Below are 72,089 nucleotides of genomic sequence, written 5' to 3' on the forward strand. Positions count from 1 at the left end.
TCCACCCATGACCAGAAGGACTGCTGGTTCAAGGACAAAGCATGCAGGCAATGCGGAAAGATGGGACACATTGCACGTGTATGCAGATCTGGAAAGAAATCCGCTGACAGTAAAAAGGCCAATAAGGAAAAGTACAGAAAGGTACAAATGATGATGGACAGTAGCTCCGAAGACCAGAAGAGCGATAGCGACTCCGGAAACAAGAGACTAAGCTGTCTCAAATTACATAATGTAATTGCCAAAGAAGATTACCAGACCATTTGGGTTACCCTCACGATAGCGGGGTCCCCAGTTAAAATGGAGCTAGATACAGGATCAGCTCTGACCGTCATGAGTCGACGGGATTACGAGCGGCTATTTCCGCATATACCTTTGAAAGACACATCCATTATCTTGAAGACATTTACGGGGCAGAAAGTATACCCCAGAGGGAAAATAAGGGTGCCTGTTGTATACAACGGCAAGGAAATACAGAAGTTGTATTTATACGTTCTGCAAGATGGTGGTCCACCGTTGTTGGGACGTGAATGGATCAGAAAGATACGTTTAGACTGGCACTCCATTCAGGCACTGACGGTGACCAGTAAGAAAAAAAACGATGATGACGTCATACCTGGACGATTAAAAGAAATCTTGGCTAACGCCAAAGAAGTGTTTCAACAGGAACTAGGAACCCTGAAAGGCGCCACTGCCTCAATAAAAGTGGAAGATGCGGCAATTCCCAAGTTTTTTAAGGCAAGGCCGGTGCCATACGCAATTCGTCCAGCCGTCGAGGCAGAGCTGGAGAATTTGGAAAAAGCAGGCGTGTTATCCAAGGTAGATTGGAGCGAGTGGGCAACACCCATCATCCCAGTCATGAAGAAAACGTTGAATAATGATAAATCTGAAGAACAGAGAAAAGTTCGCATCTGTGGGGACTTCAAGGTGACTGTAAACCCGGTTATTCACACGGTACAGTATCCTCTTCCGAGGATAGAAGATATTTTCGCCTCACTATCCGGAGGGAAACGTTTCACCAAAATTGACTTAGCACAGGCATATCTACAGATGGAGGTTGAGGAGGCCTCTAAAAAGTATCTCACGATAAACACACACAAAGGCCTGTACCAGTACAATCGACTGGTTTACGGAGTGGCATCAGCTCCGGCTATCTGACAAAGAGCTATGGAGCAAGTCCTGCAAGGGATTCCGGGGACTCAATGCTACCTAGATGACATCCTTGTAACAGGAGAAAACGACAACGAGCACCTTGCCAACTTGGAGCAGGTGCTCACGAGGCTGAGAGAACAGGGCCTACGAGCAAATTGCTCCAAGTGCAAATTCTTCCAGAAACAAATATCATATTGTGGCCACGTCATTAACGAAGAAGGGTTGCATAAGTCACCTGAAAAAATTGAAGCGGTCGTAAAGGCCCCAGCGCCTGAAAATGTCTCACAATTAAGGTCGTTCCTGGGATTAGTAAATTACTATCATAAATTTTTACCAAACTTGTCGACGGTTCTGCACCCTCTTAACGCACTGCTACAAACGGGAGTAGTTTGGAAATGGAGCAAAGACTGTAAACGTGCCTTCCATAAATGCAAAGGCTTGATCACGTCCAGGGAAGTGTTGGCTCATTACAACCCATCACTGCCAATCAGACTGGCGTGCGATGCATCGCCTTACGGCATGGGAGCGGTATTATCGCATACATTCACTGATGGCTCGGAGCGGCCGATAGCTTTTGCGTCACGCTCATTGAACTCAGCTGAGCGTAACTATGCCCAAATCGACAGGGAGGCACTCAGCCTGGTGTGGGGGGTGAAGAAATTCAACCATTACCTACATGGACAAAAATTTACCTTGTTGACTGACCATCAACCCCTCGTCTCCATATTCAACCCTAAAAAGGGCGTTCCCATTATGACAGCGCAAAGGCTACAGAGGTGGTCCCTTTTCCTAGGGGCACACCAATATGACATAGAATACAAAGGAACAAAACAGCATGGGAATGCTGATGGGTTATCGTGCCTACCGTTGCCAACGGTGGAAGAGGCGCCTACAGTGGACCCAGTGGAGATGTTCCACTCGACCATAGTGGAATGTCTACCGGTGACAAATTCTACCATTGAAAATGAAACGCGAAATGACCCGACTCTCTCACGAGTCTACGATTTAACGGTGAAGGGATAGCCAGCACATGGCGAACCACTGTTGCCAGCAGTCTCGCAAAGAAGAGAACAGCTGTCAGTGTGCCAAGGAACCTTGATGTGTGGATCCAGAGTGGTGATTCCACCCAAACTCAAGGATAGAGTGCTAAAGGAGCTTCACGAGGGGCATCTGGGTGGAGTGAAAATGAAGAACTTAGCCAGAGCATTTGTGTGGTGGCCAGGTATCGATGGAGACATCGAAGAAATGACCAAGGGCTGTCTAGGATGCCAGAAGGTCCAAAACGCCCCACCACAAGCCCCTCTACATCCATGGAAGTGGCCCTCATCTCCCTGGCAAAGGGTACATATCGACTTTGCTGGTCCATTTAAGGACTCAATGTTCTTAATCGCGGTGGATGCACACTCCAAGTGGCTGGAGGTAATAAAGATGTCCTCCACCACCACGGAAAAAACCATCACAGTATTAAGGACCATATTCGCCAGGAATGGGCTGCCTGAACAGATCTGTTCTGATAATGGACCGCAATTTGTATCCGAAGAATTCAGGAAGTTCTTAAAAAACAATGGGGTTAAGCACTACACGTCCGCCCCATACCATCCCGCCACCAATGGATTGGCTGAAAGGTTTGTCCAGACCTTCAAGAAGGCCATAAAGGCCATGGGTAATGAAGACATAAATCTACAACATATGGTAGATAACTTCTTGTTTGCGTACAGGAATGCAACACATGTGGTTACAAACCAAACTCCCGCCATGATGCTTTTCAATAGAAGACTAAGATGCCGGCTGGATTTGATCAAGCCAAACATCAGAAGGGACGTAGAGAACCGGCAATTTCAAAGCATGAATGAAAGGCCAACTAGAACCTTCCAGTTAGGTCAACCAGTTTTGGCCCGGGACTACCGTACCGAGAAATGGCAGCCTGGAACTATTTGCACATGACTAGGACCGCTGATGTATACCGTGGACATTGGAGAAAGCATAATAAGGCGCCATGCTGACCAGATCATAGAGTCATCCGAAAAAGGACAACCTACACCACAACTCTATACGCCTAGTGATGAAGCAGAGATACCCATAGTATCTACCTCCGATCCGGTGATACTGGAACCAGATGAACCCGACACTGGCATTGAAGCCGAATCGACCTTGCCAAAAGAACCTACTACACCACCAAAACCTACTACACCACCGAGGCGTTATCCGGACCGAGTCAGGAAGCCTCCAGAGAGACTGACTTATAATTGATTAACTGCAGCAAATGTGTAGATTATTGTTCTTGTAAAAATGTTATTTAATGATTACTTAAAATGCTATGTACTATTTATCTAAAAGGGGAGGAATTGTAGTGTATGTACCTTTAAGAGGAACTATGTTTTTGAAGCCCCTGTATACTGTAGTACCAGTAGTGACCACTCGGGTATATAAGCCTGTGTAGCGTCTTGTGTAGTTAGTTCAGCTCCAGACTTTGTTCAGTAAACACTTGTTAAATCAACTCCTGCATTCCGTGTCTCAATTAACACACGGATCTAACAGGGTCTGTACGGGACTAGGTGTAATACTGGAGTCTGTACAGGACTAGGTGTAATACTGGAGTCTGTACAGGACTAGGTGTAATATTGGGGTCTGTACGGGACTAGGTGTAATACTGGAGTCTGTACAGGACTATGTATAATACTGGGGTCTGTACAGGACTAGGTGTAATAATGGGGTCTGTATGGGACTAGGTGTAATACTGGGGTCTGTATGGGACTCGGTGTAATACTGGGGTCTGCACAGGAGTAGGTGTAATACTGGGGTCTGTACAGGTCTAGGTGTAATACTGGGGCCTCTACAGGACTAGGTGTAATACTGGGGTCTGTACAGGACCAGGTGTAATACTGGGGTCTTTACAGGACTAGGTGTAATACTGGGGTCTGTACAGGAATAGGTGTAATACTCGAGTCTGTAGAGGACTATGTGTAATACTGGGGTCTGTACAGGACTAGGTGTAATACTGGGGTCTGTACGGGACTAGGAGTAATACTGGGGTCTGTACAGGACTAGGTGTAATACTGGGGCCTGTACGGGACTAGGTGTAATACTGGGGTCTGTACAGGACTAGGTGTAATACTGGGGTCTGTACAGGACTAGTTGTAATACTGGGGTCTGTACGGGATAAGGTGTAATACTGGGGTCTGTACGGGATTAGGTGTAATACTGGGGTCTGTACTGGACTAGGTGTAATACTGGGGTCTTTACAGGACTAGATGTAATACTGGAGTCTGTACAGGACTAGGTGTAATACTGGGGTCTCTACGGGACTAGGTGTAATACTGGGGTCTGTACGGGACTAGGTGTAATACTGGGGTCTGTACAGGACTAGGTGTAATACTGGGGTCTGTATAGGACTAGGTGTAATACTGGGGTCTGTACAGGACTAGGTGTAATACTGGGGTCTGTACGGGACTAGGTGTAATACTGGGGTCTGTACGGGACTAGGTGTAATACTGGGGTCTGTACGGGACTAGGTGTAATACTGGGGTCTGTACAGGACTAGGTGTAATACTGGGGTCTGTATAGGACTAGGTGTAATACTGGGGTCTGTACAGGACTAGGTGTAATACTGGGGTCTGTACGGGACTAGGTGTAATACTGGGGTCTGTACAGGACTAGGTGTAATATTGGGATCTGTACAGGACTAGGTGTAATACTGGGGTCTGTACAGGACTAGGTGTAATACTGGGGTCTGTACAGGACTAGGTGTAATATTGGGGTCTGTACAGGACTAGGTGTAATACTGGGGTCTGTACAGGACTAAGTGTAATACTGGGGTCTGTACAGGACTAGGTGTAATATTGGGGTCTGTACAGGACTAGGTGTAATATTGGGGTCTGCACAGGACTAGGTGTAATACTGGGGTCTGTACAGGACTAGGTGTAATACTGGGGTCTGTACAGGACTAGGTGTAATACTGGGGTCTGTACAGGACTAGGTGTAATACTGGGGTCTGCACAGGACTAGGTGTAATACTGGGGTCTGTACGGGATTAGGTGTAATACTGGGGTCCGTACAGGACTAGGTGTAATACTGGGGTCTGTACAGGATTGGTGTAATACTGGGGTCTGTACGGGACTAGGTGCAATACTGGAGTCTGCACAGGACTAGGTGTAATACTGGGGTCTGTACAGGACTAGGTGTAATACCGGGGCCTCTACAGGACTAGGTGTAATACTGGGGTCTGTACAGGACTAGGTGTAATACTAGGGTCTGTAGAGGACTAGGTGTAATACTGGGGTCTGTACAGGACTAGGTGTAATACTAGGGTCTGTAGAGGACTAGGTGTAATACTGGGGTCTGTACGGGACTAGGTGTAATACTGGGGTCTGTACAGGACTAGGTGTAATACTGGGGTCTGTACAGGTCTAGGTGTAATACTGGGGTCTGTACAGGTCTAGGTGTAATACCGGGGCCTCTACAGGACTAGGTGTAATACTGCGGTCTGTACAGGACTAGGTGTAATACTGGGGTCTGTACAGGTCTAGGTGTAATACTGGGGTCTGTACGGGACTAGGTGTAATACTGGGGTCTGTACGGGACTAGGTGTAATACTGGGGACTGTACGGGACTAGGTGTAATACTGGGGTCTGTACAGGACTAGGTGTAATACTGGGGTCTGTACAGGACTAGGTGTAATACTGGAGTCTGTACGGGACTAGGTGTAATACTGGAGTCTGTACAGGACTAGGTGTAATACTGGGGTCTGTACAGGACTAGGTGTAATACTGGGGCCTCTGCAGGACTATGTGTAATACTGGGGCCTGTACAGGACTAGGTGTAATACTGGAGTCTGTACGGGACTAGGTGTAATACTGGAGTCTGTACGGGACTAGTTGTAATACTGGGGTCTGTACGGGACTAGGTGTAATACTGGGGTCTGTACGGGACTAGGTGTAATAATGGGGTCTGTATGGGGCTAGGTGTAATACTGGGGTCTGTACGGGACTAGGTGTAATACTGGGGTCTGTACAGGAGTAGGTGTAATACTGGGGTCTGTACAGGACTAGGTGTAATACTGGGGTCTGTACAGGACTAGGTGTAATACTGGGGTCTGTACAGGACTAGGTGTAATACTGGGGTCTTTACAGGACCAGACTCGGTGCAATACTGGGGTCTGTACAGGACTAGTTGTAATACTGGAGTCTGTAGAGGACTAGGTGTAATACTGGGGTCTGTACAGGACTAGGTGTAATACTGGGGTCTGTACGGGACTAGGTGTAATACTGGGGTCTGTACGGGACTAGGTGTAATACTGGGGTCTGTACGGGACTAGGTGTAATACTGGGGTCTGTACAGGACTTGGTGTGATACTGGGGTCTGTACGGGACTAGGTGTAATACTGGGGTCTGTACGGGACTAGGTGTAATACTGGGGTCTGTACAGGACTAGTTGTAATACTGGAGTCTGTAGAGGACTAGGTGTAATACTGGGGTCTGTACGGGACTAGGTGTAATACTGGGGTCTGTACGGGACTAGGTGTAATACTGGGGTCTGTACGGGACTAGGTGTAATACTGGGGTCTGTACAGGACTTGGTGTAATACTGGAGTCTGTACAGGACTAGGTGTAATACTGGGGTCTGTACGGGACTAGGTGTAATACTGGGGTCTGTACGGGACGAGGTGTAATACTGGGGTCTGTACGGGACTTGGTGTAATACTGGAGTCTGTACAGGACTAGGTGTAATACTGGGGTCTGTACGGGACTAGGTGTAATACTGGGGTCTGTACGGGACTAGGTGTAATACCGGGGTTTGTACAGGACTAGTTGTAATACTGGGGTCTGTACGGGACTAGGTGTAATACCGGGGTCTGTACAGGACTAGGTGTAATACTGGGGTCTGTACAGGATTAGATGTAATACTGGGGTCTGTACAGGACTAGGTGTAATACTGGGGTCTGTACAGGATTAGGTGTAATACTGGGGTCTGTACGGGACTAGGTGTAATACCGGGGTCTGTCCAGGACTAGGTGTAATACTGGGGTCTGTACGGGACTAGGTGTAATACTGGGGTCTGTACAGGGCTAGGTGTAATACTGGGGACTGTGCGGGACTAGGTGTAATACTGGGGTCTGTACAGGACTAGGTGTAATACTGGGGTCTGTAGTGTATGTACCTTTAAGAGGAACTATGTTTTTGAAGCCCCTGTATACTGTAGTACCAGTAGTGACCACTCGGGTATATAAGTCTGCGTGGCGCCTTGTGTAGTCAGTTCACCTGCAGACTTTGTTCAGTAAACACTTGTTAAATCAACTCCTGCATTCCGTGTCTCCATTAAGACACGGATCTAACAGTGGCGACGAGTTAGAAACGCACTTACCTGCAATTCGCCAGCACCTCAAGGAGATCGATTCCTCAGACGAAGGTCGAAGCCAGAAGCAAAAAAAAAAAAAACTGTGGTTTCACCAGCTAAACGGGCTGGTGGCAGGTAGTGCTGCGGTCTCCTAAGCGAAGGAACACCGAAAAGACTACTTTCTGAGAAAGATTTGACACTGGACAAGGCTTTCAGTGTGGCTGTATCATACGAAGCAGCAGCAAGAGGAGCTGCAGAGATACAGCAAAAGCCACAGGACTTCGGCACCCATGAAACGACACGGGGTTTCGAGAGATGTTATCACTGCGGCAGATCCACCCATGACCAGAAGGACTGCTGGTTCAAGGACAAAGCATGCAGGCAATGCGGAAAGATGGGACACATTGCACGTGTATGCAGATCTGGAAAGAAATCCGCTGACAGTAAAAAGGCCAATAAGGAAAAGTACAGAAAGGTACAAATGATGATGGACAGTAGCTCCGAAGACCAGAAGAGCGATAGCGACTCCGGAAACAAGAGACTAAGCTGTCTCAAATTACATAATGTAATTGCCAAAGAAGATTACCAGACCATTTGGGTTACCCTCACGATAGCGGGGTCCCCAGTTAAAATGGAGCTAGATACAGGATCAGCTCTGACCGTCATGAGTCGACGGGATTACGAGCGGCTATTTCCGCATATACCTTTGAAAGACACATCCATTATCTTGAAGACATTTACGGGGCAGAAAGTATACCCCAGAGGGAAAATAAGGGTGCCTGTTGTATACAACGGCAAGGAAATACAGAAGTTGTATTTATACGTTCTGCAAGATGGTGGTCCACCGTTGTTGGGACGTGAATGGATCAGAAAGATACGTTTAGACTGGCACTCCATTCAGGCACTGACGGTGACCAGTAAGAAAAAAAACGATGATGACGTCATACCTGGACGATTAAAAGAAATCTTGGCTAACGCCAAAGAAGTGTTTCAACAGGAACTAGGAACCCTGAAAGGCGCCACTGCCTCAATAAAAGTGGAAGATGCGGCAATTCCCAAGTTTTTTAAGGCAAGGCCGGTGCCATACGCAATTCGTCCAGCCGTCGAGGCAGAGCTGGAGAATTTGGAAAAAGCAGGCGTGTTATCCAAGGTAGATTGGAGCGAGTGGGCAACACCCATCATCCCAGTCATGAAGAAAACGTTGAATAATGATAAATCTGAAGAACAGAGAAAAGTTCGCATCTGTGGGGACTTCAAGGTGACTGTAAACCCGGTTATTCACACGGTACAGTATCCTCTTCCGAGGATAGAAGATATTTTCGCCTCACTATCCGGAGGGAAACGTTTCACCAAAATTGACTTAGCACAGGCATATCTACAGATGGAGGTTGAGGAGGCCTCTAAAAAGTATCTCACGATAAACACACACAAAGGCCTGTACCAGTACAATCGACTGGTTTACGGAGTGGCATCAGCTCCGGCTATCTGACAAAGAGCTATGGAGCAAGTCCTGCAAGGGATTCCGGGGACTCAATGCTACCTAGATGACATCCTTGTAACAGGAGAAAACGACAACGAGCACCTTGCCAACTTGGAGCAGGTGCTCACGAGGCTGAGAGAACAGGGCCTACGAGCAAATCGCTCCAAGTGCAAATTCTTCCAGAAACAAATATCATATTGTGGCCACGTCATTAACGAAGAAGGGTTGCATAAGTCACCTGAAAAAATTGAAGCGGTCGTAAAGGCCCCAGCGCCTGAAAATGTCTCACAATTAAGGTCGTTCCTGGGATTAGTAAATTACTATCATAAATTTTTACCAAACTTGTCGACGGTTCTGCACCCTCTTAACGCACTGCTACAAACGGGAGTAGTTTGGAAATGGAGCAAAGACTGTAAACGTGCCTTCCATAAATGCAAAGGCTTGATCACGTCCAGGGAAGTGTTGGCTCATTACAACCCATCACTGCCAATCAGACTGGCGTGCGATGCATCGCCTTACGGCATGGGAGCGGTATTATCGCATACATTCACTGATGGCTCGGAGCGGCCGATAGCTTTTGCGTCACGCTCATTGAACTCAGCTGAGCGTAACTATGCCCAAATCGACAGGGAGGCACTCAGCCTGGTGTGGGGGGTGAAGAAATTCAACCATTACCTACATGGACAAAAATTTACCTTGTTGACTGACCATCAACCCCTCGTCTCCATATTCAACCCTAAAAAGGGCGTTCCCATTATGACAGCGCAAAGGCTACAGAGGTGGTCCCTTTTCCTAGGGGCACACCAATATGACATAGAATACAAAGGAACAAAACAGCATGGGAATGCTGATGGGTTATCGTGCCTACCGTTGCCAACGGTGGAAGAGGCGCCTACAGTGGACCCAGTGGAGATGTTCCACTCGACCATAGTGGAATGTCTACCGGTGACAAATTCTACCATTGAAAATGAAACGCGAAATGACCCGACTCTCTCACGAGTCTACGATTTAACGGTGAAGGGATAGCCAGCACATGGCGAACCACTGTTGCCAGCAGTCTCGCAAAGAAGAGAACAGCTGTCAGTGTGCCAAGGAACCTTGATGTGTGGATCCAGAGTGGTGATTCCACCCAAACTCAAGGATAGAGTGCTAAAGGAGCTTCACGAGGGGCATCTGGGTGGAGTGAAAATGAAGAACTTAGCCAGAGCGTTTGTGTGGTGGCCAGGTATCGATGGAGACATCGAAGAAATGACCAAGGGCTGTCTAGGATGCCAGAAGGTCCAAAACGCCCCACCACAAGCCCCTCTACATCCATGGAAGTGGCCCTCATCTCCCTGGCAAAGGGTACATATCGACTTTGCTGGTCCATTTAAGGACTCAATGTTCTTAATCGCGGTGGATGCACACTCCAAGTGGCTGGAGGTAATAAAGATGTCCTCCACCACCACGGAAAAAACCATCACTGTATTAAGGACCATATTCGCCAGGAATGGGCTGCCTGAACAGATCTGTTCTGATAATGGACCGCAATTTGTATCCGAAGAATTCAGGAAGTTCTTAAAAAACAATGGGGTTAAGCACTACACGTCCGCCCCATACCATCCCGCCACCAATGGATTGGCTGAAAGGTTTGTCCAGACCTTCAAGAAGGCCATAAAGGCCATGGGTAATGAAGACATAAATCTACAACATATGGTAGATAACTTCTTGTTTGCGTACAGGAATGCAACACATGTGGTTACAAACCAAACTCCCGCCATGATGCTTTTCAATAGAAGACTAAGATGCCGGCTGGATTTGATCAAGCCAAACATCAGAAGGGACGTAGAGAACCGGCAATTTCAAAGCATGAATGAAAGGCCAACTAGAACCTTCCAGATAGGTCAACCAGTTTTGGCCCGGGACTACCGTACCGAGAAATGGCAGCCTGGAACTATTTGCACATGACTAGGACCGCTGATGTATACCGTGGACATTGGAGAAAGCATAATAAGGCGCCATGCTGACCAGATCATAGAGTCATCCGAAAAAGGACAACCTACACCACAACTCTATACGCCTAGTGATGAAGCAGAGATACCCATAGTATCTACCTCCGATCCGGTGATACTGGAACCAGATGAACCCGACACTGGCATTGAAGCCGAATCGACCTTGCCAAAAGAACCTACTACACCACCAAAACCTACTACACCACCGAGGCGTTATCCGGACCGAGTCAGGAAGCCTCCAGAGAGACTGACTTATAATTGATTAACTGCAGCAAATGTGTAGATTATTGTTCTTGTAAAAATGTTATTTAATGATTACTTAAAATGTTATGTACTATTTATCTAAAAGGGGAGGAATTGTAGTGTATGTACCTTTAAGAGGAACTATGTTTTTGAAGCCCCTGTATACTGTAGTACCAGTAGTGACCACTCGGGTATATAAGCCTGTGTAGCGTCTTGTGTAGTTAGTTCAGCTCCAGACTTTGTTCAGTAAACACTTGTTAAATCAACTCCTGCATTCCGTGTCTCCATTAACACACGGATCTAACAGGGTCTGTACGGGACTAGGTGTAATACTGGGGTCTGTACGGGACTAGGTGTAATACTGGGGTCGAGACAGGACGAGGTGTAATACTGGGGTCTGTACAGGACTAGGTGTAATACTGGGGTCTGTACAGGACTAGGTGTAATACTGGGGTCTGTACGGGACTAGGTGTAATACTGGGGTCTGCACAGGACTAGGTGTAATACTGGGGTCTATGCAGGACTAGGTGTAATACTGGGGTCTGTACAGGACTAGGTGTAATACTGGGGTCTGTACAGGACTAGGTGTAATACTGGTGTCTGTATGGGACTTGGTGTAATACTGCGGTCTGTACAGGACTAGGTGTAATACTGGAGTCTGTACGGGACTAGGTGTAATACTGGGGTCTGTACAGGACTAGGTGTAATACTGGGGTCTGTACAGGACGAGGTGTAATACTGGGGTCTGTACAGGACTAGGTGTAATACTGGGGTCTGTACAGGACTAGGTGTAATACTGGGGTCTGTACGGGACTAGGTGTAATACTGGGGTCTGTACAGGACTAGGTGTAATACTGGGGTCTGTACAGGACGAGGTGTAATACTGGGGTCTGTACAGGACTAGGTGTAATACTGGGGTCTGTACAGGACTAGGTGTAATACTGGGGTCTGTACGGGACTAGGTGTAATACTGGGGTCTGTACAGGACTAGGTGTAATACTGGGGTCTGTACGGGACTAGGTGTAATACTGGGGTCTGTACAGGACTAGGTGTAATACTGGAGTCTGTACGGGACTAGGTGTAATACTGGGGTCTGTATAGGACTAGGTGTAATACTGGGGTCTGTACGGGACTAGGTGTAATACTGGGGTCTGTACAGGACTAGGTGTAATAATGGGGTCTGTACAGGACTAAGTGTAATACTGGGGTCTGGGCAGGACTAGGTGTAATACTGGGGTCTGTACAGGACTAGGTGTAATACTGGGGTCTGTACAGGACTAGGTGTAATACTGGGGTCTGTACAGGACTAGGTGTAATACTGGGGTCTGTACAGGACTAGGTGTAATACTGGGGTCTTTACAGGACTGGACTAGGTGTAATACTGGGGTCTGTACAGGAATAGGTGTAATACTCGAGTCTGTAGAGGACTATGTGTAATACTGGGGTCTGTACAGGACTAGATGTAATATTGGGGTCTGTACGGGACCAGGTGTAATACTGTGGTCTGTACAGGACTAGGTGTAATACTGGGGTCTGTACGGGACTAGGTGTAATACTGGGGTCTGTACGGGACTAGGTGCAATACTGGGGTCTGTAAGGGACTAGGTGTAATAATGGGGTCTGTACAGGACTAAGTGTAATACTGGGGTCTGGACAGGACTAGGTGTAATACTGGGGTCTGTACAGGACTAGGTGTAATACTGGGGTCTGTACAGGACTAGGTGTAATACTGGGGTCTGTACAGGACTAGGTGTAATACTGGGGTCTGTACAGGACTAGGTGTAATACTGGGGTCTTTACAGGACTGGACTAGGTGTAATACTGGGGTCTGTACAGGAATAGGTGTAATACTGGGGTCTGTACAGGACTAGGTGTAATATTGGGGTCTGTACAGGACTAGGTGTAATACTGGGGTCTGTACAGGACTAGGTGTAATACTGGGGTCTGTACAGGACTAGGTGTAATACTGGGGTCTGTACAGGACTAGGTGTAATACTGGGGTCTGTACGGGATTAGGTGTAATGCTGGGGTCCGTACAGGACTAGGTGTAATACTGGGGTCTGTACGGGACTAGGTGTAATACTGGGGTCTGCACAGGACTAGGTGTAATACTGGGGTCTGTACAGGACTAGGTGTAATACTGGGGTCTGTACAGGACTAGGTGTAATACTGGGGTCTGTACAGGACTAGGTGTAATACTGGGGTCTGTACAGGATTGGTGTAATACTGGGGTCTGTACGGGACTAGGCGTAATACTGGGGTCTGTACGGGACTAGGTGTAATACTGGGGTCTGTACAGGACTAGGTGTAATACTGGGGTCTGTACAGGACTAGGTGTAATACTGGGGTCTGTACAGGATTGGTGTAATACTGGGGTCTGTACAGGACTAGGTGTAACACTGGGGTCTGTACGGGACTAGGTGTAATACCGGGGCCTCTACAGGACTAGGTGTAATACTGGGGTCTGCACAGGACTAGGTGTAATACTGGGGTCTGTACAGGACTAGGTGTAATACTGGAGTCTGTACGGGACTAGGTGTAATACTGGAGTCTGTACAGGACTAGGTGTAATACTGGGGTCTGTACAGGACTAGGTGTAATACTGGGGCCTCTGCAGGACTATGTGTAATACTGGAGTCTGTACGGGACTAGGTGTAATAATGGGGTCTGTATGGGGCTAGGTGTAATACTGGGGTCTGTACGGGACTAGGTGTAATACTGGAGTCTGTACAGGACTAGGTGTAATACTGGGGTCTGTACAGGACTAGGTGTAATACTGGGGCCTCTGCAGGACTAGGTGTAATACTGGGGTCTGTACGGGACTAGGTGTAATAATGGGGTCTGTATGGGGCTAGGTGTAATACTGGGGTCTGTACGGGACTAGGTGTAATACTGGGGTCTGTACAGGAGTAGGTGTAATACTGGGGTCTGTACAGGAGTAGGTGTAATACTGGGGTCTGTACAGGACTAGGTGTAATACTGGGGTCTGTACAGGACTAGGTGTAATACTGGGGTCTGCACAGGACTAGGTGTAATACTGGGGTCTTTACAGGACCAGACTAGGTGCAATACTGGGGTCTGTACAGGACTAGTTGTAATACTGGAGTCTGTAGAGGAGTGGTGTAATACTGGGGTCTGTACGGGACTAGGTGTAATACTGGGGTCTGTACAGGACTTGGTGTAATACTGGAGTCTGTACAGGACTAGGTGTAATACTGGGGTCTGTACGGGACTAGGTGTAATACTGGGGTCTGTACGGGACTAGGTGTAACACTGGGGTCTGTACGGGACTTGGTGTAATACTGGAGTCTGTACAGGACCAGGTGTAATACTGGGGTCTGTACGGGACTAGGTGTAATACTGGGGTCTGTACGGGACTAGGTGTAATACTGGGGTCTGTACGGGATTAGGTGTAATACTGGGGTCTGTACAGGACTAGGTGTAATACCGGGGTCTGAATGGGACTCGGTGTAATACTGGGGTCTGTACAGGACTAGGTGTAATACTGGGGTCTTTACAGGACTAGGTGTAATACTGGGGTCTGTACAGGACTAGATGTAATACTGGGGTCTTTACAGGACTAGATGTAAAACTGGGGTCTTTACAGGACTAGGTGTAATACTGGGGTCTGTACAGGACTAGATGTAATACTGGGGTCTGTACTGGACTAGGTGTAATACTGTGGTCTGCACAGGACTAAGTGTAATACTGGGGTCTGTACAGGACTAGGTGTAATATTGGGGTCTGTACAGGACTAGGTGTAACACTGGGGTCTGTACAGGACTAGGTGTAATACTGGGGTCTGTACAGGACTAGGTGTAATACTGGGGTCTGTACGGGACTAGGTGTAATACTGGGGTCTGTACAGGATTGGTGTAATACTGGGGTCTGTACGGGACTAGGTGTAATACTGGGGTCTGTACAGGACTAGGTGTAATACTGGGGTCTGTACAGGATTGGTGTAATACTGGGGTCTGTTCGGGACTAGGTGTAATACTGGGGTCTGTACAGGACTAGGTGTAATACTGGGGTCTGTATGGGACTCGGTGTAATACTGGGGTCTGTACAGGACTAGGTGCAATACTGGAGTCTGTACGGGACTAGCTGTAATACTGGGGACTGTATAGGACTAGTTGTAATACGAGGGTCTGTACGGGACTAGGTGTAATACTGGAGTCTGTAAAGGACTAGGTGTAATACTGGGGTCTGTACAGGACTAGGTGTAATACTGGGGCCTCTACAGGACTAGGTGTAATACTAGGGTCTGTAGAGGACTAGGTGTATTACTGGGGTCTGTACAGGTCTAGGTGTAATACTGGGGTCTGTACGGGACTAGGTGTAATACTGGAGTCTGTATAGGACTAGGTGTAATACGAGGGTCTGCACAGGACTAGGTGTAATACTGGAGTCTGTACAGGACTAGGTGTAATACTGGGGACTGTACGGGACTAGGTGTAATACTGGAGTCTGTATAGGACTAGGTGTAATACGAGGGTCTGCACAGGACTAGGTGTAATACTGGAGTCTGTACAGGACTAGGTGTAATACTGGGGTCTGTACAGGACTAGGTGTAATACTGGGGCCTCTCCAGGACTAGGTGTAATACTGGGGTCTGTACAGGACTAGGTGTAATACCAGGGTCTGTAGAGGACTAGGTGTATTACTGGGGTCTGTACAGGTCTAGGTGTAATACTGGGGTCTGTACGGGACTAGGTGTAATACTGGGGTCTGTACAGGACTAGGTGTAATACTGGGGTCTGTACAGGACTAGGTGTAATACTGGGGTCTGTACGGGACTAGGTGTAATACTGGGGTCTGTACAGGACTAGGTGTAATACTGGAGTCTGTACGGGACTAGGTGTAATACTGGAGTCTGTACAGGACTAGGTGTAATACTGGGGTCTGTACAGGACTTGGTGTGATACTGGGGTCTGTACGGGACTAGGTGTAATACTGGGGTCTGTACGGGACTAGGTGTAATACTGGGGTCTGTACAGGACTAGTTGTAATACTGGAGTCTGTAGAGGACTAGGTGTAATACTGGGGTCTGTACGGGACTAGGTGTAATACTGGGGTCTGTACGGGACTAGGTGTAATACTGGGGTCTGTACGGGACTAGGTGTAATACTGGGGTCTGTACAGGACTTGGTGTAATACTGGAGTCTGTACAGGACTAGGTGTAATACTGGGGTCTGTACGGGACTAGGTGTAATACTGGGGTCTGTACGGGACGAGGTGTAATACTGGGGTCTGTACGGGACTTGGTGTAATACTGGAGTCTGTACAGGACTAGGTGTAATACTGGGGTCTGTACGGGACTAGGTGTAATACTGGGGTCTGTACGGGACTAGGTGTAATACCGGGGTTTGTACAGGACTAGTTGTAATACTGGGGTCTGTACGGGACTAGGTGTAATACCGGGGTCTGTACAGGACTAGGTGTAATACTGGGGTCTGTACAGGATTAGATGTAATACTGGGGTCTGTACAGGACTAGGTGTAATACTGGGGTCTGTACAGGATTAGGTGTAATACTGGGGTCTGTACGGGACTAGGTGTAATACCGGGGTCTGTCCAGGACTAGGTGTAATACTGGGGTCTGTACGGGACTAGGTGTAATACTGGGGTCTGTACAGGGCTAGGTGTAATACTGGGGACTGTGCGGGACTAGGTGTAATACTGGGGTCTGTACAGGACTAGGTGTAATACTGGGGTCTGTAGTGTATGTACCTTTAAGAGGAACTATGTTTTTGAAGCCCCTGTATACTGTAGTACCAGTAGTGACCACTCGGGTATATAAGTCTGCGTGGCGCCTTGTGTAGTCAGTTCACCTGCAGACTTTGTTCAGTAAACACTTGTTAAATCAACTCCTGCATTCCGTGTCTCCATTAAGACACGGATCTAACAGTGGCGACGAGTTAGAAACGCACTTACCTGCAATTCGCCAGCACCTCAAGGAGATCGATTCCTCAGACGAAGGTCGAAGCCAGAAGCAAAAAAAAAAAAAACTGTGGTTTCACCAGCTAAACGGGCTGGTGGCAGGTAGTGCACTGATCCTCCCTGGGCTGCGGCGGACTAGAGCTCGATCGGGTGGCTCTGCAACGGGGCCGGGCAGCGAGTCAGGAAGCAGAAACAAAGAGAGAGAGAGGGTGGAGCACTCAGGGCACGGCCGGTGCTGCAAAGCAGGTCGGCATTCGGACCGAGCAGAGGGAATGGAAAGTCCCAGAGGGTCCGCTCCACGACGGGAACGGTTCGCCAAGTAACGGAGAAACTATTGAAGCGATATATAAAAAAAAATAGAAATACCGCGAAAATCTGCAGGTCGCAACGGGAACTACGGAGAACAGCGTTGGCAGCAGCGGCAGCGGCGGGAAAGCGCGGGAGGCGCCATCTTAACTCGGCGGGGAAGAAAGGAAAGCGTGGGAGGCGCCATTTTGATCCATCGGGGACGGAGGAAAAGCGCGGGAAGCGCCATTTTAGATTTTCAAGATGCCGAAGACTGGCAATATTACTGCTTTCAATACTGATATAGAAGATTGGACCACATATGTGGAAAGAGTGGAGGTATATTGCAAGGCGAATGAAGTAGCGGATGATAAAAAGACATCGGTACTTCTAAATCTGATGGGCGCAAGGACATACGGGCTGTTACGAAACTTGATCACTCCAGCCAAACCGATGGACAAGAATTTTAAGGAGATTGTTGATACCTTACTGGAGCACTTAAACCCAACACCGCTGCTGATAGCGGAACGATTCAAATTCTTCAGGAGGAATCAGCACAAGAATGAAAGTAACGCTGATTACCTCACCGAATTACAAAAGCTGTCAAAGCACTGCCAATTCGGGGCAGGACTGGCAGATTCTCTACGAGACAAATTCGTCTGCGGTCTCCTAAGCGAAGGAACACCGAAAAGACTACTTTCTGAGAAAGATTTGACACTGGACAAGGCTTTCAGTGTGGCTGTATCATACGAAGCAGCAGCAAGAGGAGCTGCAGAGATACAGCAAAAGCCACAGGACTTCGGCACCCATGAAACGACACGGGGTTTCGAGAGATGTTATCACTGCGGCAGATCCACCCATGACCAGAAGGACTGCTGGTTCAAGGACAAAGCATGCAGGCAATGCGGAAAGATGGGACACATTGCACGTGTATGCAGATCTGGAAAGAAATCCGCTGACAGTAAAAAGGCCAATAAGGAAAAGTACAGAAAGGTACAAATGATGATGGACAGTAGCTCCGAAGACCAGAAGAGCGATAGCGACTCCGGAAACAAGAGACTAAGCTGTCTCAAATTACATAATGTAATTGCCAAAGAAGATTACCAGACCATTTGGGTTACCCTCACGATAGCGGGGTCCCCAGTTAAAATGGAGCTAGATACAGGATCAGCTCTGACCGTCATGAGTCGACGGGATTACGAGCGGCTATTTCCGCATATACCTTTGAAAGACACATCCATTATCTTGAAGACATTTACGGGGCAGAAAGTATACCCCAGAGGGAAAATAAGGGTGCCTGTTGTATACAACGGCAAGGAAATACAGAAGTTGTATTTATACGTTCTGCAAGATGGTGGTCCACCGTTGTTGGGACGTGAATGGATCAGAAAGATACGTTTAGACTGGCACTCCATTCAGGCACTGACGGTGACCAGTAAGAAAAAAAACGATGATGACGTCATACCTGGACGATTAAAAGAAATCTTGGCTAACGCCAAAGAAGTGTTTCAACAGGAACTAGGAACCCTGAAAGGCGCCACTGCCTCAATAAAAGTGGAAGATGCGGCAATTCCCAAGTTTTTTAAGGCAAGGCCGGTGCCATACGCAATTCGTCCAGCCGTCGAGGCAGAGCTGGAGAATTTGGAAAAAGCAGGCGTGTTATCCAAGGTAGATTGGAGCGAGTGGGCAACACCCATCATCCCAGTCATGAAGAAAACGTTGAATAATGATAAATCTGAAGAACAGAGAAAAGTTCGCATCTGTGGGGACTTCAAGGTGACTGTAAACCCGGTTATTCACACGGTACAGTATCCTCTTCCGAGGATAGAAGATATTTTCGCCTCACTATCCGGAGGGAAACGTTTCACCAAAATTGACTTAGCACAGGCATATCTACAGATGGAGGTTGAGGAGGCCTCTAAAAAGTATCTCACGATAAACACACACAAAGGCCTGTACCAGTACAATCGACTGGTTTACGGAGTGGCATCAGCTCCGGCTATCTGACAAAGAGCTATGGAGCAAGTCCTGCAAGGGATTCCGGGGACTCAATGCTACCTAGATGACATCCTTGTAACAGGAGAAAACGACAACGAGCACCTTGCCAACTTGGAGCAGGTGCTCACGAGGCTGAGAGAACAGGGCCTACGAGCAAATCGCTCCAAGTGCAAATTCTTCCAGAAACAAATATCATATTGTGGCCACGTCATTAACGAAGAAGGGTTGCATAAGTCACCTGAAAAAATTGAAGCGGTCGTAAAGGCCCCAGCGCCTGAAAATGTCTCACAATTAAGGTCGTTCCTGGGATTAGTAAATTACTATCATAAATTTTTACCAAACTTGTCGACGGTTCTGCACCCTCTTAACGCACTGCTACAAACGGGAGTAGTTTGGAAATGGAGCAAAGACTGTAAACGTGCCTTCCATAAATGCAAAGGCTTGATCACGTCCAGGGAAGTGTTGGCTCATTACAACCCATCACTGCCAATCAGACTGGCGTGCGATGCATCGCCTTACGGCATGGGAGCGGTATTATCGCATACATTCACTGATGGCTCGGAGCGGCCGATAGCTTTTGCGTCACGCTCATTGAACTCAGCTGAGCGTAACTATGCCCAAATCGACAGGGAGGCACTCAGCCTGGTGTGGGGGGTGAAGAAATTCAACCATTACCTACATGGACAAAAATTTACCTTGTTGACTGACCATCAACCCCTCGTCTCCATATTCAACCCTAAAAAGGGCGTTCCCATTATGACAGCGCAAAGGCTACAGAGGTGGTCCCTTTTCCTAGGGGCACACCAATATGACATAGAATACAAAGGAACAAAACAGCATGGGAATGCTGATGGGTTATCGTGCCTACCGTTGCCAACGGTGGAAGAGGCGCCTACAGTGGACCCAGTGGAGATGTTCCACTCGACCATAGTGGAATGTCTACCGGTGACAAATTCTACCATTGAAAATGAAACGCGAAATGACCCGACTCTCTCACGAGTCTACGATTTAACGGTGAAGGGATAGCCAGCACATGGCGAACCACTGTTGCCAGCAGTCTCGCAAAGAAGAGAACAGCTGTCAGTGTGCCAAGGAACCTTGATGTGTGGATCCAGAGTGGTGATTCCACCCAAACTCAAGGATAGAGTGCTAAAGGAGCTTCACGAGGGGCATCTGGGTGGAGTGAAAATGAAGAACTTAGCCAGAGCGTTTGTGTGGTGGCCAGGTATCGATGGAGACATCGAAGAAATGACCAAGGGCTGTCTAGGATGCCAGAAGGTCCAAAACGCCCCACCACAAGCCCCTCTACATCCATGGAAGTGGCCCTCATCTCCCTGGCAAAGGGTACATATCGACTTTGCTGGTCCATTTAAGGACTCAATGTTCTTAATCGCGGTGGATGCACACTCCAAGTGGCTGGAGGTAATAAAGATGTCCTCCACCACCACGGAAAAAACCATCACAGTATTAAGGACCATATTCGCCAGGAATGGGCTGCCTGAACAGATCTGTTCTGATAATGGACCGCAATTTGTATCCGAAGAATTCAGGAAGTTCTTAAAAAACAATGGGGTTAAGCACTACACGTCCGCCCCATACCATCCCGCCACCAATGGATTGGCTGAAAGGTTTGTCCAGACCTTCAAGAAGGCCATAAAGGCCATGGGTAATGAAGACATAAATCTACAACATATGGTAGATAACTTCTTGTTTGCGTACAGGAATGCAACACATGTGGTTACAAACCAAACTCCCGCCATGATGCTTTTCAATAGAAGACTAAGATGCCGGCTGGATTTGATCAAGCCAAACATCAGAAGGGACGTAGAGAACCGGCAATTTCAAAGCATGAATGAAAGGCCAACTAGAACCTTCCAGATAGGTCAACCAGTTTTGGCCCGGGACTACCGTACCGAGAAATGGCAGCCTGGAACTATTTGCACATGACTAGGACCGCTGATGTATACCGTGGACATTGGAGAAAGCATAATAAGGCGCCATGCTGACCAGATCATAGAGTCATCCGAAAAAGGACAACCTACACCACAACTCTATACGCCTAGTGATGAAGCAGAGATACCCATAGTATCTACCTCCGATCCGGTGATACTGGAACCAGATGAACCCGACACTGGCATTGAAGCCGAATCGACCTTGCCAAAAGAACCTACTACACCACCAAAACCTACTACACCACCGAGGCGTTATCCGGACCGAGTCAGGAAGCCTCCAGAGAGACTGACTTATAATTGATTAACTGCAGCAAATGTGTAGATTATTGTTCTTGTAAAAATGTTATTTAATGATTACTTAAAATGTTATGTACTATTTATCTAAAAGGGGAGGAATTGTAGTGTATGTACCTTTAAGAGGAACTATGTTTTTGAAGCCCCTGTATACTGTAGTACCAGTAGTGACCACTCGGGTATATAAGCCTGTGTAGCGTCTTGTGTAGTTAGTTCAGCTCCAGACTTTGTTCAGTAAACACTTGTTAAATCAACTCCTGCATTCCGTGTCTCCATTAACACACGGATCTAACAGGGTCTGTACGGGACTAGGTGTAATACTGGGGTCTGTACGGGACTAGGTGTAATACTGGGGTCGAGACAGGACGAGGTGTAATACTGGGGTCTGTACAGGACTAGGTGTAATACTGGGGTCTGTACAGGACTAGGTGTAATACTGGGGTCTGTACGGGACTAGGTGTAATACTGGGGTCTGCACAGGACTAGGTGTAATACTGGGGTCTATGCAGGACTAGGTGTAATACTGGGGTCTGTACAGGACTAGGTGTAATACTGGGGTCTGTACAGGACTAGGTGTAATACTGGTGTCTGTATGGGACTTGGTGTAATACTGCGGTCTGTACAGGACTAGGTGTAATACTGGAGTCTGTACGGGACTAGGTGTAATACTGGGGTCTGTACAGGACTAGGTGTAATACTGGGGTCTGTACAGGACGAGGTGTAATACTGGGGTCTGTACAGGACTAGGTGTAATACTGGGGTCTGTACAGGACTAGGTGTAATACTGGGGTCTGTACGGGACTAGGTGTAATACTGGGGTCTGTACAGGACTAGGTGTAATACTGGGGTCTGTACGGGATTGGTGTAATACTGGGGTCTGTACAGGACTAGGTGTAATACTGGAGTCTGTACGGGACTAGGTGTAATACTGGGGTCTGTATAGGACTAGGTGTAATACGAGGGTTTGTATGGGACTAGGTGTAATACTGGAGTCTGTACAGGACTAGGTGTAATACTGGAGTCTGTACGGGACTAGGTGTAATACTGGGGTCTGTACGGGACTAGGTGCAATACTGGGGTCTGTACGGGACTAGGTGTAATAATGGGGTCTGTACAGGACTAAGTGTAATACTGGGGTCTGGACAGGACTAGGTGTAATACTGGGGTCTGTACAGGACTAGGTGTAATACTGGGGTCTGTACAGGACTAGGTGTAATACTGGGGTCTGTACAGGACTAGGTGTAATACTGGGGTCTGTACAGGACTAGGTGTAATACTGGTGTCTGTATGGGACTTGGTGTAATACTGCGGTCTGTACAGGACTAGGTGTAATACTGGAGTCTGTACGGGACTAGGTGTAATACTGGGGTCTGTACAGGACTAGGTGTAATACTGGGGTCTGTACAGGACGAGGTGTAATACTGGGGTCTGTACAGGACTAGGTGTAATACTGGGGTCTGTACAGGACTAGGTGTAATACTGGGGTCTGTACGGGACTAGGTGTAATACTGGGGTCTGTACAGGACTAGGTGTAATACTGGGGTCTGTACGGGATTGGTGTAATACTGGGGTCTGTACAGGACTAGGTGTAATACTGGAGTCTGTACGGGACTAGGTGTAATACTGGGGTCTGTATAGGACTAGGTGTAATACGAGGGTTTGTATGGGACTAGGTGTAATACTGGCGTCTGTACAGGACTAGGTGTAATACTGGAGTCTGTACGGGACTAGGTGTAATACTGGGGTCTGTACGGGACTAGGTGCAATACTGGGGTCTGTACGGGACTAGGTGTAATAATGGGGTCTGTACAGGACTAAGTGTAATACTGGGGTCTGGACAGGACTAGGTGTAATACTGGGGTCTGTACAGGACTAGGTGTAATACTGGGGTCTGTACAGGACTAGGTGTAATACTGGGGTCTGTACAGGACTAGGTGTAATACTGGGGTCTGTACAGGACTAGGTGTAATACTGGGGTCTTTACAGGACTGGACTAGGTGTAATACTGGGGTCTGTACAGGAATAGGTGTAATACTCGAGTCTGTAGAGGACTATGTGTAATACTGGGGTCTGTACAGGACTAGATGTAATATTGGGGTCTGTACGGGACCAGGTGTAATACTGTGGTCTGTACAGGACTAGGTGTAATACTGGGGTCTGTACAGGACTAGGTGTAATACTGGGGCCTTTACAGGACTAGGTGTAATACTGGGGTCTTTACAGGACTAGGTGTAATACTGGGGTCTGTACAGGACTAAGTGTAATACTGGGGTCTGTACAGGACTAGATGTAATATTGGGGTCTGTACAGGACTAGGTGTAATACTGGGGTCTGTACAGGACTAGGTGTAATACTGGGGTCTGTACAGGACTAGGTGTAATACTGGGGTCTGTACAGGACTAGGTGTAATACTGGGGTCCGTACAGGACTAGGTGTAATACTGGGGTCTGTACGGGACTAGGTGTAATACTGGGGTCTGCACAGGACTAGGTGTAATACTGGGGTCTGTACAGGACTAGGTGTAATACTGGGGACTGTACAGGATTGGTGTAATACTGGGGTCTGTACGGGACTAGGCGTAATACTGGGGTCTGTACAGGACTAGGTGTAACACTGGGGTCTGTACGGGACTAGGTGTAATACCGGGGCCTCTACAGGACTAGGTGTAATACTGGGGTCTGCACAGGACTAGGTGTAATACTGGGGTCTGTACAGGACTAGGTGTAATACTGGAGTCTGTACGGGACTAGGTGTAATACTGGAGTCTGTACAGGACTAGGTGTAATACTGGGGTCTGTACAGGACTAGGTGTAATACTGGGGCCTCTGCAGGACTATGTGTAATACTGGAGTCTGTACGGGACTAGGTGTAATAATGGGGTCTGTACAGGACTAGGTGTAATACTGGGGTCTGTACAGGACTAGGTGTAATACTGGGGCCTCTGCAGGACTAGGTGTAATACTGGGGTCTGTACGGGACTAGGTGTAATAATGGGGTCTGTATGGGGCTAGGTGTAATACTGGGGTCTGTACGGGACTAGGTGTAATACTGGGGTCTGTACAGGAGTAGGTGTAATACTGGGGTCTGTACAGGAGTAGGTGTAATACTGGGGTCTGTACAGGACTAGGTGTAATACTGGGGTCTGTACAGGACTAGGTGTAATACTGGGGTCTGCACAGGACTAGGTGTAATACTGGGGTCTTTACAGGACCAGACTAGGTGCAATACTGGGGTCTGTACAGGACTAGTTGTAATACTGGAGTCTGTAGAGGACTAGGTGTAATACTGGGGTCTGTACGGGACTAGGTGTAATACTGGGGTCTGTACAGGACTTGGTGTAATACTGGAGTCTGTACAGGACTAGGTGTAATACTGGGGTCTGTACGGGACTAGGTGTAATACTGGGGTCTGTATGGGACTAGGTGTAACACTGGAGTCTGTACAGGACCAGGTGTAATACTGGGGTCTGTACGGGACTAGGTGTAATACTGGGGTCTGTACGGGACTTGGTGTAATACTGGAGTCTGTACAGGACCAGGTGTAATACTGGGGTCTGTACGGGACTAGGTGTAATACTGGGGTCTGTACGGGACTAGGTGTAATACTGGGGTCTGTACGGGATTAGGTGTAATACTGGGGTCTGTACAGGACTAGGTGTAATACCGGGGTCTGAATGGGACTCGGTGTAATACTGGGGTCTGTACAGCACTAGGTGTAATACTGGGGTCTTTACAGGACTAGGTGTAATACTGGGGTCTGTACAGGACTAGATGTAATACTGGGGTCTTTACAGGACTAGATGTAATACTGGGGTCTTTACAGGACTAGGTGTAATACTGGGGTCTGTACAGGACTAGATGTAATACTGGGGTCTGTACAGGACTAGGTGTAATACTGGGGTCTTTACAGGACTAGGTGTAATACTGGGGTCTGTACAGGACTAGGTGTAATACTGGGGTCTTTACAGGACTAGGTGTAATACTGGGGTCTGTACAGGACTAGATGTAATACTGGGGTCTTTACAGGACTAGATGTAATACTGGGGTCTTTACAGGACTAGATGTAATACTGGGGTCTGTACTGGACTAGGTGTAATACTGTGGTCTGCACAGGACTAAGTGTAATACTGGGGTCTGTACAGGACTAGGTGTAATATTGGGGTCTGTACAGGACTAGGTGTAACACTGGGGTCTGTACAGGACTAGGTGTAATACTGGGGTCTGTACAGGACTAGGTGTAATACTGGGGTCTGTACGGGACTAGGTGTAATACTGGGGTCTGTACAGGATTGGTGTAATACTGGGGTCTGTACGGGACTAGGTGTAATACTGGGGTCTGTACAGGACTAGGTGTAATACTGGGGTCTGTACAGGATTGGTGTAATACTGGGGTCTGTTCGGGACTAGGTGTAATACTGGGGTCTGTACAGGACTAGGTGTAATACTGGGGTCTGTATGGGACTTGGTGTAATACTGGGGTCTGTACAGGACTAGGTGCAATACTGGAGTCTGTACGGGACTAGCTGTAATACTGGGGACTGTATAGGACTAGTTGTAATACGAGGGTCTGTACGGGACTAGGTGTAATACTGGAGTCTGTAAAGGACTAGGTGTAATACTGGGGTCTGTACAGGACTAGGTGTAATACTGGGGCCTCTACAGGACTAGGTGTAATACTAGGGTCTGTAGAGGACTAGGTGTATTACTGGGGTCTGTACAGGTCTAGGTGTAATACTGGGGTCTGTACGGGACTAGGTGTAATACTGGGGACTGTACGGGACTAGGTGTAATACTGGAGTCTGTATAGGACTAGGTGTAATACGAGGGTCTGCACAGGACTAGGTGTAATACTGGAGTCTGTACAGGACTAGGTGTAATACTGGGGTCTGTACAGGACTAGGTGTAATACTGGGGCCTCTCCAGGACTAGGTGTAATACTGGGGTCTGTACAGGACTAGGTGTAATACCAGGGTCTGTAGAGGACTAGGTGTATTACTGGGGTCTGTACAGGTCTAGGTGTAATACTGGGGTCTGTACGGGACTAGGTGTAATACTGGGGTCTGTACAGGACTAGGTGTAATACTGGGGTCTGTACAGGACTAGGTGTAATACTGGAGTCTGTACGGGACGAGGTGTAATACTGGGGTCTGTAGAGGACTAGGTGTATTACTGGGGTCTGTAGAGGACTAGGTGTATTACTGGGGTCTGTACAGGACTAGATGTAATACTGGGGTCTGTACGGGACTAGGTGTAATACTGGGGTCTGTACAGGACTAGGTGTAATACTGGGGTCTGTACAGGACTAGGTGTAATACTGGAGTCTGTACGGGACGAGGTGTAATACTGGAGTCTGTACAGGACTAGGTGTAATACTGGGGTCTGTACAGGACTAGGTGTAATACTGGGGTCTGTACGGGACTAGGTGTAATACTGGGGTCTGTACGGGACAAGGTGTAATACTGGGGTCTGTACGGGACTAGGTGTAATACTGGGGTCTGTGCAGGAGTAGGTGTAATACTGGGGTCTGTACAGGAGTAGGTGTAATACTGGGGTCTGTACAGGACTAGGTGTAATACTGGGGTCTGTACAGGACTAGGTGTAATACTGGGGTCTGCACAGGACTAGGTGTAATACTGGGGTCTTTACAGGACCAGACTAGGTGCAATACTGGGGTCTGTACAGGACTAGTTGTAATACTGGAGTCTGTAGAGGACTAGGTGTAATACTGGGGTCTGTACGGGACTAGGTGTAATACTGGGGTCTGTATGGGACTAGGTGTAATACTGGGGTCTGTACAGGACTTGGTGTAATACTGGAGTCTGTACAGGACTAGGTGTAATACTGGGGTCTGTACGGGACTAGGTGTAATACTGGGGTCTGTACGGGACTAGGTGTAACACTGGGGTCTGTACGGGACTTGGTGTAATACTGGAGTCTGTACAGGACCAGGTGTAATACTGGGGTCTGTACGGGACTAGGTGTAATACTGGGTTCTGTACGGGACTAGGTGTAATACTGGGGTCTGTACGGGATTAGGTGTAATACTGGGGTCTGTACAGGACTAGGTGTAATACCGGGGTCTGAATGGGACTCGGTGTAATACTGGGGTCTGTACAGGACTAGGTGTAATACTGGGGTCTGTACAGGACTAGGTGTAATACTGGGGTCTGTACAGGACTAGGTGTAATACTGGGGTCTGTACAGGACTAGATGTAATACTGGGGTCTTTACAGGACTAGATGTAATACTGGGGTCTTTACAGGACTAGGTGTAATACTGGGGTCTGTACAGGACTAGATGTAATACTGGGGTCTGTACTGGACTAGGTGTAATACGGTGGTCTGTACAGGACTAAGTGTAATACTGGGGTCTGTACAGGACTAGGTGTAATATTGGGGTCTGTACAGGACTAGGTGTAACACTGGGGTCTGTACAGGACTAGGTGTAATACTGGGGTCTGTACAGGACTAGGTGTAATACTGGGGTCTGTACAGGACTAGGTGTAATACTGGGGTCTGTACAGGATTGGTGTAATACTGGGGTCTGTACGGGACTAGGTGTAATACTGGGGTCTGTACAGGACTAGGTGTAATACTGGGGTCTGTATGGGACTCGGTGTAATACTGGGGACTGTATAGGACTAGGTGTAATACGAGGGTCTGTACGGGACTAGGTGTAATACTGGAGTCTGTAAAGGACTAGGTGTAATACTGGGGACTGTACAGGACTAGGTGTAATACTAGGGTCTGTAGAGGACTAGGTGTATTACTGGGGTCTGTACAGGTCTAGGTGTAATACTGGGGTCTGTACGGGACGAGGTGTAATACTGGGGACTGTACGGGACTAGGTGTAATACTGGAGTCTCTATAGGACTAGGTGTAATACGAGGGTCTGTACAGGACTAGGTGTAATACTGGGGTCTGTACAGGACTAGGTGTAATACTGGGGCCTCTCCAGGACTAGGTGTAATACTGGGGTCTGAACAGGACTAGGTGTAATACCAGGGTCTGTAGAGGACTAGGTGTAACACTGGGTTCTGTACAGGTCTAGGTGTAATACTGGGGTCTGTACGGGACTAGGTGTAATACTGGAGTCTGTACGGGACTAGGTGTAATACTGGGGTCTGTACGGGACTAGGTGTAATACTGGGGACTCTACGGGACTAGGTGTAATACTGGGGTCTGTACAGGACTAGGTGTAATACTGGGGTCTGTACAGGACTAGGTGTAATACTGGAGTCTGTACGGGACTAGGTGTAATACTGGAGTCTGTACAGGACTAGGTGTAATACTAGGGTCTGTACAGGACTAGGTGTAATACTGGAGTCTGTACGGGACTAGGTGTAATACTGGAGTCTGTACAGGACTAGGTGTAATACTGGGGTCTGTACGGGAATGGTGTAATACTGGGGTCTGTACGGGACAAGGTGTAATACTGGGGTCTGTACGGGACGAGGTGTAATAATGGGGTCTGTATGGGACTAGGTGTAATACTGGGGTCTGTACAGGACTAGGTGTAATACTGGGGTCTGTACGGGACTAGGTGCAATAATGGGGTCTGTATGGGACTAGGTGTAATACAGGGGTCTGTACGGGACTAGGTGTAATACTGGGGTCTGTACAGGACTAGGTGTAATACTGGGGACTGTACAGGACTAGGTGTAATACTGGGGCCTCTACAGGACGAGGTGTAATACTGGGGTCTGTACAGGACTAGGTGTAATACTGGGGTCTGTACAGGACTAGGTGTAATATTGGGGTCTGTACAGGACTAGGTGTAATACTGGGGTCTGTACAGGACTAGGTGTAATAATGGGGTCTGTACAGGACTAGGTGTAATACTGGGGTCTGTACAGGACTAGGTGTAATACTGGGGTCTGCACAGGACTAGGTGTAATACTGGGGTCTGTACAGGACTAGGTGTAATACTGGGGTCTGTACGGGACTAGGTGTAATATTGGGGTCTGTACAGGACTAGGTGTAATACTGGGGTCTGTACAGGACTAGGTGTAATACTGGGGTCTGTACAGGACTAGGTGTAATACTGGGGTCTGTACAGGATTGGTGTAATACTGGGGCCTGTACGGGACTAGGTGTAATACTGGGGTCTGTACAGGACTAGGTGTAATACTGGAGTGTGTACGGGACTAGGTGTAATACTGGGGACTGTACAGGACTAGGTGTAATACTAGGGTCTGTAGAGGACTAGGTGTAATACTGGGGTCTGTACAGGTCTAGGTGTAATACTGGGGTCTGTACGGTACTAGGTGTAATACTGGGATCTGTACAGGACTAGGTGTAATACTGGGGTCTGTACAGGACTAGGTGTAATACTGGGGTCTGTACAGGACTAGGTGCAATACTGGGGTCTGTACAGGACTAGGTGTAATACTGGGGTCTGTACGGGACTAGGTGTAATACTGGGGACTGTACGGGACTAGGTGTAATACTGGGGTCTGTACAGGACTAGGTGTAATACTGGGGTCTGTACAGGACTAGGTGTAATACTGGAGTCTGTACGGGACTAGGTGTAATACTGGAGTCTGTACAGGACTAGGTGTAATACTGGGGTCTGTACAGGACTAGGTGTAATACTGGGGTCTGTACAGGACTAGGTGTAATACTGGGGTCTGTACAGGACTAGGTGTAATACTGGAGTCTGTACGGGACTAGGTGTAATACTGGAGTCTGTACAGGACTAGGTGTAATACTGGGGTCTGTACAGGACTAGGTGTAATACTGGGGCCTCTGCAGGACTATGTGTAATACTGGGGTCTGTACGGGACTAGGTGTAATACTGGGGTCTGTACGGGACTAGGTGTAATAATGGGGTCTGTATGGGGCTAGGTGTAATACTGGGGTCTGTACGGGACTAGGTGTAATACTGGGGTCTGTACAGGACTAGGTGTAATACTGGGGTCTGTACAGGACTAGGTGTAATACTGGGGTCTGTACAGGACTAGGTGTAATACTGGGGTCTGTACGGGACTAGGTGTAATACTGGGGTCTGTACAGGACTAGGTGTAATACTGGGGTCTGTACAGGACTAGGTGTAATACTGGGGTCTGTACGGGACTAGGTGTAATACTGGGGCCTCTGCAGGACTATGTGTAATACTGGGGTCTGTACGGGACTAGGTGTAATACTGGGGTCTGTACGGGACTAGGTGTAATAATGGTGTCTGTATGGGGCTAGGTGTAATACTGGGGTCTGTACGGGACTAGGTGTAATACTGGGGTCTTTACAGGACCAGACTAGGTGCAATACTGGGGTCTGTACAGGACTAGTTGTAATACTGGAGTCTGTACGGGACTAGGTGTAATACTGGGGTCTTTACAGGGCCAGACTAGGTGCAATACTGGGGTCTGTACAGGACTAGGTGTAATACTGGGGTCTGTACAGGACTAGGTGTAATACTGGGGTCTGTACGGGACTAGGTATAATACTGGGGTCTGTACGGGACTAGGTGTAATACCGGGGTCTGTACAGGACTAGTTGTAATACTGGGGTCTGTACGGGACTAGGTGTAATACTGGGGTCTGTACAGGACTAGGTGTAATACCGGGGTCTGAATGGGACTCGGTGTAATGCTGGGGTCTGTACAGGACTAGGTGTAATACTGGGGTCTTTACAGGACTAGGTGTAATACTGGGGTCTGTACAGGACTAGGTGTAATACTGGGGTCTTTACAGGACTAGGTGTAATACTGGGGTCTTTACAGGACTAGGTGTAATACTGGGGTCAGTACAGGACTAGATGTAATACTGGGGTCTGTACAGGACTAGGTGTAATACTGGGGTCTTTACAGGACTAGGTGTAATACTGGGGTCAGTACAGGACTAGATGTAATACTGGGGTCTGTACAGGACTAGGTGTAATACTGGGGTCTTTACAGGACTAGGTGTAATACTGGGGTCTGTACAGGACTAGGTGTAATACCGGGGTCTGAATGGGACTCGGTGTAATGCTGGGGTCTGTACAGGACTAGGTGTAATACTGGGGTCTTTACAGGACTAGGTGTAATACTGGGGTCTGTACAGGACTAGGTGTAATACTGGGGTCTTTACAGGACTAGGTGTAATACTGGGGTCTGTACAGGACTAGGTGTAATACTGGGGTCTTTACAGGACTAGGTGTAATACTGGGGTCTTTACAGGACTAGGTGTAATACTGGGGTCTGTACGGGACTAGGTGTAATACTGGGGTCTGTACAGGACTAGGTGTAATACTGGGGTCTGTACAGGACTAGGTGTAATACTGGGGTCTGTACAGGACTAGGTGTAATATTGGGGTCTGTACAGGACTAGGTGTAATACTGGGGTCTGTACAGGACTAGGTGTAATACTGGGGTCTGTACGGGATTAGGTGTAATACTGGGGTCCGTACAGGACTAGGTGTAATACTGGGGTCTGTACAGGATTGGTGTAATACTGGGGTCTGTACGGGACTAGGTGTAATACTGGGGTCTGTACAGGGCTAGGTGTAATACTGGGGTCTGTACGGGATTAGGTGTAATACTGGGGTCTGTACGGGACTAGGTGTAATACTGGGGTCTGTACAGGACTAGGTGTAATACTGGGGTCTGTATGGGACTTGGTGTAATACTGGGGTCTGTACAGGACTAGATGCAATACTGGAGTCTGTACGGGACTAGCTGTAATACTGGGGACTGTATAGGACTAGGTGTAATACGAGGGTCTGTACGGGACTAGGTGTAATACTGGAGTCTGTACAGGACTAGGTGTAATACTGGGGTCTGTACAGGACTAGGTGTAATACTGGGGTCTGTACAGGACTAGGTGTAATACTGGAGTCTGTACGGGACTAGGTGTAATACTGGAGTCTGTACAGGACTAGGTGTAATACTGGGGTCTGTACAGGACTTGGTGTAATACTGGGGCCTCTACAGGTCTAGGTGTATTACTGGGGTCTGTACAGGTCTAGGTGTAATACTGGGGTCTGTACAGGACCAGGTGTAATACTGGGGACTGTACGGGACTAGGTGTAATACTGGGGTCTGTACAGGACTAGGTGTAATACTGGGGTCTGTACAGGACTAGGTGTAATACTGGAGTCTGTACGGGACTAGGTGTAATACTGGAGTCTGTACAGGACGAGGTGTAATACTGGGGTCTGTACAGGACTAGGTGTAATACTGGGGCCTCTACAGGACTAGGTGTAATACTGGGGTCTGTACAGGTCTAGGTGTAATACTGGGGTCTGTACGGGACTAGGTGTAATACTGGGGTCTGTACGGGACTAGGTGTAATACTGGGGACTGTACGGGACTACGTGTAATACTGGGGTCTGTACAGGACTAGGTGTAATACTGGGGTCTGTACAGGACTAGGTGTAATACTGGGGTCTGTACAGGACTAGGTGTAATACTGGGGTCTGTACGGGACTAGGTGTAATACTGGGGACTGTACGGGACTAGGTGTAATACTGGGGTCTGTACAGGACTATGTGTAATACTGGGGTCTGTACGGGACTAGGTGTAATACTGGGGTCTGTACGGGACTAGGTGTAATACTGGGGCCTCTACAGGACAATGTGTAATACTGAGGTCTGTACGGGACTAGGTGTAATACTGGGGCCTCTACAGGACTATGTGTAATACTGAGGTCTGTACGGGACTAGGTGTAATCCTGGGGTCTGTACAGGACTAGGTGTAATACTGGGGTCTGTACAGGACTAGGTGTAATACTGGGGTCGGTACAGGACTAGGTGTAATACTGGGGCCTCTACAGGACTAGGTGTAATACTGGGGCCTCTACAGGACTAGGTGTAATCCTGGGGTCTGTACAGGACTAGGTGTAATACTGGGGTCTGTACAGGACTAGGTGTAATCCTGGGGTCTGTACAGGACTAGGTGTAATACTGGGGTCTGTACGGGACTAGGTGTAATACTGGGGTCTGTACGGGACTAGGTGTAATACTGGGGTCTGTATGGGACTAGGTGTAATACTGGAGTCTGTACGGGATTAGGTGTAATACTGGGGTCTGTACGGGACTAGGTGTAATACTGGAGTCTGTACAGGACTAGGTGTAATACTGGGGTCTGTACAGGACTAGGTGTAATACTGGGGTCTGTACAGGACTAGGTGTAATACTGGGGTCTGTACAGGACTAGGTGTAATACTGGGGTCTGTACAGGACTAGGTGTAATACTGGGGTCTGTACAGGACTAGGTGTAATACTGGAGTCTGTACAGGACTAGGTGTAATACTGGGGTCTGTACAGGACTAGGTGTAATACTGGGGTCTGTACAGGACTAGGTGTAATACTGGAGTCTGTACAGGACTAGGTGTAATACTGGGGTCTGTACGGGACTAGGTGTAATACTGGGGCCTCTACAGGACTAGGTGTAATACTGGGGTCTGTACGGGACTAGGTGTAATACTGGGGTCTGTACGGGACTAGGTGTAATACTGGGGTCTGTACAGGACTAGGTGTAATACTGGGGACTGTACGGGACTAGGTGTAATACTGGGGTCTGTACAGGGCTAGGTGTAATACTGGGGTCTGTACAGGACTAGGTGTAATACTGGGGTCTGTACAGGACTAGGTGTAATACTGGGGTCTGTACAGGACTAGGTGTAATACTGGGGTCTGTACAGGACTAGGTGTAATACTGGGGTCTGTACAGGACTAGGTGTAATACTGGGGTCTGTACAGGACTAGGTGTAATACTGGGGTCTGTACGGGATTAGGTGTAATACTGGGGTCTGTACAGGACTAGGTGTAATATTGGGGTCTGTACAGGACTAGGTGTAATACTGGGGTCTGTACGGGACTAGGTGTAATACTGGGGTCTGTACGGGACTAGGTGTAATACTGGGGTCTGTACAGGACTAGGTGTAATACTGGGGTCTGTACGGGATTAGGTGTAATACTGGGGTCTGTACAGGACTAGGTGTAATACTGGGGTCTGTACTGGACTAGGTGTAATACCGGGGTCTGAATGGGACTAGGTGTAATACTGGAGTCTGTACGGGACTAGGTGTAATACTGGAGTCTGTGCAGGACTCGGTGTAATACTGGGGTCTGTACAGGACTAGGTGTAATACTGGGGACTGTACAGGACTAGTTATAATACTGGGGACTGTACGGGACTAGGTGTAATACTGGGGTCTGTACGGGACTAGGTGTAATATTGGGGTCTGTACAGGACTAGGTGTAATACTGGGGTCTGTACGGGACTAGGTGTAATACTGGGGTCTGTACGGGACTAGGTGTAATACTGGGGTCTGTACAGGACTAAGTGTAATACTGGGGTCTGTACGGGACTAGGTGTAATACTGGGGTCTGCACAGGACTAGGTGTAATACTGGGGTCTGTACAGGACTAGGTGTAATATTGGGGTCTGTACAGGACTAGGTGTAATACTGGGGTCTGTACGGGACTAGGTGTAATACTGGGGTCTGTACGGGATTAGGTGTAATACTGGGGTCTGTACAGGACTAGGTGTAATATTGGGGTCTGTACAGGACTTGGTGTAATACTGGGGTCTGTACGGGACTAGGTGTAATACTGGGGTCTGTACGGGACTAGGTGTAATACTGGGGTCTGTACGGGATTAGGTGTAATACTGGGGTCTGTACAGGACTAGGTGTAATACTGGGGTCTGTACGGGACTAGGTGTAATACTGGGGTCTGTACTGGACTAGGTGTAATACCGGGGTCTGAATGGGACTCGGTGTAATACTGGGGTCTGTACAGGACTAGGTGTAATACTGGGGTCTGTACAGGACTAGGTGTAATACCGGGGTCTGAATGGGACTCGGTGTAATACTGGGGTCTGTACGGGACTAGGTGTAATACTGGGGTCTGTACGGGTCTAGGTGTAATACTGGGGTCTGTACAGGACTAGGTGTAATACTGGGGTCTGTACAGGACTAGGTGTAATACTGGGGTCTGTACAGGACTAGGTGTAATATTGGGGTCTGTACAGGACTAGGTGTAATACTGGGGTCTGTACGGGACTAGGTGTAATACTGGGGTCTTTGCAGGACTAGGTGTAATACTGGGGCTGTACAGGACTAAGTGTAATACTGGGGTCTGTACAGGACTAAGTGTAATACTGGGGTCTGTGCAGGACTGGGTGTAATACTGGAGTCTGTACGGGACTAAGTGTAATACTGGGGTCTGTACAGGACTAAGTGTGATACTGGGGTCTGTACAGGACTGGGTGTAATACTGAGGCAGGGAGGGCTGTAGGTTCCTGAGGAATTGGAACCGTTTCTGGGGGATGTGTCTACAAGCCAGACAGGTTGCACCTCAACAAGAACAGGACCAATATCCTGTTTGCTGCTGCTGTTGGGGAGGGTTTAAACTAGCTTGACAGCAGGGTGGGAACCTAAATATAGAGTCAACAGGGAGGCAAACAAAACTGGAATTGGAAAACAAAAACGTTGAAAGTAAATTGAGGGCTAGATAGTAGTCAACAAGGAGGATTGCCTGTACTAAATGGTGTATACTTCAATACAAGGAGTATAGCGATCAAGGCAGATGAGCTGAGGGCACAGGTAGATACTTGGGACTATGATATTTTTGCTATTACAGAGACGTGGCTGAAAGAGGGACAGATATGGCAGCTCAACATTCCTGGTTACAGGATTTCAGATGGGATAGAGAGGGAGGTAAAAATGGAGAGGCAGGGGGAGTCGCGGTATTGATTAAAGAAACTATTACAGCTGTGAGGAGGGATGATATGTTGGAGGAATCATCAAACGAGGCCATATGGGTCGAATTGAAAAGCAGAAAAGGGGCGATCACACTGCTGGGAGTGTACTACAGACCCCCAAACAGTGAGAGGGAGATAGAAGAACAAATATGTAGACACATTTCTGAGAAGTGCAACAACTATAGGGCAGTAATGGTAGGGGATTTCAACTACCCCAATATTAACTGGGATAAAATTAGTATAGAGGGTGCGGAATTCCTAAAATGCATCCAGGAGAACTTTTTTAGCCAGTATGTAGCAAGCCCAACAAGGGAGGGGACGGTTCTGGACTTAGTTTTAGGGAATGAAGCTGGGCAGGTAGAAGGCGTATCAGTGAGGGAGCAGTTTGGTGCTAGTGACAATATTTCTGTTAGACTTAAGGTAGATATGGAAAAGGACAAGGATAGACCAGGAATTAAAATTCTAAATTGGGGTAAAGCAAATTTTGCTAAGCTCAGAGGGGATTTAGCAATAGTGGACTGGAAACAGCTACTTGAAGGTAAATCAGTGTCAGAGCAGTGGGTGGCATTCAAGGAGGAGATCCGGAGGGTTCAGACCAAATATGTGCCCTTAAAGAAAAAAGGTGGGACTAACAAATCTAGAGCCCCCTGGATGTCTAGGGACATACAGGGTAGGATAAAGAAAAAAGGGAGGCGTATGACAGATACCGAGGGCTAAATACTCCAGAATCTTTGGCAGAGTACAGAAAGTGTAGGGGTGCAATTAAAAAGGATATTAGGAAAGCAAAGAGAGAGCATGAAAAATTCTTGGTAAGTAAAATCAAGGAAAGCACAAAGATGTTTTATAAATATATTAAGATTAAGAGGATAACTAAAGACAGGGTAGGGCCTATTAGAGATCATGAGGGTAATCTGTGTGTGGAGGCGGGAGACGTCGGTAGGGTTCTTAATGAATACTTTGCGTCTGTTTCCACAAAGGAGGGGCGAAGCAGACATTGTTATCGGGGGGAGGAGTGTGAAATATTAGATGAAATAAACATAGTGAGAGAGGAAGTATTAAGGGGTTTAGCAGCTTTAAAAGTGGATAAATCCCCAGGCCCGGATGAAATGTATCCCAGGCTGTTGAGCGAAGCAAAAGAGGAAATAGCAGAGGCCCTGACCATCATTTTCCAATCCTCTCTGGCTTCAGGTGTGGTGCCGGAGGACTGGAGGACTGCTAATGTGGTACCCTTGTTTAAAAAGGGAGAAAGGGATAGACCGAGTAATTACAGGCCAGTCAGCCTAACCTCGGTGGTGGGGAAATGATTGGCAAAAATTCTGAAGGACAGGATAAATCTTCATTTAGAAAGACACGGATTAATCAAGGACAGTCAGCACGGATTTGTTAAGGGAAGGTCGTGTCTGACAAACTTGATTGAATTTTTTTAGGAGGTAACAAGGAGGGTAGATGAGGGTAGTGCATTTGATGTAGTGTATATGGACTTTAGCAAGGCTTTTGATAAGGTTTCACATGGCAGACTGGTCACGAAGTTAAAAGCCCATGGGATCCAGGGCAAAGTGTCAAGTTGAATTCAAAACTGGCTCGGAGACAGGAAGCAGAGGGTAATGGTTGATGGGTGACCGGAAGGGACAGAACGTATAAAAATAAGATTGCATCAGAAAGTAGGGTCAAAGCACAGAAAAATAGTAAAAAGAAAAAATTAAATGCTCTTTATCTGAATGCATGCAGCATTCGTAACAAGATAGATGAGTTAACAGCACAATTAGATATAAATGGGTATGATCTGACAGCCATTACAGAGATGTGGTTGCAAGGTGACCAAGGCTGGGAACTGAATATTCAGGGGTATTTGCCATTTTGGAAGGATAGACAGAAAGGAAAGGGAGGTGGGGTGGCTCTGTTAATAAAGGATGAGATCAGTGCAGTAGTGAGAAATGATATTGGCTCAGATGAGCAAGATGTAGAATCAGTTTGGGTGGAGATAAGAAATAATAAGGGAAAGAAGTCACTGGTGGGCGTAGTCTATAGGCCCCCTAACAGGAGCTGCACTGTTGGACAGAGTATAAATCAAGAAATAATGGAGGCTTGTAAGAAAGGTACAGCAATAATCATGGGTAATTTTAATCTTCATATTAATTGGACAGATCAAATTGGCCAAGGTAGCTTCGAGGAAGAGTTCATAAGAGTGTATCCGGGATGGTTTCCTAGGACAATACATTGTGGAACCAACCAGGGAGCAGGCTATCTTAGATCTGGTACTGTGTAATGAGACAGGGTTAATAGATCATCTCATAGTAAAGGATCCTCTAGGAAAGAGTGATCATATCATGGTTGAATTTCAAATTCAATTGGAGGGTGAGAAAGCTGGGTCTCAAACCAGTGTCCTGATCTTAAATAAAGGCAATTACAAAGGAATGAAGGCAGAGTTGGCTAAAGTGGACTGGGAAAATAGATTAAAGAGTAAGACGGTTGATAAGCAATGGCAGACATTTAAGGAGATATTTCATAACTCTCAACAAAAATATATTCCAGTGAGAAGGAAAGACTTTAAGAGAAGGGAGCACCATCCGTGGCTAACTAAGGAAGTAAAGGATGGTATCAAATTGAAAACAAAGGCATACAATGTTGCCAAGATTAGTGAGAGGCCAGAGGATTGGGAAACTTTTAAAAACCAGCAAAGGATGACTAAAAAAATAATAAAGTGAGAGAAGATAGATTATGAGAGTAAACTAGCAAGAAATATAAAAACGGATAGTAAGAGCTTCTACAGATATATAAAAAGGAAGCGAGTAGCTCAAGTAAACGTTGGTCCCTTAGAAGATGAGACTGGGGAATTAATACTGTAATGGGGAACAGGGAAATGGCAGAGATTTTGAACAAATATTTTGTATCAGTCTTCACGGTAGAAGACACTAAAACCATCCCAATAATACATAATCAAGGGGCTATAGGGAGGGGGGAACTTAAAACAATCACTATCACTAAAGGAAAAGCACTCGGTAAAATAATGGGACTAATGGTAGACAGGTCCTCTGGACCTGATGGCCTGCATCCTAGGGTCTTAAAAGAAGTGACTGCTGAGATCGTGGATGCATTGGTTGCAATCTACCAAAATTCCCTGGATTCTGGAGAGGTCCCAGCGGATTGGAAAACCGCAAATGTAACACCCCTAGTTAAGAATGGAGGGAGACAGAAAGCGGGAAACTACAGACCAGTTAGCCTAACATCTGTCATTGGGAAAATACTGGAGTCCATCATTAAGGAAGCAGTAGCAGGGCATTTAGAAAATCATAGTACAGTCAAGCAGAGTCAATCTGGTTTTATGAAAGGGAAATCATGTTTGACAAACTTGCTGGAGTTCTTCGAGGATGTAACGAGCAGGGTGGATAAAGGGGAACCAGTAGATGTCATGTATTTCGATTTCCAGAAGGCATTCGATAAGGTGCCACTTAAAAGGTTATTGCACAAGATAAGAGCTCACTGTGTTGGGGGTAATATATTAGCATGGATAGAGGATTGGCTAACTAACAGAAAGCAGAGAGTCGGGATAAATGGGTCGTTTTCAGGTTGGCAAACTGTAACTAGTGGGGTACCACAGGGATCAGTGCTGGGGCCTCAACTATTTACAATCTACATTAATGACTTGGATGAAGGGACCGAGTGTACTGTAGCCAAATGTTCTGATGATACAAAGACAGATGGGAAAGCAAGTTGTGAAGAGGACACAAAGAATCTGCAAAGGGATATAGACAGGCTCAGTGAGTGGGCAAAAATGTGGCAGATGGAGTATAATGTGGGAAATTGTGAGGTTATCCACTTGGGTAAGAAAAATAAAAAATAAAATTATTATTTAAATGAATAGAGATTACAAAATGCTGCAGTACAGAGGGACCTGGGGGTCCTTGTGCATGAAACACAAAAAGTTAGCATGCAGGTACAGCAAGTAATCAGGAAGGCAAATGGAATGTTGGCCTTTATTGCAAGGGGATTGGAGTATAAAAGTAGGGAAGTCCTGCTACAACTGTACAGGGTATTGGTGAGACCACACCTGGAGTACTGCGTACAATTCTGGTCTCCTTATTTAAGGAGGGATATACTTGCATTGGAGGCAGTTCAGAGACGATTCACTAGGTTGATTCCAGAGATGAGGGGGTTGACTTATGAAGAAAGGTTGAGCAGGCTGGGCCTATACTCAGTGGAGTTTAGAAGAATGAGAGGTGATCTTATTGAAACATATAAGATACTGACGGGGCTCAAAAAGGTAGATGCAGAGATGTTTCCCCTCGTGGGGGAATCTAGAACTAGGAGGCATAGTTTCAGAATCAAGGGTCGCCCTTTTAAAACTGAGATGAGGAGGAATTTCTTCTCTCAGAGGGTCGTAAATCTGTGGAATTCTCTGCCCCAGAGAGCCGTGGAGGCCGGGTCACTGAATATATTTAAGGTGGAGATAGACAGATTTTTGAACAATAAGGGAGTGAAGGGTTATGGGGAGCGGGCAGGGAAATGGAGCTGAGCCCAAGATCAGATCAGCCATGATCGCATTAAATGCTCCTATTTCTTATGTTCTTATGAGAGGCTGGAGGTGGTTCGCACTGAGACACTGAAAGTGGTTAGTACTGATGGTGTGTGATCAGAGGGAAGTCGATGAATGTGGAGTGAAAGGATTGGGTGATGAATGGAAAAGATGGCTGATGTGAAAAGGAAACAAGTGGGAGAAAGGACAGAGTCCTGGGAATCCCAGAGTTAGTGGAAAATGCGTCAGAGGAAGAGCCTTGGCCACAGCACAGAGGAACCACAATGCCTGGACAATGTCATAGTGAAACATGCTCTATACAGATCAGACACAGCACTAAAGCAGCTGGAACACACGGCCAAACAGCGAAGTTAACCGGACAAGGAACTGAAGAACTGTCATGAACAACAATCGGTGGTCAGCCCCCTCCCCCAGACCCACAACACAAACCGAGTGTTTTATTGAATCGTAGTTTCGAATGGGGCCCCTTGAATTGCAAACACCACTCCTTACAAAGGCAGTGTATTGTCTGGGTTACAGAAGTCATAGAAACATAGAAGATAGGAGCAGGAGTAGGCCATTTGGCCCCTCGAGCCTGCTCCGCCATTCAATGCGATCATGGCTGATCATCCAAATTCAGTACCCTGTCCCTGCTTTCTCCCCATACCCCTTGATCCCTTTAGCCTTAAGAAATATATCCAACTCCTTCTTGAATATATTTCATGAATTGGCCTCTACTGCCTTCTGTGGTAGAGAATTCCACAGGTTCACCACTCTCTGGGTGAAGAAATTCCTCCTCATCTCTGTTCTAAATGGCTTACCCCTTATCCTTAGACTGTGACCCCTGGTTCTGGACTCCCCGACCATCGGGAACATCCTTCCTGCATCTAGTCTGTCCAGTCCTGTCAGAATTTTATAAGTTTTAATGAGATCCCCTCTCATTCTTCTAAACTCCAGCGAGTACAAGTTCAATCGACCCAATCTCTCCTCATGTCTGTAATGAAACAAAGAGTTCTTAATGTGCTAATATTTTTATTGAAATGTTATTAGTGTTAATACCTCAGTAGAAAAGTCCCTGCTACCGATTCACATAGTTACCTGTCTATAGAATTTTGCAGACGAATTGTGTAACCAGCTTTATAAACCACGACCAGTCCAGTAAGCCTACCTGCCCAATATGCCAAAGAAGAGCCTTGGTCAGATTGATATGTTTTAGTGAGTTCTGTCTGGCTGTCATGGTGGGGGCCGAACGAGGATCCAAGTTCACGGATAAGTTTCATAAATATTGTCCCAAGGTACAGAGAGCAACAAGAATTTGAGATATTTTTATTGTTTTAGAACAGATATTGTAAGTTAAAATAAAGTTTTTTTAATCTAGTGAAATGTGGTGTCCGCTCTTGATTCTGCTAATTTTATTTGTTAATAAACCTGATTAATAACTTGTAGCCTGGGAGATATAATCTGCCAGTGTTATTGACCCATCAGTCAGAGACCAGGAGAGTAAAAGGCAGATATAACAACAGAAAATGCTGGAAGCACTCAGCAGGTCAGGCAGCATCCGTGGAGAGAGAAACAGAGTTAACGTTTCAGGTCTGGGACCCTTCATCAGACGTCTGAAACGTTAACTCTGTTTCTCTCTCCACGGATGCTGCCTGACCTGCTGAGTATTTCCAGCATTTTCTGTTGTTATTGAAGGTCAGACTATTATCAGTTGTGTAAGGCGTTTACTGTTCACCCTGAGCGCACTACACTATCATATACCTTGTGCATCTGTACACACTTCAGATCATCGGGAGTGAGGGCTTGTTTAAGGGAACAGTCTTCAGCACTGCACATGAAACCAGTGTATGGTGAGAGCCCGAATCATCCCACCTTCTCACCACATCCTTCAATCCCACCTTCTCACCAATCCCTCAATCCCACCTTCCCACCACATCCCTCAATCCCACCTTCCCACCACATCCCTCAATCCCACCTTCTCACACATCCCTCAATCCCACCTTCTCACCACATCCCTCAATCCCACCTTCTCACCATATCCCTCAATCCCACCTTCTCACCAATCCCTCAATCCCACCTTCTCACCATATCCCTCAATCCCACCTTCTCACCATATCCCTCAATCCCACCTTCTCCCCACATCCCTCAATCCCACCTTCTCACGACATCCCTCAATCCCACCTTCTCACCACATCCCTCAAACCCACCTTCTCACCCCATCCCTCAATCCCACCTTCCCACCCCATCCCTCAATCCCACCTTCTCACCAATCCCTCAATCCCACCTTCTCACCACATCCCTCAATCCCACCTTCCCACCCCATCCCTCAATCCCACCTTCTCACCACATCCCTCAATCCCACCTTGTCACCAATACCTCAATCCCACCTTCTCACCAATCCCTCAATCCCACCTTCTCCCCACATCCCACAATCCCACCTTCCCACCACATCCCTCAATCCCACCTTCTCACCACATCCCTCAATCCCACTTTCTCACCAATCCCTCAATCCCACCTTCTCACCACATCCCTCAATCCCATCTTCTCACCACATCCCTCAATCCCACCTTCTCACCAATCCCTCAATCCCAACTTCTCACCACATCCCTCAATCCCAACTTCTCACCACATCCCTCAATCCCACCTTCCCACCACATCCCTCAATCCCATTTTCCCACCACATCCCTCAATCCCAACTTCTCACCACATCCCTCAATCCCATTTTCCCACCACATCCCTCAATTCCACCTTCTCACCAATCCCTCAATCCCACCTTCTCACCCCATCCCTCAATCCCACCTTCTCACCACATCCCTCAATCCTACCTTCTCACCAATCCCTCAATCCCACCTTCTCACCCCATCCCTCAATCCCACCTTCTTACCAATCCCTCAATCCCACCTTCTCACCAATCCCTCAATCCCACCTTCTCACCAATCCCTCAATCCCACCTTCTCACCAATCCCTCAATCCTACCTTCTCAACAAGCCCTCAATCCCGCCTTCCCACCACATCCCTCAATCCCACCTTCGCAACACATCCCTCAATCCCACCTTCTCACCAATCCCTCAATCCCACCTTCTCACCAATCCCTCAATCCCACCTTCTCAACAATCCCTCAATCCCACCTTCTCACCACATCCCTCAATCCCACCTTCTCACCCCATCCCTCAATCCCACCTTCTCACCAATCCCTCAATCCCACCTTCTCAACAATCCCTCAATCCCACCTTCTCACCAATCCCTCAATCCCACCTTCCCACCACACCCCTCAATCCCACCTTCTCACCAATCCCTCAATCCCACCTTCCCACCACACCCCTCAATCCCACCTTCTCACCATATCCATCAATCCCACCTTCTCACCACATCCCTCATACCTACCTTCTCACCAATCCCTCAATCCCACCTTCCCACCACACCCCTCAATCCCACCTTCCCACCACATCCCTCAATCCCACCTTCTCACCGTATCCCTCAATCCCAACTTCTCACCACATCCCTCAATCCCACCTTCCCACCAATCCCTCAATCCCACCTTCTCACCACATCCCTCAATCCCACCTTCTCACCACATCCCTCAATCCCACCTTCTCAACACATCCCTCAATCCCACCTTCTCACCACATCCCTCAATCCCACCTTCTCACCAATCCCTCAATCCCACCTTCTCACCACATCCCTCAATCCCACCTTCTCACCAATCCCTCAATCCCACCTTCTCACCACATCCCTCAATCCCACCTTCTCACCAATCCATCAATCCCACCTTCTCACCACATCCCTCAATCCCACCTTCTCACCCCATCCCTCAATCCCACCTTCCCACCACATCCCTCAATCCCACCTTCTTACCACATCCCTCAATCCCACCTTCTCACCACATCCCTCAATCCCACCTTCTCACCCCATCCCTCAATCCCACCTTCTCACCACATCCCTCAATCCCACCTTCTCACCAATACCTCAATCCCACCTTCTCACCAATCCCTCAATCCCACCTTCTCCCCACATCCCACAATCCCACCTTCCCACCACATCCCTCAATCCCACCTTCTCACCACATCCCTCAATCCCACTTTCTCACCAATCCCTCAATCCCACCTTCTCACCACATCCCTCAATCCCATCTTCTCACCACATCCCTCAATCCCACCTTCCCACCAATCCCTCAATCCCAACTTCTCACCACATCCCTCAATCCCAACTTCTCACCACATCCCTCAATCCCACCTTCCCACCACATCCCTCAATCCCATTTTCCCACCACATCCCTCAATCCCAACTTCTCACCACATCCCTCAATCCCATTTTCCCACCACATCCCTCAATTCCACCTTCTCACCAATCCCTCAATCCCACCTTCTCACCCCATCCCTCAATCCCACCTTCTCACCACATCCCTCAATCCTACCTTCTCACCAATCCCTCAATCCCACCTTCTCACCCCATCCCTCAATCCCACCTTCTCACCATTCCCTCAATCCCACCTTCTCACCAATCCCTCAATCCCACCTTCTCACCAATCCCTCAATCCCACCTTCTCACCAATCCCTCAATCCCACCTTCTCACCAATCCCTCAATCCTACCTTCTCAACAATCCCTCAATCCCGCCTTCCCACCACATCCCTCAATCCCACCTTCCCACCAATCCCTCAATCCCACCTTCCCACCAATCCCTCAATCCCACCATCTCACCACATCCCTCAATCCCACCTTCCCACCAATCCCTCAATCCCACCTTCCCACCAATCCCTCAATCCCACCATCACACCACATCCCTCAAACCTACCTTCCCACCAATCCCTCAATCCCACCTTCTCACCAATCCCTCAATCCCACCTTCTCACCAATCCCTCAATCCCACCTTCTCACCCCATCCCTCAATCACACCTTCTCACCACATCCCTCAATCCCACCTTCCCACCACATCCCTCAATCCCACCTTCTCACCACATCCCTCAATCCCACCTTCCCACCACATCCCTCAATCCCACCTTCCCACCAATCCCTCAATCCCACCTTCTCACCACATCCTTCAATCCCACCTTCTCACCATATCCCTCAATCCTACCTTCTCACCACATCCCTCAATCCCACCTTCTCACCAATCCCCCAATCCCACCTTCTCACCAATCCCTAAATTCCACCTTCTCACCACATCCCTCAATCCCAACTTCTCACCACATCCCTCAATCCCACCTTCTCACCATATCCCTCAATCCCACCTTCTCACCAATCCCTCAATCCCTCCTTCTCAGCACATCCCTCAATCCCACCTTCTCACACCATCCCTCAATCCCACCTTCTCACCACACCCCTCAATCCCACCTTCTCACCACATCGCTCAATCCCACCTTCTCACCATATCCCTCAATCCCACCTTCTCACCACATCCCTCAATCCCACCTTCTCACCAATCCCTGAATCCCACCTTCTCACCAATCCCTAAATCCCACCTTCTCACCACATCCCTCAATCCCACCTTCTCACCACATCCCTCAATCCCACCTTCTCACCAATCCCTCAATTCCACCTTCTCACCAATCCCTCAATCCCACCTTCTCAACAATCCCTCAATCCCACCTTCTCACCACATCCCTCAATCCCACCTTCTCACCCCATCCCTCAATCCCACCTCCTCACCAATCCCTCAATCCCACCTTCTCACCAATCCCTCAATCCCACCTTCTCACCCCATCCCTCAATCCCACCTTCTCACCACATCCCTCAATCCCACCTTCTCACCCCATCCCTCAATCCCATTTTCCGACCACATCCCTCAATCCCACCTTCTCACCAATCCCTCAATCCCACCTTCTCACCACATCCCTCAATCCCACCTTCTCACCAATCCCTCAATCCCTCCTTCTCACCACATCCCTCAATCCCACCTTCTCACCCCATCCCTCAATCCCACCTTCTCACCAATCCCTCAATCCCACCTTCTCCCCACATCCCTCAATTCCACCTTCTCACCAATCCCTCAATCCCACCTTCTCACCAATCCCTCAAACCCACCTTCTCACCACATCCCTCAATCCCACCTTCTCACCCCATCCCTCAATCCCACCTTTTTACGACATCCCTCAATCCCACCTTCTCACCACATCCCTCAATCTCACCTTCTCACCACATCCCTCAATCCCACCTTTTCACCCAATCCCTCAATCCCACCTTCCCACCCCATCCCTCAATCCCACCTTCTCACCGTATCCCTCAATCCCAACTTCTCACCACACCCCTCAATCCCACCTTCTCACCAATCCCTCAATCCCACCTTCTCACCACATCCCTCAATCCCAACTTCCCACCAATCCCTCAATCCCACCTTCTCACCCATCCCTCAATCCCACCTTCCCACCAATCCCTCAATCCCACCTTCTCACCACATCCCTCAATCCCACCGTCTCACCACATCCCTCAATCCCACCTTCTAACCAATCCCTCAATCCCACCTTCTCACCACATCCCTCAATCCCACCTTCTCACCAATCCCTCAATCCCACCTTCTCACCAATCCCTCAATCCCACTTTCTCACCACATCCCTCAATCCCACCTTCTCACCCCATCCCTCAATCCCACCTTCTCACCACATCCCTCAATCCCACCTTCTCACCCATCCCTCAAACCCACCTTCTCACCACATCCCTCAATCCCACCTTCTCACCAATCCCTCAATCCCACCTTCCCTCCACATCCCTCAATCCCACCTTCCCACCAATCCCTCAATCCCACCTTCTCACCACATCCCTCAATCCCACCTTCCCACCAATCCCTCAATCCCACCTTCTCACCAACCCCTCAATCCCACCTTCTCACCACATCCCTCAATCCCACCTTCTCAACAATCCCTCAATCCCACCTTCTCGCCACATCCCTCAATCCCACCTTCTCACCCCATCCCTCAATCCCACCTTCTCACCACATCCCTCAATCCCACCTTCTCACCAATCCCTCAATCCCACCTTCTCACCCCATCCCGCAATCCCACCTTCTCACCATATCCCTCAATCCCACCTTGTCAGCATATCCCTCAATCCCACCTTCTCACCAATCCCTCAATCCCACCTTCTCACCAATCCCTCAATCCCACCTTCTCACCACATCCCTCAATCCCACCTTCTCACCACATCCCTCAATCCCACCTTCTCCCCACATCCCTCAATCCCACCTTCTCACCAATCCCGCAATCCCACCTTCTCCCCACATCCCTCAATCCCACCTTCTCACCACATCCCTCAATCCCACCTTCTCCCCACATCCCTCAATCCCACCGTCTCACCACATCCATCAATCCCACCTTCTCACCAATCCCTCAATCCCACCTTCTCACCGCATCCCTCAATCCCACCTTCTCACCAATCCCTCAATCCCACCTTCTCACCATATCCCTCAATCCCACCTTCTCACCAATCCCTCAATCCCACCTTCTCAACAATCCCTCAATCTCACCTTCTCACCGTATCCCTCAATCCCACCTTCTCACCACATCCCTCAATCCCACCTTCTCACCGTATCCCTCAATCCCACCTTCTCACCACATCCCTCAATCCCACCTTCTCACCAATCCCTCAATCCCACCTTCTCACCGTATCCCTCAATCCCACCTTCTCATCACATCCTTTAATCCCACCTTCTCACCCCATCCCTCTATCCCACCTTCTCACCACACCCCTCACTCCCACCTTCTCACCACACCCCTCAATCCCACCTTCTCACCATATCCCTCAATCCCACCTTCCCACCACATCCCTCAATCCCACCTTCTGACCAATCCCTCAATCCCAACTTCTCACCAATCCCTCAATCCCACCTTCTCTCCACATCCCTCAATCCCACCTTCCCACCACATCCCTCAATCCCACCTTCCCACCAATCCCTCAATCCCACCTTCTCACCACATCCCTCAATCCCACCATCTCACCACATCCCTCAATCCCACCTTCCCACCAATCCCTCAATCCCACCTTCTCACCAATCCCTCAATCCCACCTTCTCACCAATCCCTCAATCCCACCTTCTCACCAATCCCTCAATCCCACTTTCTCACCAATCCCTCAATCCCACCTTCTCACCAATCCCTCAATCCCAGCTTCTTACCACATCCATCAATCCCACCTTCTCACCGTATCCCTCAATCCCAACTTCTCACCAATCCCTCAATCCCACCTTCTCACCACATCCCTCAATCCCACCTTCTCACCCCATCCCTCAATCCCACCTTCTCACCACATCCCTCAATCCCACCTTCTCACCAATCCCTCAATCCCACCTTCTCACCAATCCCTCAATCCCACCTTCTCACCAATCCCTCAATCCCAACTTCTTACCACATCCCTCAATCCCACCTTCTCACCGTATCCCTCAATCCCACCTTCTCACCAATCCCTCAATCCCACCTTCCCACCACATCCCTCAATCCCACCTTCTCACCGCATCCCTCAATCCCACCTTCTCACCACATCCCTCAATCCCACCTTCTCACCCCATCCCTCAATCCCACCTTCTCACCAATCCCTCAATCCCACTTTCTCACCAATCCCTCAATCCCACCTTCTCACCAATCCCTCAATCCCACCTTCTTACCACATCACTCAATCCCACCTTCTCACCAATCCCTCAATCCCACCTTCTCACCAATCCCTCAATCCCACCTTCTCACCAATCCCTCAATCCCACCTTCTCACCGTATCCCTCAATCCCACCTTCTCACCAATCCCCCAATCCCACCTTCTCACCACATCCCTCAATCCCACCTTCTCACCAATCCCTCAATCCCACCTTCTCACCAATCCCTCAATCCCACCTTCTCACCAATCCCTCAATCCCACCTTCTCACCAATCCCTCAATCCCACCTTCTCACCGTATCCCTCAATCCCACCTTCTCACCATATCCCTCAATCCCACCTTCTCACCGTATCCCTCAATCCCACCTTCTCACCACATCCCTCAATCCCACCTTCTCACCGTATCCCTCAATCCCACCTTCTCACCACATCCCTCAATCCCACCTTCTCACCGTATCCCTCAATCCCACCTTCTCACCATATCCCTCAATCCCACCTTCTCACCAATCCCTCAATCCCACCTTCTCACCGTATCCCTCAATCCCTCCTTCTCACCGTATCCCTCAATCCCACCTTCTCACCACATCCCTCAATCCCACCTTCTCACCGTATCCCTCAATCCCACCTTCTCACCACATGCCTCAATCCCACCTTCTCACCGTATCCCTCAATCCCACCTTCTCAGCAATCCCTCAATCCCACCTTCCCACCACATCCCTCAATCCCACCTTCTCAGCAATCCCTCAATCCCACCTTCTCACCACATCCCTCAATCCCACCTTCTCACCACATCCCTCAATCCCATCTTCCCACCACATCCCTCAATCCCACCTTCTCACCAATCCCTCAATCCCACCTTCTCACCACACCCCTCAATCCCACCTTCTCACCAATCCCTCAATCCCACCTTCTCACCACATCCCTCAATCCCATCTTCCCACCACATCCCTCAATCCCACCTTCTCACCAATCCCTCAATCCCACCTTCTCACCAATCCCTCAATCCCACCTTCTCACCAATCCCTCAATCCCACCTTCTCACCAATCCCTCAATCCCACCTTCTCACCAGTCCCTCAATCCCACCTTCTCACCACACCCCTCAATCCCACCTTCTCACCAATCCCTCAATCCCACATTCTCACCAATCCCTCAATCCCACTTTCTCACCCCATCCCTCAATCCCACCTTCTTACGACATCCCTCAATCCCACCTTCTCACCACATCCCTCAATCCCACCTTCTCACCACATCACTCAATCCCACCTTCTCACCCCATCCCTCTATCCCACCTTCTCACCATATCGCTCAATCCCACCTTCTCCCCGTGTCCCTCAATCCCAACTTCTCACCACATCCCTCAATCCCACCTTCTCACGAATCCCTCAATCCCACCTTCCCACCACATCCCTCAATCCCACCTTCTCACCAATCCCTCAATCCCACCTTCTCACCACATCCCTCAATCCCACCTTCTCACCACATCCCTCAATCCCACCATCTCACCACATCCCTCAAATCCACCTTCTCACCACATCCCTCAATCCCAACTTCCCACCAATCCCTCAATCCCACCTTCTCACCACATCCCTCAATCCCACCTTCTCACCAATCCCTCAATCCCACCTTCTCACCACATCCCTCAATCCCACCTTCCCACCAATCCCTCAATCCCACCTTCTCACCAATCCCTCAATCCCACCTTCTCACCACATCCCTCAATCCCACCTTCTCAACAATCCTTCAATCCCACCTTCTCACCACATCCCTCAATCCCACCTTCTCACCCCATCCATCAATCCCACCTTCTCACCACATCCCTCAATCCCACCTTCTCACCAATCCCTCAATCCCACCTTCTCACCCCATCCCTCAATCCCACCTTCTCACCATATCCCTCAATCCCACCTTCTCAGCATATCCCTCAATCCCACCTTCTCACCAATCCCTCAATCCCACCTTCTCACCAATCCCTCAATCCCACCTTCTCACCACATCCCTCAATCCCACCTTCTCACCACATCCCTCAATCCCACCTTCTCCCCACATCCCTCAATCCCACCTTCTCACCAATCCCGCAATCCCACCTTCTCCCCACATCCCTCAATCCCACCTTCTCACCACATCCCTCAATCCCACCTTCTCCCCACATCCCTCAATCCCACCGTCTCACCACATCCCTCAATCCCACCTTCTCACCAATCCCTCAATCCCACCTTCTCACCACATCCCTCAATCCCACCTTCTCACCAATCCCTCAATCCCACCTTCTCACCATATCCCTCAATCCCACCTTCTCACCAATCCCTCAATCCCACCTTCTCAACAATCCCTCAATCTCACCTTCTCACCGTATCCCTCAATCCCACCTTCTCACCACATCCCTCAATCCCACCTTCTCACCGTATCCCTCAATCCCACCTTCTCACCACATCCCTCAATCCCACCTTCTCACCAATCCCTCAATCCCACCTTCTCACCACACCCCTCAATCCCACCTTCTCACCGTATCCCTCAATCCCAGCTTCTCATCACATCCTTTAATCCCACCTTCTCACCCCATCCCTCTATCCCACCTTCTCACCACACCCCTCACTCCCACCTTCTCACCACACCCCTCAATCCCACCTTCTCACCATATCCCTCAATCCCACCTTCCCATCACATCCCTCAATCCCACCTTCTCACCAATCCCTCAATCCCAACTTCTCACCAATCCCTCAATCCCACCTTCTCTCCACATCCCTCAATCCCACCTTCTCCCCACATCCCTCAATCCCACCTTCCCACCAATCCCTCAATCCCACCTTCTCACCACATCCCTCAATCCCACCATCTCACCACATCCCTCAATCCCACCTTCCCACCAATCCCTCAATCCCACCTTCTCACCAATCCCTCAATCCCACCTTCTCACCAATCCCTCAATCCCACCTTCTCACCAATCCCTCAATCCCACTTTCTCACCAATCCCTCAATCCCACCTTCTCACCAATCCCTCAATCCCAGCTTCTCACCACATCCCTCAATCCCACCTTCTCACCGTATCCCTCAATCCCACCTTCTCACCACATCCCTCAATCCCACCTTCTCACCAATCCCTCAATCCCACCTTCTCACCACACCCCTCAATCCCACCTTCTCACCGTATCCCTCAATCCCAGCTTCTCATCACATCCTTTAATCCCACCTTCTCACCCCATCCCTCTATCCCACCTTCTCACCACACCCCTCACTCCCACCTTCTCACCACACCCCTCAATCCCACCTTCTCACCATATCCCTCAATCCCACCTTCCCATCACATCCCTCAATCCCACCTTCTCACCAATCCCTCAATCCCAACTTCTCACCAATCCCTCAATCCCACCTTCTCTCCACATCCCTCAATCCCACCTTCTCCCCACATCCCTCAATCCCACCTTCCCACCAATCCCTCAATCCCACCTTCTCACCACATCCCTCAATCCCACCATCTCACCACATCCCTCAATCCCACCTTCCCACCAATCCCTCAATCCCACCTTCTCACCAATCCCTCAATCCCACCTTCTCACCAATCCCTCAATCCCACCTTCTCACCAATCCCTCAATCCCACTTTCTCACCAATCCCTCAATCCCACCTTCTCACCAATCCCTCAATCCCACCTTCTCACCAATCCCTCAATCCCACTTTCTCACCAATCCCTCAATCCCACCTTCTCACCAATCCCTCAATCCCAGCTTCTTACCACATCCATCAATCCCACCTTCTCACCGTATCCCTCAATCCCAACTTCTCACCAATCCCTCAATCCCACCTTCTCACCACATCCCCCAATCCCACCTTCTCACCCCATCCCTCAATCCCACCTTCTCACCACATCCCTCAATCCCACCTTCTCACCAATCCCTCAATCCCACCTTCTCACCAATCCCTCAATCCCACCTTCCCACCACATCCCTCAATCCCATCTTCTCACCGCATCCCTCAATCCCACTCTCTCACCACATCCCTCAATCCCACCTTCTCACCCCATCCCTCAATCCCACCTTCTCACCAATCCCTCAATCCCACTTTCTCACCAATCCCTCAATCCCACCTTCTCACCAATCCCTCAATCCCACCTTCTTACCACATCCCTCAATCCCACCTTCTCACCAATCCCTCAATCGCACCTTCTCACCAATCCCTCAATCCCACCTTCTCACCAATCCCTCAATCCCACCTTCTCACCGTATCCCTAAATCCCACCTTCTCACCAATCCATCAATCCCACCTTCTCACCACATCCCTCAATCCCACCTTCTCACCAATCCCTCAATCCCACCTTCTCACCAATCCCTCAATCCCACCTTCTCACCAATCCCTCAATCCCACCTTCTCACCAATCCCTCAATCCCACCTTCTCACCGTATCCCTCAATCCCACCTTCTCACCATATCCCTCAAACCCACCTTCTCACCGTATCCCTCAATCCCACCTTCTCACCACATCCCTCAATCCCACCTTCTCACCGTATCCCTCAATCCCACCTTCTCACCACATCCCTCAATCCCACCTTCTCACCGTATCCCTCAATCCCACCTTCTCACCATATCCCTCAATCCCACCTTCTCACGAATCCCTCAATCCCACCTTCTCACCGTATCCCTCAATCCCTCCTTCTCACCGTATCCCTCAATCCCACCTTCTCACCACATCCCTCAATCCCACCTTCTCACCGTATCCCTCAATCCCACCTTCTCACCACATGCCTCAATCCCACCTTCTCACCGTATCCCTCAACCCCACCTTCTCACCACATCCCTCAATCCCACCTTCTCACCACATCCCTCAATCCTATCTTCCCACCACATCCCTCAATCCCACCTTCTCACCAATCCCTCAATCCCACCTTCTCACCACACCCCTCAATCCCACCTTCTCACCAATCCCTCAATCCCACCTTCCCACCACATCCCTCAATCCCACCTTCTCACCGCATCCCTCAATCCCACCTTCTCACCACATCCCTCAATCCCACCTTCTCACCCCATCCCTCAATCCCACCTTCTCACCAATCCCTCAATCCCACTTTCTCACCAATCCCTCAATCCCACCTTCTCACCAATCCCTCAATCCCACCTTCTTACCACATCACTCAATCCCACCTTCTCACCAATCCCTCAATCCCACCTTCTCACCAATCCCTCAATCCCACCTTCTCACCAATCCCTCAATCCCACCTTCTCACCGTATCCCTCAATCCCACCTTCTCACCAATCCCTCAATCCCACCTTCTCACCACATCCCTCAATCCCACCTTCTCACCAATCCCTCAATCCCACCTTCTCACCAATCCCTCAATCCCACCTTCTCACCAATCCCTCAATCCCACCTTCTCACCAATCCCTCAATCCCACCTTCTCACCGTATCCCTCAATCCCACCTTCTCACCAATCCCTCAATCCCACCTTCTCACCAATCCCTCAATCCCACCTTCTCACCAATCCCTCAATCCCACTTTCTCACCAATCCCTCAATCCCACCTTCTCACCAATCCCTCAATCCCACCTTCTCACCAATCCCTCAATCCCACTTTCTCACCAATCCCTCAATCCCACCTTCTCACCAATCCCTCAATCCCAGCTTCTTACCACATCCATCAATCCCACCTTCTCACCGTATCCCTCAATCCCAACTTCTCACCAATCCCTCAATCCCACCTTCTCACCACATCCCCCAATCCCACCTTCTCACCCCATCCCTCAATCCCACCTTCTCACCACATCCCTCAATCCCACCTTCTCACCAATCCCTCAATCCCACCTTCTCACCAATCCCTCAATCCCACCTTCCCACCACATCCCTCAATCCCATCTTCTCACCGCATCCCTCAATCCCACTCTCTCACCACATCCCTCAATCCCACCTTCTCACCCCATCCCTCAATCCCACCTTCTCACCAATCCCTCAATCCCACTTTCTCACCAATCCCTCAATCCCACCTTCTCACCAATCCCTCAATCCCACCTTCTTACCACATCCCTCAATCCCACCTTCTCACCAATCCCTCAATCGCACCTTCTCACCAATCCCTCAATCCCACCTTCTCACCAATCCCTCAATCCCACCTTCTCACCATATCCCTCAATCCCACCTTCTCACCAATCCATCAATCCCACCTTCTCACCACATCCCTCAATCCCACCTTCTCACCAATCCCTCAATCCCACCTTCTCACCAATCCCTCAATCCCACCTTCTCACCAATCCCTCAATCCCACCTTCTCACCAATCCCTCAATCCCACCTTCTCACCGTATCCCTCAATCCCACCTTCTCACCATATCCCTCAATCCCACCTTCTCACCGTATCCCTCAATCCCACCTTCTCACCACATCCCTCAATCCCACCTTCTCACCGTATCCCTCAATCCCACCTTCTCACCACATCCCTCAATCCCACCTTCTCACCGTATCCCTCAATCCCACCTTCTCACCATATCCCTCAATCCCACCTTCTCACGAATCCCTCAATCCCACCTTCTCACCGTATCCCTCAATCCCTCCTTCTCACCGTATCCCTCAATCCCACCTTCTCACCACATCCCTCAATCCCACCTTCTCACCGTATCCCTCAATCCCACCTTCTCACCACATGCCTCAATCCCACCTTCTCACCGTATCCCTCAATCCCACCTTCTCACCACATCCCTCAATCCCACCTTCTCACCACATCCCTCAATCCCATCTTCCCACCACATCCCTCAATCCCACCTTCTCACCAATCCCTCAATCCCACCTTCTCACCACACCCCTCAATCCCACCTTCTCACCAATCCCTCAATCCCACCTTCCCACCACATCCCTCAATCCCACCTTCTCACCGCATCCCTCAATCCCACCTTCTCACCACATCCCTCAATCCCACCTTCTCACCCCATCCCTCAATCCCACCTTCTCACCAATCCCTCAATCCCACTTTCTCACCAATCCCTCAATCCCACCTTCTCACCAATCCCTCAATCCCACCTTCTTACCACATCACTCAATCCCACCTTCTCACCAATCCCTCAATCCCACCTTCTCACCAATCCCTCAATCCCACCTTCTCACCAATCCCTCAATCCCACCTTCTCACCGTATCCCTCAATCCCACCTTCTCACCAATCCCTCAATCCCACCTTCTCACCACATCCCTCAATCCCACCTTCTCACCAATCCCTCAATCCCACCTTCTCACCAATCCCTCAATCCCACCTTCTCACCAATCCCTCAATCCCACCTTCTCACCAATCCCTCAATCCCACCTTCTCACCGTATCCCTCAATCCCACCTTCTCACCATATCCCTCAATCCCACCTTCTCACCACATCCCTCAATCCCACTCTCTCACCACATCCCTCAATCCCACCTTCTCACCCCATCCCTCAATCCCACCTTCTCACCAATCCCTCAATCCCACTTTCTCACCAATCCCTCAATCCCACCTTCTCACCAATCCCTCAATCCCACCTTCTTACCACATCCCTCAATCCCACCTTCTCACCAATCCCTCAATCGCACCTTCTCACCAATCCCTCAATCCCACCTTCTCACCGTATCCCTCAATCCCACCTTCTCACCAATCCCTCAATCCCACCTTCTCACCACATCCCTCAATCCCACCTTCTCACCAATCCCTCAATCCCACCTTCTCACCAATCCCTCAATCCCACCTTCTCACCAATCCCTCAATCCCACCTTCTCACCAATCCCTCAATCCCACCTTCTCACCGTATCCCTCAATCCCACCTTCTCACCATATCCCTCAATCCCACCTTCTCACCGTATCCCTCAATCCCACCTTCTCACCACATCCCTCAATCCCACCTTCTCACCGTATCCCTCAATCCCACCTTCTCACCACATCCCTCAATCCCACCTTCTCACCGTATCCCTCAATCCCACCTTCTCACCATATCCCTCAATCCCACCTTCTCACGAATCCCTCAATCCCACCTTCTCACCGTATCCCTCAATCCCTCCTTCTCACCGTATCCCTCAATCCCACCTTCTCACCACATCCCTCAATCCCACCTTCTCACCGTATCCCTCAATCCCACCTTCTCACCACATGCCTCAATCCCACCTTCTCACCGTATCCCTCAATCCCACCTTCTCACCACATCCCTCAATCCCACCTTCTCACCACATCCCTCAATCCCATCTTCCCACCACATCCCTCAATCCCACCTTCTCACCAATCCCTCAATCCCACCTTCTCACCACACCCCTCAATCCCACCTTCTCACCAATCCCTCAATCCCACCTTCCCACCACATCCCTCAATCCCACCTTCTCACCGCATCCCTCAATCCCACCTTCTCACCACATCCCTCAATCCCACCTTCTCACCCCATCCCTCAATCCCACCTTCTCACCAATCCCTCAATCCCACTTTCTCACCAATCCCTCAATCCCACCTTCTCACCAATCCCTCAATCCCACCTTCTTACCACATCACTCAATCCCACCTTCTCACCAATCCCTCAATCCCACCTTCTCACCAATCCCTCAATCCCACCTTCTCACCAATCCCTCAATCCCACCTTCTCACCGTATCCCTCAATCCCACCTTCTCACCAATCCCTCAATCCCACCTTCTCACCACATCCCTCAATCCCACCTTCTCACCAATCCCTCAATCCCACCTTCTCACCAATCCCTCAATCCCACCTTCTCACCAATCCCTCAATCCCACCTTCTCACCAATCCCTCAATCCCACCTTCTCACCGTATCCCTCAATCCCACCTTCTCACCATATCCCTCAATCCCACCTTCTCACCGTATCCCTCAATCCCACCTTCTCACCACATCCCTCAATCCCACCTTCTCACCGTATCCCTCAATCCCACCTTCTCACCACATCCCTCAATCCCACCTTCTCACCGTATCCCTCAATCCCACCTTCTCACCATATCCCTCAATCCCACCTTCTCACCAATCCCTCAATCCCACCTTCTCACCGTATCCCTCAATCCCTCCTTCTCACCGTATCCCTCAATCCCACCTTCTCACCACATCCCTCAATCCCACCTTCTCACCGTATCCCTCAATCCCACCTTCTCACCACATGCCTCAATCCCACCTTCTCACCGTATCCCTCAATCCCACCTTCTCAGCAATCCCTCAATCCCACCTTCCCACCACATCCCTCAATCCCACCTTCTCACCAATCCATCAATCCCACCTTCTCACCACATCCCTCAATCCCACCTTCTCACCACATCCCTCAATCCCACCTTCTCACCACATCCCTCAATCCCACCTTCTCACCACATCCCTCAATCCCATCTTCCCACCACATCCCTCAATCCCACCTTCTCACCAATCCCTCAATCCCACCTTCTCACCACACCCCTCAATCCCACCTTCTCACCAATCCCTCAATCCCACCTTCTCACCACATCCCTCAATCCCATCTTCCCACCACATCCCTCAATCCCACCTTCTCACCAATCCCTCAATCCCACCTTCTCACCAATCCCTCAATCCCACCTTTTCACCAATCCCTCAATCCCACCTTCTCACCAATCCCTCAATCCCACCTTCTCACCAGTCCCTCAATCCCACCTTCTCACCACACCCCTCAATCCCACCTTCTCACCAATCCCTCAATCCCACTTTCTCACCCCATCCCTCAATCCCACCTTCTCACCACACCCCTCAATCCCACCTTCTCACCAATCCCTCAATCTCACCTTCTCACCAATCCCTCAATCCCACCTAATCTCCACATCCCTCAATCCCACCTTCCCACCACATCCCTCAATCCCACCTTCCCACCAATCCCTCAATCCCACCTTTTCACCACATCCCTCAATCCCACCATCTCACCACATCCCTCAATCCCACCTTCCCAACAATCCCTCAATCCCACCTTCTCACCAATCCCTCAATCCCACCTTCACACCAATCCCTCAATCCCACCTTCTCACCAATCCCTCAATCCCACCTTCTCACCACATCCCTCAATCCCACCTTCTCACCCCATCCTTCAATCCCACCTTCTCACCACATCTCTCAATCCCACCTTCTCACCAATCCCTCAATCCCACCTTCTCACCAATCCCTCAATCCCACTTTCTCACCAATCCCTCAATCCCACCTTCTCACCAATCCCTCAATCCCACCTTCTTACCACATCCCTCAATCCCACCTTCTCACCGTATCCCTCAATCCCAACTTCTCACCAATCCCTCAATCCCACCTTCTCACCACATCCCTCAATCCCACCTTCTCACCCCATCCCTCAATCCCACCTTCTCACCACATCCCTCAATCCCACCTTCTCACCAATCCCTCAATCCCACCTTCTCACCAATCCCTCAATCCCACCTTCTCACCAATCCCTCAATCCCACCTTCTTACCACATCCCTCAATCCCACCTTCTCACCGTATCCCTCAATCCCACCTTCTCACCAATCCCTCAATCCCACCTTCCCACCACATCCCTCAATCCCACCTTTTCACCGCATCCCTCAATCCCACCTTCTCACCACATCCCTCAATCCCACCTTCTCACCCCATCCCTCATTCCCACCTTCTCACCAATCCCTCAATCCGACTTTCTCACCAATCCCTCAATCCCACCTTCTCACCAATCCCTCAATCCCACCTTCTTACCACATCCCTCAATCCCACCTTCTCACCAATCCCTCAATCCCACCTTCTCACCAATCCCTCAATCCCACTTTCTCACCAATCCCTCAATCCCACCTTCTCACCACATCCCTCAATCCCACTTCTCACCACATCCCTCAATCCCACCTTCCCACCAATCACTCAACCCCACCTTCTCACCACATCCCTCAATCCCACCTTCTCACCAATCCCTCAATCCCACCTTCTCACCACATCCCTCAATCCCACCTTCTCACCAATCCCTCAATCCCACCTTCTCACCCCATCCCTCAATCCCTCCTTCTCACCAATCCCTCAATCCCACCTTCTCACCCCATCCCTCAATCCCACCTTCCCACCACATCCCTCAATCCCACCTTCTCCCCACATCCCTCAATTCCACCTTCTCACCACATCCCTCAATCCCACCTTCTCACCAATCCCTCAATCCCACCTTCTCACCACATCCCTCAATCCCACCTTCTCACCACATCCCTCAATCCCACCTTCTCCCCACATCCCTCAATTCCACCTTCTCACCCCATCCCTCAATCCCACCTTCTCACCAATCCCTCAATCCCACCTTCTCACCCCATCTCTCAATCCCACCTTCTCACCATATCCCTCAATCCCACCTTCCCACCACATCCCTCAATCCCACCTTCTCATCACATCCCTCAATCCCACCTTCTCACCACATCCCTCAATCCCACCTTCCCACCAATCACTCAACCCCACCTTCTCACCACATCCCTCAATCCCACCTTCTCACCAATCCCTCAATCCCACCTTCTCACCACATCCCTCAATCCCACCTTCTCACCAATCCCTCAATCCCACCTTCTCACCACACCCCTCAATCCCACCTTCTCACCAATCCCTCAATCTCACCTTCTCACCAATCCCTCAATCCCACCTAATCTCCACATCCCTCAATCCCACCTTCCCACCACATCCCTCAATCCCACCTTCCCACCAATCCCTCAATCCCACCTTTTCACCACATCCCTCAATCCCACCATCTCACCACATCCCTCAATCCCACCTTCCCAACAATCCCTCAATCCCACCTTCTCACCAATCCCTCAATCCCACCTTCACACCAATCCCTCAATCCCACCTTCTCACCAATCCCTCAATCCCACCTTCTCACCACATCCCTCAATCCCACCTTCTCACCCCATCCTTCAATCCCACCTTCTCACCACATCTCTCAATCCCACCTTCTCACCAATCCCTCAATCCCACCTTCTCACCAATCCCTCAATCCCACTTTCTCACCAATCCCTCAATCCCACCTTCTCACCAATCCCTCAATCCCACCTTCTTACCACATCCCTCAATCCCACCTTCTCACCGTATCCCTCAATCCCAACTTCTCACCAATCCCTCAATCCCACCTTCTCACCACATCCCTCAATCCCACCTTCTCACCCCATCCCTCAATCCCACCTTCTCACCACATCCCTCAATCCCACCTTCTCACCAATCCCTCAATCCCACCTTCTCACCAATCCCTCAATCCCACCTTCTCACCAATCCCTCAATCCCACCTTCTTACCACATCCCTCAATCCCACCTTCTCACCGTATCCCTCAATCCCACCTTCTCACCAATCCCTCAATCCCACCTTCCCACCACATCCCTCAATCCCACCTTTTCACCGCATCCCTCAATCCCACCTTCTCACCACATCCCTCAATCCCACCTTCTCACCCCATCCCTCATTCCCACCTTCTCACCAATCCCTCAATCCGACTTTCTCACCAATCCCTCAATCCCACCTTCTCACCAATCCCTCAATCCCACCTTCTTACCACATCCCTCAATCCCACCTTCTCACCAATCCCTCAATCCCACCTTCTCACCAATCCCTCAATCCCACTTTCTCACCAATCCCTCAATCCCACCTTCTCACCACATCCCTCAATCCCACTTCTCACCACATCCCTCAATCCCACCTTCCCACCAATCACTCAACCCCACCTTCTCACCACATCCCTCAATCCCACCTTCTCACCAATCCCTCAATCCCACCTTCTCACCACATCCCTCAATCCCACCTTCTCACCAATCCCTCAATCCCACCTTCTCACCCCATCCCTCAATCCCTCCTTCTCACCAATCCCTCAATCCCACCTTCTCACCCCATCCCTCAATCCCACCTTCCCACCACATCCCTCAATCCCACCTTCTCCCCACATCCCTCAATTCCACCTTCTCACCACATCCCTCAATCCCACCTTCTCACCAATCCCTCAATCCCACCTTCTCACCACATCCCTCAATCCCACCTTCTCACCACATCCCTCAATCCCACCTTCTCCCCACATCCCTCAATTCCACCTTCTCACCCCATCCCTCAATCCCACCTTCTCACCAATCCCTCAATCCCACCTTCTCACCCCATCTCTCAATCCCACCTTCTCACCATATCCCTCAATCCCACCTTCCCACCACATCCCTCAATCCCACCTTCTCATCACATCCCTCAATCCCAACTTCCCACTACATCCCTCAATCCCACCTTCTCACCAATCCCTCAATCCCACCTTCTCACCACATCCCTCAATCCCACCTTCTCACCAATCTCTCAATCCCACCTTCTCACCACATCCCCCAATCCCACCTTCTCACCACTTCCCTCAATCCCACCTTCTCACCAATCCCTCAATCCCACCTTCTCACCAATCCCTCAATCCCACCTTCTCACCAATCCCTCAATCCCACCTTCTCACCCATCCCTCAATCCCACCTTCTCACCCCATCCCTCAATCCCACCTTCTCACCCCATCCCTCAATCCCACCTTCTCACCGTATCCCTCAATCCCACCTTCTCACCGTATCCCTCAATCCCACCTTCTCACCACATCCCTCAATCCCACCTTCTCACCAATCCCTCAATCCCAACTTCTCACCACATCCCTCAATCCCACCTTCTCACCAATCCCTCAATCCCACCTTCTCACCACATCCCTCAATCCCACCTTCTCACCAATCCCTCAATCCCACCTTCTCACCACATCCCTCAAACCCACCTTCCCACCAATCCCTCAATCCCACCTTCTCACCACATCCCTCAATCCCACCTTCTCACCAATCCCTCAATCCCACCTTCTCACCCCATCTCTCAATCCCACCTTCTCACCATATCCCTCAATCCCACCTTCCCACCACATCCCTCAATCCCACCTTCTCACCACATCCCTCAATCCCAACTTCCCACCACATCCCTCAATCCCACCTTCTCACCAATCCCTCAATCCCACCTTCTCACCACATCCCTCAATCCCACCTTCTCACCAATCCTTCAATCCCACCTTCTCACCACATCCCTCAATCCCACCTTCTCACCACATCCCTCAATCCCACCTTCTCACCAATCCCTCAATCCCACCTTCTCACCAATCCCTCAATCCCACCTTCTCACCAATCCCTCAATCCCACCTTCTCACCCATCCCTCAATCCCACCTTCTCACCCCATCCCTCAATCCCACCTTCTCACCCCATCCCTCAATCCCACCTTCTCACCGTATCCCTCAATCCCACCTTCTCACCGTATCCCTCAATCCCACCTGCTCACCACATCCCTCAATCCCACCTTCTCACCAATCCCTCAATCCCAACTTCTCACCACATCCCTCAATCCCACCTTCTCACCAATCCCTCAATCCCACCTTCTCACCACATCCCTCAATCCCACCTTCTCACCAATCCCTCAATCCCATCTTCTCACCACATCCCTCAATCCCACCTTCCCACCAATCCCTCAATCCCACCTTCTCACCACATCCCTCAATCCCACCTTCTCACCAATCCCTCAATCCCACCTTCTCACCCCATCCCTCAATCCCACCTTCTGACCGTATCCCTCAATTGCACCTTCTCACCACATCCCTCGATCCCACCTTCTCACCACATCCCTCAATCCCACCTTCTCACCACATCCCTCAATCCCAACTTCTCACCACATCCCTCAATCCCACCTTCTCACCAATCCCTCAATCCCACCTTCTCACCACACCCCTCAATCCCACCTTCTCACCAATCCCTCAATCCCACCTTCTCACCACATCCCTCAATCCCATCTTCCCACCACATCCCTCAATCCCACCTTCTCACCAATCCCTCAATCCCACCTTCTCACCAATCCCTCAATCCCACCTTCTCACCAATCCCTCAATCCCACCTTCTCACCACATCCCTCAATCCCACCTTCTCACCAATCTCTCAATCCCACCTTCTCACCACATCCCTCAATCCCACCTTCTCACCAATCCCTCAATCCCACCTTCTCACCACATCCCTCAAACCCACCTTCCCACCAATCCCTCAATCCCACCTTCTCACCACATCCCTCAATCCCACCTTCTCACCAATCCCTCAATCCCACCTTCTCACCCCATCTCTCAATCCCACCTTCTCACCATATCCCTCAATCCCACCTTCCCACCACATCCCTCAATCCCACCTTCTCACCACATCCCTCAATCCCAACTTCCCACCACATCCCTCAATCCCAACTTCCCACCACATCCCTCAATCCCACCTTCTCACCAATCCCTCAATCCCACCTTCTCACCACATCCCTCAATCCCACCTTCTCACCAATCCTTCAATCCCACCTTCTCACCACATCCCTCAATCCCACCTTCTCACCACATCCCTCAATCCCAGCTTCTCACCAATCCCTCAATCCCACCTTCTCACCAATCCCTCAATCCCACCTTCTCACCAATCCCTCAATCCCACCTTCTCACCCATCCCTCAATCCCACCTTCTCACCCCATCCCTCAATCCCACCTTCTCACCCCATCCCTCAATCCCACCTTCTCACCGTATCCCTCAATCCCACCTTCTCACCGTATCCCTCAATCCCACCTGCTCACCATATCCCTCAATCCCACCTTCTCACCAATCCCTCAATCCCAACTTCTCACCACATCCCTCAATCCCACCTTCTCACCAATCCCTCAATCCCACCTTCTCACCACATCCCTCAATCCCACCTTCTCACCAATCCCTCAATCCCATCTTCTCACCACATCCCTCAATCCCACCTTCCCACCAATCCCTCAATCCCACCTTCTCACCACATCCCTCAATCCCACCTTCTCACCAATCCCTCAATCCCACCTTCTCACCCCATCCCTCAATCCCACCTTCTGACCGTATCCCTCAATTGCACCTTCTCACCACATCCCTCGATCCCACCTTCTCACCACATCCCTCAATCCCACCTTCTCACCACATCCCTCAATCCCAACTTCTCACCACATCCCTCAATCCCACCTTCTCACCAATCCCTCAATCCCACCTTCTCACCACACCCCTCAATCCCACCTTCTCACCAATCCCTCAATCCCACCTTCTCACCACATCCCTCAATCCCATCTTCCCACCACATCCCTCAATCCCACCTTCTCACCAATCCCTCAATCCCACCTTCTCACCAATCCCTCAATCCCACCTTCTCACCAATCCCTCAATCCCACCTTCTCACCACATCCCTCAATCCCACCTTCTCACCAATCTCTCAATCCCACCTTCTCACCACATCCCTCAATCCCACCTTCTCCCAATCCCTCAATCCCACCTTCTCACCAATCCCTCAATCCCACCTTCTCACCACATCCCTCAATCCCACCTTCTCACCAATCCCTCAATCCCACCTTCTCACCAATCCCTCAATCCCACCTTCTCACTCCATCCCTCAATCCCACCTTCTCACCGTATCCCTCAATCCCACCTTCTCACCACATCCCTCAATACCTCCTTCTCACCACATCCCTCAATCCCACCTTCTCACCCCATCCCTCAATCCCACCTTCTCACCCCATCCCTCAATCCCCCCTTCTCACCCCAACCCTCAATCCCACCTTCTCACCATATCCCTCAATCCCACCTTCCCACCACATCCCTCAATCCCACCTTCCCACCAATCCCTCAATCCCACCTTCTCACCACATCCCTCAATCCCACCATCTCACCACATCCCTCAATCCCACCTTCCCACCAATCCCTCAATCCCACCTTCTCACCAATCCCTCAATCCCACCTTCCCACCAATCCCTCAATCCCACCTTCTCACCAATCCCTCAATCCCACCTTCTCACCACATCCCTCAATCCCACCTTCTCACCCCATCCCTCAATCACACCTTCTCACCACATCCCTCAACCCCACCTTCTCACCAATCCCTCAATCCCACCTTCTCACCCCATCTCTCAATCCCACCTTCTCACCATATCCCTCAATCCCACCTTCCCACCACATCCCTCAATCCCACCTTCTCACCACATCCCTCAATCCCAACTTCCCACCCCATCCCTCAATCCCAACTTCTCACCGTATCCCTCAATCCCACCTTCTCACCGTATCCCTCAATCCCAACTTCTCACCACATCCCTCAATCCCACCTTCTCACCAGTCCCTCAATCCCACCTTCTCACCACATCCCTCAATCCCACCTTCTCACCAATCCCTCAATCCCACCTTCTCACCACATCCCTCAATCCCAACTTCCCACCAATCCCTCAATCCCACCTTCTCACCACATCCCTCAATCCCACCTTCTCACCAATCCCTCAATCCCACCTTCTCACCCCATCTCTCAATCCCACCTTCTCACCATATCCCTCAATCCCACCTTCCCACCACATCCCTCAATCCCACCTTCTCACCACATCCCTCAATCCCAACTTCCCACCACATCCCTCAATCCCAACTTCCCACCACATCCCTCAATCCCACCTTCTCACCAATCCCTCAATCCCACCTTCTCACCACATCCCTCAATCCCACCTTCTCACCAATCCTTCAATCCCACCTTCTCACCACATCCCTCAATCCCACCTTATCACCACATCCCTCAATCCCACCTTCTCAACAATCCCTCAATCCCACCTTCTCACCAATCCCTCAATCCCACCTTCTCACCAATCCCTCAATCCCACCTTCTCACCCATCCCTCAATCCCACCTTCTCACCCCATCCCTCAATCCCACCTTCTCACCCCATCCCTCAATCCCACCTTCTCACCGTATCCCTCAATCCCACCTTCTCACCGTATCCCTCAATCCCACCTTCTCACCACATCCCTCAATCCCACCTTCTCACCAATCCCTCAATCCCAACTTCTCACCACATCCCTCAATCCCACCTTCTCACCAATCCCTCAATCCCACCTTCTCACCACATCCCTCAATCCCACCTTCTCACCAATCCCTCAATCCCACCTTCTCACCACATCCCTCAATCCCACCTTCCCACCAATCCCTCAATCCCACCTTCTCACCACATCCCTCAATCCCAACTTCTCACCAATCCCTCAATCCCACATTCTCACCCCATCCCTCAATCCCACCTTCTCACCGTATCCCTCAATCCCACCTTCTCACCACATCCCTCGATCCCACCTTCTCACCACATCCCTCAATCCCACCTTCTCACCACATCCCTCAATCCCAACTTCTCACCACATCCCTCAATCCCACCTTCTCACCAATCCCTCAATCCCACCTTCTCACCAATCCCTCAATCCCACCTTCTCACCACATCCCTCAATCCCATCTTCCCACCACATCCCTCAATCCCACCTTCTCACCAATCCCTCAATCCCACCTTCTCACCAATCCCTCAATCCCACCTTCTCACCAATCCCTCAATCCCACCTTCTCACCACATCCCTCAATCCCACCTTCTCACCAATCCCTCAATCCCACCTTCTCACCACATCCCTCAATCCCACCTTCTCACCAATCCCTCAATCCCACCTTCTCACCAATCCCTCAATCCCACCTTCTCACCACATCCCTCAATCCCACCTTCTCACCAATCCCTCAATCCCACCTTCTCACCAATCCCTCAATCCCACCTTCTCACCCCATCCCTCAATCCCACCTTCTCACCGTATCCCTCAATCCCACCTTCTCGCCACATCCCTCAATCCCACCTTCTCACCACATCCCTCAATCCCACCTTCTCACCCCATCCCTCAATCCCACCTTCTCACCCCATCCCTCAATCCCACCTTCTCACCATATCCCTCAATCCCACCTTCTCACCAATCCCTCAATCCCACCATCTCACCAATCCCTCAATCCCACCTTCTCACCACATCCCTCAATCCCACCTTCTCACCAATCCCTCAATCACACCTTCTCACCAATCCCTCAATCCCACCTTCTCACCCCATCCCTCAATCCCACCTTCTCACCGTATCCCTCAATCCCACCTTCTCACCACATCCCTCAATCCCACCTTCTCACCACATCCCTCAATCCCACCTTCTCACCCCATCCCTCAAGCCCACCTTCTCACCCCATCCCTCAATCCCACCTTCTCACCCCATCCCTCAATCCCACCTTCTCACCATATCCCTCAATCCCACCTTCCCACCACATCCCTCAATCCCACCTTCCCACCAATCCCTCAATCCCACCTTCTCACCACATCCCTCAATCCCACCATCTCACCACATCCCTCAATCCCACCTTCCCACCAATCCCTCAATCCCACCTTCTCACCAATCCCTCAATCCCACCTTCTCACCACATCCCTCAATCCCACCTTCTCACCACATCCCTCAATCCCACCTTCTCACCAATCCCTCAATCCCACCTTCTCACCCCATCTCTCAATCCCACCTTCTCACCATATCCCTCAATCCCACCTTCCCACCACATCCCTCAATCCCACCTTCTCACCACATCCCTCAATCCCAACTTCCCACCCCATCCCTCAATCCCACCTTCTCACCGTATCCCTCAATCCCACCTTCTCACCGTATCCCTCAATCCCACCTTCTCACCACATCCCTCAATCCCACCTTCTCACCAATCCCTCAATCCCAACTTCTCACCACATCCCTCAATCCCACCTTCTCACCAATCCCTCAATCCCACCTTCTCACCACATCCCTCAATCCCACCTTCTCACCAATCCCTCAATCCCACCTTCTCACCATATCCCTCAATCCCACCTTCCCACCAATCCCTCAATCCCACCTTCTCACCACATCCCTCAATCCCACCATCTCACCACATCCCTCAATCCCACCTTCCCACCAATCCCTCAATCCCACCTTCTCACCAATCCCTCAATCCCACCTTCCCACCAATCCCTCAATCCCACCTTCTCACCAATCCCTCAATCCCACCTTCTCACCACATCCCTCAATCCCACCTTCTCACCCCATCCCTCAATCCCACCTTCTCACCACATCCCTCAATCCCACCTTCTCACCAATCCCTCAATCCCACCTTCTCACCAATCCCTCAATCCCACCATTTACCACATCCCTCAATCCCACCTTCTCACCGTATCCCTCAATCCCACCTTCTCACCAATCCCTCAATCCCACCTTCCCACCACATCCCTCAATCCCACCTTCTCACCGCATCCCTCAATCCCACCTTCTCACCACATCCCTCAATCCCACCTTCTCACCCCATCCCTCAATCCCACCTTCTCACCGTATCCCTCAATCCCACCTTCTCACCACATCCCTCGATCCCACCTTCTCACCACATCCCTCAATCCCACCTTCTCACCACATCCCTCAATCCCAACTTCTCACCACATCCCTCAATCCCACCTTCTCACCAATCCCTCAATCCCACCTTCTCACCACACCCCTCAATCCCACCTTCTCACCAATCCCTCAATCCCACCTTCTCACCACATCCCTCAATCCCATCTTCCCACCACATCCCTCAATCCCACCTTCTCACCAATCCCTCAATCCCACCTTCTCACCAATCCCTCAATCCCACCTTCTCACCAATCCCTCAATCCCACCTTCTCACCACATCCCTCAATCCCACCTTCTCACCAATCCCTCAATCCCACCTTCTCACCACATCCCTCAATCCCACCTTCTCACCAATCCCTCAATCCCACCTTCTCACCAATCCGTCAATCCCACCTTCTCACCACATCCCTCAATCCCACCTTCTCACCAATCCCTCAATCCCACCTTCTCACCAATCCCTCAATCCCACCTTCTCACCCCATCCCTCAATCCCACCTTCTCACCGTATCCCTCAATCCCACCTTCTCACCACATCCCTCAATCCCACCTTCTCACCACATCCCTCAATCCCACCTTCTCACCCCATCCCTCAATCCCACCTTCTCACCCCATCCCTCAATCCCACCTTCTCACCCCATCCCTCAATCCCACCTTCTCACCATATCCCTCAATCCCACCTTCCCACCACATCCCTCAATCCCACCTTCCCACCAATCCCTCAATCCCACCTTCTCACCACATCCCTCAATCCCACCTTCTCACCCCATCCCTCAATCCCACCTTCTCACCACATCCCTCAATCCCACCTTCTCACCAATCCCTCAATCCCACCTTCTCACCAATCCCTCAATCCCACCTTCTCACCAATCCCTCAATCCCACCTTCTTACCACATCCCTCAATCCCACCTTCTCACCGTATCCCTCAATCCCACCTTCTCGCCAATCCCTCAATCCCACCTTCCCACCACATCCCTCAATCCCACCTTCTCACCGCATCCCTCAATCCCACCTTCTCACCACATCCCTGAATCCCACCTTCTCACCCCATCCCTCAATCCCACCTTTTCACCAATCCCTCAATCCCACTTTCTCACCAATCCCTCAATCCCACCTTCTCACCAATCCCTCAATCCCACCTTCTTACCACATCCCTCAATCCCACCTTCTCACCAATCCCTCAATCCCACCTTCTCACCAATCCCTCAATCCCACCTTCTCACCAATCCCTCAATCCCACCTTCTCATCGTATTCCTCCATCCCACCTTCTCACCAATCCCTCAATCCCACCTTCTCACCACATCCCTCAATCCCACCTTCTCACCAATCCCTCAATCCCACCTTCTCACCAATCCCTCAATCCCACCTTCTCACCAATCCCTCAATCCCACCTTCTCACCAATCCCTCAATCCCACCTACTCACCGTATCCCTCAATCCCACCTTCTCACCACATCCCTCAATCCCACCTTCTCACCACATCCCTCAATCCCACCTTCTCACCGTATCCCTCAATCCCACCTTCTCACCACGTCCCTCAATCCCACCTTCGCACCGTATCCCTCAATCCCACCTTCTCACCATATCCCTCAATCCCACCTTCTCACCAATCCCTCAATCCCACCTTCTCACCGTATCCCTCAATCCCACCTTCTCACCGTATCCCTCAATCCCACCTTCTCACCACATCCCTCAATCCCACCTTCTCACCGTATCCCTCAATCCCACCTTCTCACCACATCCCTCAATCCCACCTTCTCACCGTATCCATAAATCCCACCTTCTCACCAATCCCTCAATCCCACCTTCCCACCACATCCCTCAATCCCACCTTCTCACCATTCCCTCAATCCCACCTTCTCACCACATCCCTCAATCCCACCTTCTCACCACATCCCTCAATCCCACCTTCTCACCACATCCCTCAATCCCACCTTCTCACCACATCCCTCAATCCCATCTTCCCACCACATCCCTCAATCCCACCTTCTCACCAATCCCTCAATCCCACCTTCTCACCACACCCCTCAATCCCACCTTCTCACCAATCCCTCAATCCCACCTTCTCACCACATCCCTTAATCCCATTTTCCCACCACATCCCTCAATCCCACCTTCTCACCAATCCGTCAATCCCACCTTCTCACCAATCCCTCAATCCCACCTTCTCACCAATCCCTCAATCCCACCTTCTCACCAATCCCTCAATCCCACCTTCTCACCACATCCCTCAATCCCACCTTCTCACCAATACCTCAATCCCACCTTCTCACCACATCCCTCAATCCCACCTTCTCCCCACATCCCTCAATTCCACCTTCTCACCACATCCCTCAATCCCACCTTCTCACCACATCCCTCAATCCCACCTTCTCCCCACATCCCTCAATCCCACCTTCTCACCAATCCCTCAATCCCACCTTCTCACCAATCCCTCAATCCCACCTTCTCACCAATCCCTCAATCCCACCTTCTTACCACATCCCTCAATC

Source organism: Somniosus microcephalus, chromosome 28 (genome assembly GCF_052327205.1).
Source record: "Somniosus microcephalus isolate GS21.2 chromosome 28, FLI_Smic_1.0, whole genome shotgun sequence".
In the NCBI taxonomy this organism is placed as follows: Eukaryota; Metazoa; Chordata; class Chondrichthyes; order Squaliformes; family Somniosidae; genus Somniosus; species Somniosus microcephalus.